The following is a 72,089-nucleotide window of genomic DNA, read 5'->3' as shown; positions in this document are numbered from 1 at the left end:
CATTCCAGATTCCATTCCACTTTCCATTTCATTCCATTCCAAATTCCATTCCACTTTCCATTGCATTACATTCCACGTTGCATTCCAGAATCCATTGCCCTTTCCATTCCACATTCCATTCCATGTTCCATTCCACGTTCCATTCCGTTCCATTCCACGTTCCATTCCACGTTCTATTCCATTACATTCCACGTTACATTCCACAGTGCATTGCACATTCCATTCCCCATTCCTTTCCGTTCCATTCCACATTCTATTCCACATTCAATTCTTCATTACATTGTTCGTTCGATTCCACATTCCATTCCAAGTTCCATTCCAAGTTCCATTCTATTCAATTCCATGTTCCATTCCACAATCCATTCCATTCCATTCCATTCCACTTTCCTTTGCACATTCCATTCCACATTACATTCCACATTCCATTCTGTTCTATTCCACATTCCTTTCCACATTCCATTCCACAGTCCCTTCCACATTGCATTCCATTCCATTACATCCCACGTCCCATTCCACTTTCCACTCCATTCCATTCCACGTTCAATTCCACTTTCCATTGCCCATTCCTTTCCACATTCCATTCCACGTTCCATTCCACGTTCCATTCCATTCCATTCTACTTTCCATTCCACGTTCCATTCGATTCAATTCCACATTCAATTCCACATTCCTTTCTATTCCATTCCACTTTCCTTTGAACTTTTCATTATACATTCCATTCCCCATTCCATTTCACATTCCATTCCATTCCATTCCACATTCCATTAGATTCCATTCCATTCCATTCCACTTTCCATTCCATTCCATTCCACTTTCCATTCCATTCCTTTCCATTCCATTCCACTCCACATTTCATTCCATTTCATTCCGCATTCCATTCCATTCCATTCCATTCCATTCCATTCCATTCCACATTCCACTCCATTCCATTCCATTCCACATTCCTTTTCATTCTATTCCACATTCCATTCAATTGCATTCCACGTTCCATTCCACTCCACATTCCATTCCACGTTCCATTCCATTCCATTCTACCTTTCATTCCACGTTCCATTCCACATTACATTCCACGTTGCATTCCACATTCTGTTCCATATTCCATTGCACATTCCATTCTGTTCCATTCCACTTTCCATTCCTCTCCATTCCAAATTACATTCCACCTTCTATTCCACGTCCCATTCCTCATTCCATTCCCCATTCCATTCCACGTTCCATTCCATTCCATTCCACATTCCATTCCACATTTCATTGCATTCCCTTCCACATCCCATACCGCATTTCTTTCCACATTCCATTCCATTTCATTCCACATTCCATACCACATTCCATTCCCTTCCATTCCACGTTCCATTCCATTAATTTCCACATTCCGTTCCACATTCCTTTCGACGTTACATTCCATTCAATTCCAGTTTCCATTCTAATTTCCGTTAGACTTTCCATTCCATTCCATTCCACGTTCCATTCTACATTGTATTAGATGTTCCGTTCCACGTTCCATTCCACGTTCTATTCCATTCCATTCAACATTACGTTCCATAATCCATTCCATTCCATTCCACATTGCATTCCATTCCATTCAACATTGCATTCCATTCCATTCCAAGTTCCATTCCACGTTTGATTCCACGTTCCTTTCCATGTTCCATTCCACATTCCATTGCATTCCATTCCACGTTCCATTCCATTTTCCATTCCATTCCATTCCACATTTCTTTCCACGTCTCATTCCACATTCAAATCCACATTATAATCCGTTCTATTCCACATTCAATTCCACATTCCATTCCATTCCATTCCACATTCCATTCCATTACACTCCACATTCCATTCCACGTTCCATTCCATTCCATTCTACCTTTCCTTCCACCTTCCATTCCACATTCCATTCCACGTTGCATTCGACATTCCTTTCCGTATTCCAGTGCACATTCCATTCCGTTGCATTCCACGTTCCATTCCACTTTCCATTCCAGGTTCCAATCCACGTTCCATTCCACATTTCACACCATTCCATTCCATTCCGGATTCCTATCCATTCCATTCCGCTTTCTATTCCACCTTCCATTCCATTCTATTCCACATTCCATTCCACATTCCATTGCATTCCATTCCACATTCCATTCCTTTCAATTCCACATTCCATTCCTCTCCATTCCAAATTACATTCCACGTACTATTCCACATCCCATTCCGCATTCCATTCCACATTCCATTCCATTCCATTCCACATTCCATGCCATTCCATTCTATTCCATTCCACATTCCATTCCATTCCATACCACATTCTATTCCACATTTCAATCCATTCCATTCTCATTCTTTTCCATTCCATTGCCCATTTCATTCCAAGTTCCATTCCACGCTCCATACCACGTTCCATTCCACGTTCCATTTCGCATTTCATTCCATTCCATTCCATTTCATTTCGGATTCCATTCCATTCCATTACACATTCTATTCCACATTCCATTCCATTCCGTTACACTTTCCATTCCACATTCCATTCCATTCCATTCCAAATTCCACCCCATTATATTCCACATTCCATTCCTTTCCATTCCACTTTACATTGTACAATCCCTTCCACCTTCCATTCAACATTCCATTCCACTCCACTTCAAATTCCATTCCATTCCATTCCACATTCCTTTCCACATTCCATTACATTGCTTTCCACATTCCATTCCACATTCCAATCCACATTCCATTGCACATTCCATTCCATTCCATTCCACGTTGCATTCCACGTTCCATTCCACGTTCCATTCCACTTTCCATTCCATGTTCCTTTCCATTCCATTCCACATTCCGTTCCACATTCCATTCCACTCCATTCCACGTTCCATTCCACATTCCATTCCACAATCCATTCCATTGCAATCCACATTCCATTCCACATTCCTTTCCGTTCCATTCCACATTCCTTTCCACATTCCATTCCATTCCATTCCACATTCTTTTCCACATTCCATTCCATTTCCTTCCACTTTTCATTCCACATTCCATTACACATTGCATTCCACCTTCCCTTTCACATTCTGTTCCATTCCCTTCCACATTCCATTCCACATTCCATTGCATTCCATTCCACATACCATAGGTCATTCCATTCCACATTCCATTCCATTCCATTCCACATTCCATACCAGATTCCATTCCATTCCATTCCACAGTCCTTTCCATTAATTTCCACATTCCGTTCCACATTCCATTCCAGTTCCATTCCATTCCATTCCATTTTCCATTCTAATTTCCATTAAACTTTCCATTCCATTCCATTCCACGTTCCGTTCTACATTGTATTAGATGTTCCATCCCATGTTCCGTTCCACGTTCCATTCCATTCCATTCCACGTTACATTCCATAATCCATTCCATTCCATTCCACATTGCATTCCATTCCATTCAACATTCCATTCCATTCCATTCCATGTTCTATTCCATGTTTGATTCCCTGTTCCATTCCAGGTTCCATTCCATTCCATTCCACGTTGCATTCCACGTTCCATTGCATTCCACTCCACGTTCCATTCCACTTTCCATTCCATTCCATTCCACTTTACTTTCCACGTTGCATTCCACATTCAATTCCACATTATATTCCATTCTACTCCACATTCCATTCCACATTCCATGCCATTCCATTCCACATTCCATTCCACGTTCCATTCAACATTCCATTCCACATTCCCTTCCATTCCATTCCACATTCCATTCCACATGGAATTCCATTCCATTTCACATTCCATTCCCTTCAATTCCTTATTTCATTCCATTCCTTTGCATTGCAAATTCCATTGCATTCCATTCCCATTCCATTCCATTCCATTCCTTTCTATTCCACATTCCATTCCAGTGCATTGTACATTGCATTCCATTCCATTCCACATTGCATTCCACATTCCATTCAAAGTTGCATTCCATTTCATTCCACGTCACATTCCACAATCCATTCCACATTGCGTTCCACCTTCCATTCCATTCTATTCAATGTTCCTTTCATTTCCATTCCACGTTCCATTCCACTTTCCATTCCATTTCATTCCACGTGGCATTCCACATTCTATTCCACATTCTATTCCACGTTCCATTCCACTTTCCATTCCATTCAATTCGACATTCCATCCATTTTCCTTTCCATTCTATTCCATGTTCCATTCCAAATTCCATTGCACGTTTCATTCCACATTCCATTCCACATTCCATTCTTTGTTCCATTCCATATTCTATTCAACATTCCATTCCACATTCTGTTCCATTCCATCCCACTTTCCATTCCATTCCACATTCCATTCCACATGCCATTGCATTCCATTCTACATACAATTCCATGTCATTCCACATTCCATTCCATATTCCATTCCATTCCATTCCACATTCCATTCCATTCCATTCCACATTCCATTCCATTCCATTCCGCACTCCATTCCATTCCACATTCCATTCTACATTCCATTCCATTCCATTCTATTCCATTTTCCATTACATTACATTCAACATTCCATTCCATTCCATTCCACATTTCTTTCCATTGCATTCCAGTTTACAATCCACGTTCAATTCCACTTTCCATTCCATTCCAATCCACGTTCCATTCCATTACATTCCACGTAACTTTTCATTCCATTCCACTTTCCATTTTATTCCATTTCATATTCTATTCCACATTCCATTTCACATTCCATTCCATTCAATTCCATTGCATTCCACATTCCATTCCATTCCATTCCACATTCCATTCAATTGCATTCCACCTCCCCTTCCATTCCAATCCACATGCCATTCCATTCCATTCCACGATCTGTTCCGTTGCACATTCCACTCCATTCCATTCCACATTCCATTCCATTCCATTCCACCATCCATTCCACATTCCATTCACCCTTCCATTCCATTCGATTCTATTAAACATTCCATTCCATTACATTCGACAATCCATTCCATCACATTCCACATTCCATTCCACATTCCATCCCACATTCCTTTCCATTCCATTCCGAATTCCATTCCATGTTCCATTAGGCGTTCCATTCCACGTTCCGTGCCATTCATTCCACATTCCATTCCATATTCCTCTCCATTCCATTCCACATTCCAATATATTCCATTCCACATTCCATTCCATTCCATTATACATTCCATTCCATTCCACTTTCCATTCCACTCCATTCCATGGTCCATTTCATTCCATTCCATTTTCCATTCCACATTCCATTTCACATTCCATTCCACCTTCCTTACCATTCCATTCCATTCCATTCCACTTTGCATTCCATTCCATTCCACTTCCCATTCCATTCAATTCCACACTCAATTCCACTCCATTCCACACTCCATTCCATTCCATTCCACATTCCATTCTACTCCATTACGTTTCATTACACATTCCATTCAATTTCATTACATTTCATTCCACATTCCATGACAGACAATTCCACATTCCATTCCATTCCATTCCATTCCACATTCCATTCAATTCCATATTTGTTTCCATTCCGTTCCATTCCACATTCGGTTCCATTCCCTACCACATTCCATTCAATTCCATTCCACGTTCCATTCCATTCCATTCCTCGTGACTTTTAATTCAATTCCACGTTCCATTACTTTAAATTCCATTCCACATTCGATTCCATTCCATTTCGCATTGCTTTCCATTCCATTCCACGTTCCATTCCATTCAAATCCATTCCACATTCCATTCCATTCCGTTGCACATTCCATTCCATTCCATTCCAAATCCATTCTAGTCCATTCCACATTCCATTCCGTTCCATTTCACATTCCATTCGATGCCACTCCACATTCCATTCCGTTCTTTTCCTCATTCCTTTCCACAACCATTCCATTGCATTCCACATTACATTCCATGGCATTCCAAATTCTATTCCATACCTTTCCACATTCCTTACAATTCCATTCCACGTTTAATTCCACATTCCGTTGCATTACATTCTACATTCCATTCGATTCTATTCCACTTTCCATTCCACATTCCATTCCATTGCAATCCACCTTCCATTCCATAGCATTCCAATCCAGTCCACATGCTTTTGAATTCCATTCCATTCCATCTTCCATTCCATTCCATTCCACTTTCCCTTCCATTCCATTCCACTTTCCAATCCATTCAATTCCACGTTCCCTTTCATTCCATTCCATGTTCCATTCCACTTTCCATTCCACGTTCCATTCCATTCCCCTCCACTTTCCATTCCATGTTCTATTCCATTCCATTTCACGTACCATTCCATGTTCCATGCCACCTTCCATTCCACATTCCATTCCACGTTCTATTAAATTACATTCCAAATTGCATTCTATATTCCATTCCATTCCATTGTACATTCCATTCCATTCCATTTCACATTCCATTCCATATTCCATTCCTTTCCATTCCACATTCCATTCCATGCCATTCCAATTTCCATTCCATTTCATTCCACATTCTGTTCCATTCCAATCCAGTCCACATTCCATTCCATTTCATTCTATTCCACATTCCATTCCATTTCACATTCCATTCCATTCCACATTCCATTCCATTCCATTGCAAATTACATTCCATTCCATTCCACATTCCTTTCCATTCTATTCTACATTCCATTCCATGCTGTTTCACAGTGCTTTCCATTCCATTCCATTGCACTTTCCATTCCACATTTCATTCCATTCCATTCCACATTCCATTCCATGCCATTCCACATTCCATTACATTTTGCATTCCATGCCATTCCAGTTTCCATTCCAGATTCCATTCTTTTGAATCCACATTCCATTCCATTCCATTCCATTCCAGTCCAAATTCCATTCCATTACATTCCAGTCCAAATTCCATTCCATTCAATTCCATAACACATTCCATTCCATTCCAAATTCCATTCCATTCCACATTCCATTCCATTCCACATTCCATTCCATTCCGTTTCACATTTCATTCGTTTCCAAATTCCATTCCATTCAACATTCCATTCCATTCCTTTCCACATTCCATTCCTTTCCACATTCCATTCCACATTCCATTCCATTCCACGTCCCATTCAACTTTCCATTCCACGTTCCATTTCACATTCCATTCCATTCCATTCCACAATTCATTCCATTTACACATTCGTTTACACAATCCATTCTAATTGATTCCACATTCCATTAGATTCCACATTCCATTCGATTCCACATTCCATTCCATTTCATTCCGCTTTCCAATCGACTTTCCATTCCATTCCATTCAATTCCACTATCCATTCCATTCCACTACCCATTCTATTCCATTCAATTTCACAATCCATTCCGTATTCCATTCTATTCCATTCCAAATTCCATTTCACATTCCATTCCACATTCCATTCCATTCCGTTCCACTTTCCATTCCACGTTCCACTCTACTTTCCATTCCACGTGCCATTCCACGTTCCCTTCCATGTTCTATTCCATTCCATTACACATTCCGTTCCATTCCATTCCTCATTCATTTCCTTTTCATTCCACATTCCATTCCGTTTCATTCCACTTTCCATTCCACATTCCATTCCATTCCATTCCACATTCTTTCCACATTTCATTACACATTCCATTCCATTCCACGTCCCATTCCACATTCCATTCCACGTTCCATTCCACGTTCCATTCCACGCTCTATTCCAAATTTTATTCCATTCCATTATCCATTCTATTCCATTCCACATTCAATACTAAGTTCCATTCCATTCCATTCCACATTCCATTTCACATTCCATTTCGTTCCATTCTACTTTCCATTCCATTCCACATTCCATTCCATTCCATTCCACGTTCCATTCCATTCCAGTCCACATTCCATTAAATTCAATTCCATTCCACATTGCATTGCATTCCACTTTCCATTCGATTCCATTCCATTCCACTCCACATTCCATTCCATTCTACTTTCCATTCCTTGCAATTGCTTTCCACAATCCATTCCTTTCCATTCCACATTCAATTCCGTTCCACATTCCATTCCATTCCACATTCTTTTCCACTTTCCATTCCATTTCATTCCACATTCCATTCCACATTCCATTCCACATTCCATTCCACATTCCATTCCATTCCATTCCATTCCACATTCCATTCCATTACATTCCAGTCCATATTCCATTCCATTCCATTCCATTCCACATTTAATTTAATTCCAATCCACATTCTATTCCAATCCATTCCACATTGCAGTCCTTTCAGTTCCACATTCCATTCCATTCCACATTCCATTCCATTCCACATTCCATTTCATTCCACTCCATTTCATATACCATTCCATTCCATTCTACATTCCATTTCTTTCCATTCCTTTCCATTCCTTTCCTTTCCATTCCATTCAATTCCACATTCCATTCCATTCCATTCCATTCCACTTTCTGTTCCATTCCATTCCATTCCACATTCCATTCCATTCCATTCCACATTCCATTCCATTCCATTCCACATTCCATGCTATTCCATTACTTTCCATTCCACACTGCATTGCACATTCCATTCCACATTCCATACCACATTCCATTCCACATTCCATTGCATTCCTTTCCACATTCTATTCCATTCCAGTCCACATCCCATTCCATTCCACTCCACATTCCATTCCATTCCATTCCACATTGCATTCTGCATTCCATTCCACGTTCCATTCGATGTTCCATTGCATGTTCCATTCCATGTTCCATTCCACGTTACATTCCACTTTGCATTCCACATTCCAATCCACGTTCTATTCCACATTCCATTCCATTCCATTCCATTAAACATTCCATTCCACATTCCTTTCCACATTCCATTTCATTTCTTTTCACATTCCATTCCACATTCCATTCCATTTCATTCCACCTTCCATTCAACATTCCATTCCACAGTCCAGTCCACATTGCATTCCATTCCACTCCACATTCGTTTCCACATTCCATTCCACTCCTTTCCACGTTCCTTTCCATTCACTTCCATACCAGTCCACATTCTATTCCATTCCATACCATTTCAGTTTCCTTTACATTCCATTCCACATTCCATTCCATTCCACTCCACTTTCCATTCACGTTCCATTCCCTGTTCTTTTCCACGTTCCATTCTATGTTCCATTCCATGTTCAATTCCATGTTCCACTCCCTTACATTCCACGTTCCATTCCACGTTCCATTACATTCCATTCCAGAATACATTCCACATTCCATTCTACGTTCCATTTCACTTTCCATTCCATTAAATCCCACGTTACATTCCACTTTTTGTTCCACGTTACATTCCTTTACATTCCACGTTCCATTGTACGTTCCATTCAACGTTCCATTCCATTACACATTCCATTCCATATTCCATTCCACATTCCACTGCACTCCATTCCATTCCACATTCCATTCCATTCCATATTCCATTCCATTCCATTCCACATTATATTACACATTCTATTCCATTCCATTCCACATTGCATTCCACTTTCCATTCCAACTTCCATTACACGTTCCATTACGTTCCATTCCAATATACATTCCACGTTCCATTCCACTTTCCATTCCAATATACATTCCACGTTCCATTCCAGTTTCCATTCCACATACCATTCCATTGCATTCCCCATTCCATTCCACATTACTTTCCTTTCCATTTCACATTCCATTACACATTCCATTCCATTCCATTCCACATTCCATTCCACATTCCAGTCCACAATTCATTCCACATTCCATTCCACATTTCATTGTATTCCATTCCACATTCCATTATACATTCCTTTCCCTTACATTCCACATTGCATTCCACTTTCCATTCCATTCCATTCCATATTCCATTCCACATTCCATTTCATTCCATTCCACATTGCATTCCACTTTCCTTTCATTTCCATTCCACATTCCATTTCATATTCCATTCCATTCCATACCACATTACCTTCCACATTCCATTCCATTCCATTCCACTTTACATTCCTCACAGCATGCCATTCCATTCCACGTTCCATTCCATTCCATTCCACGTTACTTTCCATTGCATTCCAACCCACTCCACTTTCCATTCCAAATTCTACTCCATTCCTTTCCATTACACATTCCATTCCCTTCCATTCCACATTGCATTCCACTTTCCGTTACATTCTATTCCATAATCCATTCCACATTCCATTCCACATTCCATTTCATTCTGTTCCACATTGCATTCCACATTCCTTTCATTTCCATTCCACATTCCATTCCATTCCACATTCCATTGCATTCCATTCCACATTCCCTTCCACATTCCTTTCCACATTCCATTCCACTCCATTCCATTCCACATTCCATTCCATTTCATTCGGTATTCCATTCCACTGCTTTCCACATTCCATTCGACATTCCATTCCATTCCATTCCACATTCCATTCCACTCCATTCCATTCCACATTCCATTCCATTCCTTTCGGCATTACATTCCTTTCCATTCGACATTCAATTCCAATCCATTCCACATTCTATTCCATTCCATTCCATTCCATTCTATAATCCATTCCATTCCACTTTCCATTCCACATTCAATTCCACATTCCATTTGATTCCACATTCCATTCCAGTTTCCATTTGACGTTCCAATCCACATTCCATTTCATTCCATTCAATGTTCCATTGCACATTCCATTCCATTCCATTCCACATTCAATTGCATTTTCCATTTCATTCCATTCCGTGTTGATTTCCACATTCCTTTCCACAATGCATTGCACATTCCATTCCATTCCACGTTCCATTTCACATTCTATTCCCCATTCCATTCCATTCCACGTTCTATTCCACGTTCCCTTCCACGTTCCATTCCACATTCCATTTCATTCCATTCCACGTTCCATTCTATATTCCATTCCGTTGCATTCCACATTCCGTTGCATTCTATTCCACTTTCTCTTCCACCTTGCCTTCCATTTCATTCCACGTTCCATTCCACATTTCATTCCATTGCATTCCATATTCCATTCCAATCCATTCCACATTCATTCCACATTCCATTCCATTCTATTCCACATTCCATTCCACATTGCACTAAATTATATTTCACTTTCATTCCATTCCAGTCCATTCCATTATATTCCACATTCCATTCCATTCCATTCCATTCCATTCCACATTCCATTCCACATTCCATTCCATTCCGTTCCACATTCCATTCCACATTCCATTCCTCTCCATTTCACATTCCCCTAAATCCATTCCATTCCATTCCACATTCCATTCGAATTGCATTTTACTTTCCATTGCAATTTCCATTCCACGTTCCATTCCGCGTTCCATTCGATGTTCCATTCCACATTTCCTTCCATTCCATTTCATATTCCATTCCACATTCCGTTACATTGAATTCCACTTTGCATTCCATTCCATTCCGTTCCACCTTGGGTTACATTCCATTCCATATTCCATTCCACATTCCATTCCATTCCACATTCCATTCCATTCCATTCCACATTTCATTCCATTCCATTCCATTCCACATTCCATTCAATTCCATTCCACTTTCCATTTCATTGTACATTCCATTCCATTCCATTCCACATTCCATCCCAATACATTCCATTCCACAATCCATTCCACGTTCCATTCCGTTCCATGTTCCATTCCATATTCCATTCCACATTCTATTCCATTCCAAGTTCCATTACATTTTCCATTTGATGTTCCGTTCAACAGTGCATTCCATTCCATTCCACGTTCCATTCCACATTCCATTCCATTCTATTTCATTCCACAATACATTCCACGTTACACTCAATTCCACATTCCATTCCACATTCCATTCCATTCCATTGCAGATTCCTTTCCACTCCACACTCGATTCCATTAAATTGCACATTCCATTCCATTCCATTCCAGTCCACATTCCGTTCCATTCCATACATTTCCAGATTCCATTCCTTACTATTCCATATTCCATTGCATTCCATTCCACGTTCCGTTCTTGTTCCATTCCACGTTCCATTCCTAGTTCCATTCTGCGTTCCATTCCACGTTCAATTCCACATTCCAATCCCTTACATTCTGCTTTCCATTCCACGTTCCATTCCACGTTCCATTACATTCAATATCACTTTCCATTCCACGTTGCATTCCACCTTCCAGCTTCTGCTTGTACCTCTGGTAGAATTCGGCTGTGAACCCATCTGGTCCTGGACTTTTTTTGGTTGGTAAGCTATTGATTATTGCCACAATTTCAGCTCCTGTTATTGGTCTATTCAGAGATTCAACTTCTTCCTGGTTTAGTCTTGGAAGGGTGTATGTGTTGAGGAATTTATCCATTTCTTCTAGATTTTCTAGTTTATTTGCTTAGAGGTGTTTGTAATATTCTCTGATGGTAGTTTGTATTTCTGTGGGATCGGTGATGATATCCCCTTTATCATTTTTTATTACATCTATTTGATTCTTCTCTCTTTTTTTCTTTATTAATCTTGCTAGCAGTCTATCAATTTTGTTGATCCTTTCAAAAAACCAGCTGCTGGATTCATTGATTTTTTGAAGGGTTTTTTGTGTCTCTATTTCCTTCAGTTCTGCTCTGATTTTAGTTATTTCTTGCCTTCTGCTAGCTTTTGAATGTGTTTGCTCTTGCTTTTCTAGTTCTTTTAATTGTGATGTTAGGGTGTCAATTTTGGATCTTTCCTGCTTTCTCTTGTGGGCATTTAGTGCTATAAATTTCCCTCTACACACTGCTTTGAATGCATCCCAGAGATTCTGGTATGTTGTGTCTTGTTTCTCGTTGGTTTCAAAGAACATCTTTATTTCTGCCTTCATTTTGTGATGTACCCAGTAGTCATTCAGGAGCAGGTTGTTCAGTTTCCACGTAGTTGAGCGGTTTTGAGTGAGATTCTTAATCCTGAGTTCTAGCTTGATTGCACTGTGATCTGAGAGATAGTTTGTTATAATTTCTGTTCTTTTACATTTATTGAGGATAGCTTTACTTCCAAGGATATGGTCAATTTTGGAATAGGTGTGGTGTGGTGCTGAAAAAAATGTATAATCTGTTGATTTGGGGTGGAGAGTTCTGTAGATGTCTATTAGGTCTGCTTGGTGCAGTGCTGAGTTCCATTCCTGGGTATCCTTGTTGATTTTCTCTCTCGTTGATCTGTCTAATGTTGACAGTGGGGTGTTAAAGTCTCCCATTATTAATGTGTGGGAGTCTAAGTCTCTTTGTAGGTCACTCAGGACTTGCTTTATGAATCTAGGTGCTCCTGTATTGGGTGCATATATATTTAGGATAGTTAGCTCTTCTTGTTGAATTAATCCCTTTACCATTATGTAATGGCCTTCTTTGTCTCTTTTGATCTTTGTTGGTTTAAAGTCTGTTTTATCAGAGACTAGGATTGCAACCCCTGCCTTTTTTTGTTTTCCATTTGCTTGGTAGATCTTCCTCCATCCTTTTATTTTGAGCCTATATGTGTCTCTGCACGTGAGATGGGTTTCCTGAATACAGCACACTGATGGGTCTTGAGTCTTTATCCAATTTGCCAGTCTGTGTCTTTTGATTGGAGCATTTAGACCATTTACATTTAAAGTTAATATTGTTATGTGTGAATCTGATCCTGTCATTATGATGTTAGCTGGTTATTTTGCTCGTTAGTTGATGCAGTTTCTTCCTAGTCTTGATGGTCTTTACATTTCGGTATGATTTTGCAGTGGCTTGTACCGGTTGTGCCTTTCCATGTTTAGCGCTTCCTTCAGGAGCTCTTTTAGGGTAGGCCTGGTGGTGACAAAACTGCATAGTGCAGGTTTGAACTACTGTTTCAGTACCTTCTGAAGGTGGATATTTGGAGCGCTTTTAGGTGAAGGTTTGAAAACGAAATATCATCACAGAAAAACTAGACAGAAGCATTTTCAGAAACCTCTTTGGGATGAGTGCATAAAACTCACAGAGTTGAACCTACCAATTCATAGAGAAGATTTGAAACACTTTTTTTGTAGAATCTGCAAGTGTTTATTGGGAGCGCTTTGAGGCCTATGTTGGAAAAGGAAATATCCTCACATAAAAACTAGGCAGAAGCATTCTCAGAAACTTCTTGGTGATGAGTGCATTCAACTCACAGAGTTGAACCTACCAATTGAAAGAGAAGTTTTGAAACACCCTTTTCGTAGAATCTGCAAGTGAATATTTGGAGTGATTTGAGGCCTATGCTTTAAAAGGAAACATCTTCACATGAAAACTAGACAGAATAATTCTCAGAAACTTCTTTGTGATGAGTGCATTCTACTCACAGAGTTGAACCTTCTTTTTCATAGAACTGTTTTGAAACACTCTTTTTGTAGAATCTGCAAGTGTTTATTTGGAGCACTTTGAGGTCTATGTTGGAAAAGGAAATATCTTCACGTAAAAACTAGACAGAAGCATTCTCAGAAACTTCTTTGTGATGAGTGCATTCTACTCACAGAGTTGAACTTTCGTTTTGATAGAGCAGTTTTGAAACACTGTTTTTCTGGAATCTGCAAGTGTTTATTTGGAGCTATTTGAGGCCTATGTTGGAAAAGGAAATATCGTCATATAAAAACTAGACAGAAGGATTCTCAGAAACTTCTTTGTGATGAGTGCATTCTCCTCCGGTGTTGAACCTTCCTTTAGATAGAACAGTTTTGAAACACTCTTTTTGTAGAAACTGCAAGTGGATATTTGGAGCACTTTGAGGTCTATGCTGGAAAAGGAATTACCTTCACATAAAAACTAGACAGAAGAATTCTGAGATAATTTTTCTGATATGCGCATTCAAATCACCAAATTGAATCTTCCTTTTGATAGAGCAGTTTTGAAACACTCTTCTTTTAGAATCTGCAAGTGGATATTTGCAGTGCTAAGAGGCCAACCCTGTAAAAGGAAATATCTTCACATGAGATCTATACGGAAGCATTCTCAGAATCTTCCATGTGCTTTATGCATTCAACTCTCATAGTGGAATCTTCTGTTAATAGCGCAGCTTTGAAACACTCCTTTTGTAGAATTTTCTAGTGGATGTTTGGAGAGATTTGAGGCCTGTGATTGAAAAGGAAGTATCTTCACATAGAAACTAGACAGAAGCATTCTCAGAAACTTCTTTGTATATGAGTGCATTCAACTTGAGACTTAAACTTTCGTTTTGAAAGAGCAGTTTTAAAACACTCTTTTTGTAGAATGTGTAAGTGGATATTTGGAGTGCTTTGAGGCCTGTGCTGGGAAAGGAAATATCTTCACCAAAAAACTACACAGAAACATTCTCAGAAACTTCTTCAGGAAGCATGCATTCAACTCACAGAGTCGAACATGCCTTTTGATAGAGCAGTTTGGAAACACTCTTTTTGTCAAATCTGCAAGTGGATATTTGGAGCGATTTGAGGCCTATGCAAGGAAAAGGAAATATCTTCATATAAAAACTAGACAGAAGCATTCTCAGAAACTTCTGTGTGATGAGTGCATTCAAGTAACAGATTTAAACCTTACTTTTGATAGTGCAGTTTTCAAACACTCTTTCAGTACCATCTGAAGGTGAATATTTGGAGGGATTTTAGGCCAATGCTGTAAAAGGATATATCATCACATAAAAACTAGACACAAGCATTCTCAGAAACTTCTTTGTGATGAGTGCACACAACTCACAGACTTGAACGTTCATTTTGATAGAACAGTTTTGAAACACTCCATTTGTAGAATCTGCAAGTGTTTATTCGGAGCGCTTTGAGGCCTGTGTTGGAAAAGGAAATATCTTCACATAAAAACTAGACAGAAGCAGTCTCAGAAACTTCATTGTGATACGTGCATTCAACTCACTCCCTTTAAGCGTCCTTTTCAAAGAGCAGTTTTGAAACACTCTTTTTGTAGAAACCGCAAGTGGATAATTGGAGCACATTGAGACCTATGCTGCAAAAGGAATTACCTTCACATAAAAACTAGACAGAAGCATTCTCAGAAACTTTTTCTGATATGCACATTCAACTCACCAAGATGAACCTTCCTTTTGATAGAGCAGTTTTGAAACACTCTTTTTCTAGAATCTGCAAGTGGATATTTGCAGTGCTAAGAGGCCAACACTGCAGAAAGAAGTATCTTCACCAGATATCTATACGGAAGCATTCTCAGAATCTTCCATGTGCTTTATGCATTCAACTCACATAGTGTAATCTTCCATTGATAGCACAGTTTTGAACCACTCCTTTTTTAGAATTTGCTAGTGGATGTTTGGAGTGATTTGAGACCTATGATGGAAAAGGAAATATCTTCACATAGAAACTAGACAGAAGCATTCTCAGAAACTTCTTTGGGATGAGTTCATTCAACTCACAGACTTAAACCTTCCTTTGAAAGAGCAGTTTTAAAACACTCTTTTGGTAGAATGTGCAAGTGGATATTTGAAGCACTTTGAGGCCTATGCTGGGAAAGGAAATATCTTCATTGAAAAACTAGACAGAAGCATTCTCAGAAACTTCTTCACGGAGCCTGCATTCAACTCACAGAGTTGAACCGGCCTTTTGATAGAGCAGTTTGGAAACACGCTTTTTGTCAAATCTGCAAGTGGATATTTGGAGGAATTTGAGGCCCATGCAAGGAAAAGGAAATATCTTCATTTAAAAACTAGACAGAAGCATTCTCAGAACCTTCTGTGGATGAGTGCATTCAAGTCACAGACTTGAACCTTCCTTTTGGTACTGCAGTTTTGAAACACTCTTTCAGTACCATCTGAAGGTGGATATTTGGAGGGCTTTTAGGCCAGTGATGGAAAACGAAATATCATGACATGAAATCTAGACAGAAGCATTCTCAGAAACCTCTTTGTGATCAGTGCATTCAGCTCAGAGACTTGAACGTTCCTTTTGACAGAACAGTTTTGAAACACTCCTTTTGTAGAATCTGCAAGTGATTATTTGGAGCGCTTTGAGGCCTATGTTGAAAAAGGAAATATTTTCTCATAAAAACTAGACAGAAGAATTCTCAGAAACTGCTTTGTGATGTGCGCATTGAACTCACAGAGTTAAACCTTTCTTTTGATAGAGAAGTTTTGAAACACTCTTTTTGTAGGATCTTCAAGTAGATGGATGGAGTGCTTTGAGACCTCTGCTGGAAAAGGAAATATCTTCACGTAGAAACTAGAAAAAAGCATTTTCAGAAAGTTACTGTGCTTTGTGCATTGAACTCACAGAGTTGAAACTACCTTTTGATAAGCAGTTTTGAAACACTCTTTCTGTAGAATCTGCAAGTGGATATTTGGAGCCCTTTGAGGTCTATACTGCAAAAGGAAATATCATTGCATAAAAGCTAGAAGGTAGCATTCTCAGAAACTTCTTTGTGATGAGTGCATTCGACTCACAGGGTTGAACGTTGCTTTTGAAAGACCAGTTTTGACACACTGTTTTTGTTGAATCCGCAATTGGATATTTGGAGCTCTTTGAGGCTTATGCAGGAAAACGAAATATCTTCACCTAAAATCTAGACAGAAGCAATCTTAGAAACTTCTATGTCATGTGCGGATTGAACTCATGGAGTTGAACATTTCTTTTCATGGAGCAGTTCTGCAACGCTCTTTTTGTGGAAACTGCAAGTGGATATTTGGTGCGATTGCAGCATCCAGAGGAAAAGGAAATATATGCAGAGGAAAATTAGGTATAAGCATTCTCACAAACTTCTTTCTGATGAGTGCATTCAACACACAGAGCTGAACCTTCCTTTTCTAGTAGTAGTTTTGAAACAATCTTTTTGTAGAATTTGCAAGTCGATATTTGGAGAGCTTTGAGACGTATGCTGGAAAAGAAAATATCTTCACCTAAAAACTAGACAGAAGCATTCTCAGAAACTTCTTAGCGATATGTGCATTCAACTCACAGAGTTGAACATTTCTTTTCATAGGGCAGTTTTGAAACACACTTTTTGTAGAATCTGCAAGTGGCTATTCGGAGCGCTTTGAGACCTATGCTGGGAAATGAAATAACTTCACCTAAAAACTAGATAGAAGGATTCTCAGAAACTTCTTTGTGATGCGTGCATTCAACTCACAGAGATGAACCTGCCTTTTGATAGAGCAGTTTGGAAGCACTATTTTTTTTTTATATCTGCAAGTGGATATTTGGAGCGATTTGCGGCCTTTGCAAGGAAAAGGAAATATCTTCACATAAAAACTAGAGAGAAGCGTTCTCAGAATCTTCTGTGTGAAGAGTGCATTCAACCCATAGACTTGAACCTTCCTTTTCATAGTGCAGTTTTGAAACACTCTTTGGGTACCATCTGAATGTGGATATTTGGAGCGATTTTATTCCAATGCTGGAAAACGAAATATCATCACTTAAAAACTAGACAGAAGCATTCTCAAAAACCTCTTTGTGATGAGTGCATTCAACTCACACACTTGAACGTTCCTTTAGATAGAAGAGTTTTGAACCACTCCTTTTGTAGAATCTGAAAGTGTTTATTCGGAGCATTTTCAGGCATATGTTGGAAAAGGAAATATCTTCCAATAAAAAATTGAAAGAAGCATTCTCAGAAACTTCTTTGTGATGAGTTCATTCAACTCACTGAGTTGAACCTACCAATTGATAGAGAAGTTTAGAAACAACCTTTTCTTAGAATCTGCAAGTGTATATTTGGAGCGATTTGAGGCCTATTCTTTAACTGGAAACATCTTCACATGAAAACTAGACAGAAGAATTCTCAGAAACTTATTTGTGATGAGTGCTTTCTACTCACAGAGTTGAACCTTCCTTCTGATAGAACAGTTTTGAAACACTCTTTTTGCAGAATCTGCAAGTGTTTATTTGGAGCTATTTGAGGCCTATGTTGGAAAAGGAAATATCTTCTCATAAAAACTAGACAGAAGCATTCGCAGAAACTTCTTTGTGATGAGTGCATTCTACACACAGAGTTGAACCTTCGTTTTGATACAACAGTTTTGAAACACTCTTTTTGTAGAATCTGCAAATAATATTTTGAGCACTTGGAGGCCTGTGCTGGAAAGGAATTACCTTCACATAAAAAATAGTCAGAAGCATTCTCAGACAATTTTTCTTATATGTGCATTCAACTCACCGAGTTGAACCTTCCTTTTCATAGAGCAGTTTTGAAGCACTCTTTTTCCAGGATCTGCAAGTGGATATTCGCAGTGCTAAGAGGCCAACATTGGAAAAGGAAATATCTTCACATGAGAACTAGACGGAAGCATTCTCAGAATCTTCCGAGTGCATTATGCATTCAACTCACATAGTGGAATCTTACTTTTGGCACCGCAGTTTTGAAACTCTCCTTTTGTAGAATTCCCTAGTGGATGTTTGGAGCGATTTGAGGCCTATGCTGGAAAAGGGAATATCTTCACATAGAAACTAGACAGAAGCAATCTGAGAAACTTCTTTGGATGAGTCCATTCAAGTCACAGACTTGAATTGTCCTTTTGAAAGAGCAGTTTTGAAATACTGTTTTTGTAGACTCTGCAAGTGGATACTTTGAGTGTTTTGAGGCCTTTGCTGGGAAATGAAATATCTTCACCTGAAAACTACACAGAAGCATTCTCAGAAACTTCTTTGTGATGTGTGCATTCAACTCACAGAGTTGAACCTGCCTTTTGATAGAGCAGTTTGGAAGCAGCCTTTTTGTAAACCTGCAAGTGGATATTTGGAGCGATTTGAGGCCCATTCTGCAAAAGGAAATATCTTCACAGAAACCGTAGACAGAAGCATTCTCAGGAAATTATGTGTGATGAGTGCATTCATCTCACAGACTTGAAACTTCCTTTTGATAGAACAGTTTTGAAAAACTACTTTTGTAGAATCTGCAAGTGTTTATTTGGAGCGATTTGAGGCCTATGATGGAAAAGGAAATATCATCAGAGAAAAACGAGACAGAAACATTCTCAGAAACTTTTGTGTGATGAGTGCATTCAACACACAGACTTGAACATTCCTTTTGATAGAGCACTTTTGAAACACTCTTTTAGTAGCATCTGTAAGTAGATATTTGGAGGGATTTTACGCCAATGCTGGAAAATTAAATGTCATCACATAAAAGCAAGGCAGAAGCATTCTCAGAATCTTCTTCATGATGAGTGCATTCAACTCACAGAGTTGAACGTTCCTTTTGAAAGAACTGTTTTGAAACACTGGTTTTGTAGGATCTGCAACTGTTTATTTGGAGTGCTTTGAGGCCGATGTTGGAAAAAGAAACGTCTTCCGTTAAAACTAGACAGAAGCCTTCTCAGAGACTTCCTTGTGCTTTCTGCATTCATCCCACATAGTTGAACCTTCGTTTTGAAAGCGCAGTCTTGAAACACTCTTTTGTAGAATTTGCTAGCGGATGATTGGAGCTATTTGAGGCCTGTGCTGGAAAAAGAAATATCTTCCCATAAAAACTAGACAGAAGCATTCTCAGAAACTTCTTGTGATGAGGGCATTCGACTCACAGACTTCAACCTTCATTTTGAAAGAGCAGTTTTGAAACACTCTCTTGGGGAATCTGCAAGTGGATATTTTGAGCGTTTTGAGGCCTTTGCCTGGAAATGAAATATCTTCACCTGAAAAGTACACAGAAGCATTCTCAGAATCTTCTTCATGATGTGTGCATTCAACTCACAGAACTGAACCTGCCTTTTGATAGAACACTTTTGAAACACTCCTTTTGTAGGATCTGCAACTGATTATTTGGAGCGCTTTGAGGCCTATGTTGGAAAAGGAAATATCTTCACATAAAAACTAGAAAGAAGCATTCTCAGAGAGTTCCCTGTGCTTTCCGCATTCAACCCACATAGTTGAACCTTCCTTTTGAAAGCACAGTTTTGAAACACTCTTTTTGTAGTATTCCCTAGTGGATGTTTGGAGCGATTTGAGGCCTATGCTGGAAAATGAAATATCTTCCCATAAAAACTAGACAGAAGTATTCACAGAAACTTCTTTGTGATGAGTGCATTCAACCCACAGACTTGAACATTCATTTTGAAAGAGCAGTTTTGAAACACACTTTTTGTAGAATCTACAAGTGGATATTTGGAGCGTTTTGAGGCCTTTGCTGGGAAATGAAATATCTTCACCTGAAAACTACACAGAAGCATTCTCAGAAACTTCTTTGTGATGTGTGCATTGAACACACAGAGTTGAGCCTGCCTTTTGATAGAGCAGTTTGGAAACTGCCTTTTTGTAAAATCTGCAAGTGCATATTTGGAGCGCCTTGAAGCCTATGGTGGAAAATGAAATATCTTCATTTAAATACTAGACACAAGCATTCTCAGAAACTTCTTTGTGATGTGTGCGTTCAACTCACAGAGTTGAACCATTGTTTTGACACACAAGTTCTGAAACACTCTTTGTGTAGAGTCTGCAAGTGGATATTTGGAGCAACTTGAGACCTATGGTGGAGAAGGAAATATGTTTACCTAAAAATTAGGCAGAAGCATTTTCAGAAACTTCTTTATGATGTTTGCATTCAACACAGAGTTGAACGTTTCTTTTGATACAGCAGATTTGAAACACTCTTTTGGTAGAATCTGCAAGTGGATACTTCTAGGGCTTTTTGGCCTACGGTGGAAAAGGTAATATCTTCACATAAAAACTAGACAGAAGCATTCTCAGAAACTCCTTTGTGGTGTGTGCATCCAACTCACATAGTTGAATCTTTCTTTTGGTAGAGCAGTTTTGAAACACACTTTTTGTTGAAAGTGCAAGTGTATATATGGAGAGCTTTGTGGTCTAAAGTTGAAAAGGAAATATCTTCATATAAAAATTAGATAGAAGCATTCTCAGAAACTTCTTTGAGATGTGTGCACTCAACGCATACTGTTGAACTTTCCTTTTGATAGAGCAGTTCTGAAACACTCTTTTTGTAGTATCTGTAAGTGGATATTTGGAGCAATTTGAGACTTGTAGTGGAAAAGGAAATATCTTCACGTGAAATCTAGACAGAAGCAATCTCAGAAACTTCTTTCTGAGGTGTGCATTCAATTTACAGAGTTGCATCTTTCTTTTGATAGACGAGTATTGAAACATTCTTTTTGTAGAATGTGCAAACGGATATTTGGAGCACTTTGAGGCCAACGGCCGAAAAGGAAATATCTTCGCATAAAAACTAAACAGAAGCATTCTCAGAACCTTCTTTGTGATTTGTGCATTCACCTCACAGGCCTGAACTTTTCTTTTGATAGAGCAGTTTTGAAACACACATTTTGTAGAATCAGCAAGTGGATATTTGGAGCGCCTTGAGGCCTACAGTGGAAAAGGAGATATCTTCACATAAAAACAAGACAGAAGCATTCTTGGAAACTTCTTTGTGATGTGTGCATTCATCTCAGATAGTTGAACCTTTCTTTTGATTTAGCAGTTTGGAAACACTCTATTTGTACAATATGCAATGGGAGATTTGAAGTGCTTTGTGGCCTATGGTAGAAAAGGAAATATCTTCACATGAAATCTGGACAGAAGCAATCTGAGAAACTAATTTGTGATGTGTGCATTCATCTCACACAGTTAAGCCTCTGTTTTGATAGAGAAGTTTTGAAACTCTCTTGTAGAATCTGTAAGTAGACATTTAGAGCGCTTTGAAGATTATGGTGGAAAAGGTAATATCTTCACCAAAAAACTATGCAGAGGAATTCTGATAAACTGCTTTGTGATGTGTGTGTTCATCTCACAGAGTTAAAACTTTCTTTTGGTTGAGCAGTTTGGAACACTCTTTTTGTAGAATCTGCAGGGGGACATTTGGAGCGCTTTGTGGCCTATGGTAGAAAAGGAAACATCTTCACATAAAATCTAGACAGAAGGAATCTGAGAAACTTCTTTGTGATGTTTGCATTCATCTCACTGAGTTAAACCTTTCTTTTGATTGAGGAGTTTTGAAACTCTCTTTGTAGAACCTGCAAATGGATATTTGGATCACATTGAAGCCTGTGGTTGAAAATTAAATATCTTACCATAAAAACTAGACAGAAGAATACTGAAAAACTTCTCTGTGATGTGTGCATTCATCTCACAGAGTAAAACCTTTCTTTTGATTGAGCAGTTTGGAAACCCTCCTTTTTTAGAATGTGCAAGTGGAGATTTGGAGCGCTTTGTGGCATATGGTAGAAAAGGAAATATCTTCACATAAAATCTAGAGAGAAGTAATCAGACAAACTTTTTGTGATGTGTGCATTCATCTCACAGAGATAAACCTTTCTTTTGATTGAGTGGTTTTGAAACTCTCTTTTTGTAGAATCTGCAAGTTGACATTTGGAGGGCTTTGAGGCCTATGGTGGAAAAGGAAATATCTTAACATAAAAACTAGACAGAAGATTTCTGAGAAACTTCTTTGTGATGTGTGTGTTCATCTCACAGAGTAGAATCTTTCTTTGGATTAAGCAGTTTGGAACCCTCCTTTTGTAGAATATGCGAGTGGACATTTGGAGCGCTTTGCAGCCTATGTTAGAAAAGGAAATATCTTCACTTAAAAGCTAGACAGAAGCAATCATAGAAATTTCTTTGTGATGTGTGCATTCATCTCACATAGTTAGTCGTTTTTTTTCATAGAGCAGTTTTGAAACTCTTTGTTTGTAGAATCTGCAATTGGACATTTTGCACGCTTTGTGGCCTGCGGTGAAGAAGGAAATATCTTCACATAAAAACTAGACAGAAGAATTCTGAGAAAACTCTTTGTGATGTGTGCATTCATCTCACAGAGTTGAAGATTTCTTTTGATTGAGCCGTTTGGAAATTCTTTATTTTTAGAAAATGGAAGTGGACATCTGGAGTGCTTTCTGCCCTATGGTAGAAAATGAAATATCTTCATAAAATCTAGACAGAAGCAATCTGAAAAATTTCTTTGTGATGTGTTCATTCATCTCACAGAGTTAAACCTTTCTTTTGATAGAGCAGTTTTGAAAGTCTATTCTTGTAGTATCTGCAAGTGGACATTTGGGGGGTTTTGTGGCCTATATTGGAAAAGGTAGTATCTTCACATAAAAACTAAAGAGAAGAATTATGAGAAACTTCTTTGTGATGTGCGTGTTCAGCTCACAGAGTTGGACATTTCTTTAGACTGAGCAGTTTGGAAACACTCTATTTTTATAATCTGTAGGTGGACATTTGGAGTGCTTTGTGGCCATTGGTAGAAAAGGAAATATCTTCACATAAAAACTAGACAGAGGCAATCTGAGAAACTTGTTTGTGAAGTGTGCTTTCATCTAACAGAGGTAAACTTTTCTTTGATAGAACAGTTTTGAATCTCTCTTCTTGTAGAATCTGCAAATGGACATTTTGATCGCTTTGAGACCTATGGTGGTAAAGGTAACATCTTCACATAACAACTAAACAGAAGAATTCTGAGAAACTCCTTTGTGAAGTGTGCGTTCATCTCACAGCGTTGAACCTTTCTTTTGATTGAGCAGTTTGGAAACACTGTTTTTGTAGAATCTGCAAATGGACATTTGGAGCGCTTTGCGGCCTATGGTAGGAAAGGAAATATCTTCACATAAAATCTAGACAAAAGCAATCTGAGAAACTTCTTTGTGATGTGTGCATTTATTTCACAGATTTAAAGCTTTATTTTGAATGAGGAGTTTTGAGACTCTCTTTTTGTAATATCTGCAAATGGACATTTGGAGCGCTTTGAGACCTATGGTGGAAATGGAAATATCTTCACATAAAAACTAGACAGAACAGTTCTGTGAAACCTCTTTGTGATGCGGGCATTCATCTCACAGATTTGAGCTTTTCTTTTGGTTTAGCAGTCTGGAAACACTCTATTTGTATAATCTGCAATTGTAGATTTGGAGCGCTTTGTGGCCTGTGGTAGAAAAGGAAATACAATCACATAAAATCTAGACAGAAGCAATCTGAGAAACTTGTGATGTGTGCATTCATCTCACAGAGTTAAAACTTTCTTTAGATAGAGAAGTTTTGAAATTCTCTTTTTGTAGAATCAGTAAGTAGACATTTGTAGGGCTTTGAGGCCTATGGTGGAAAAGTTTATATCTTCACAGAAAATCTAGATAGAAGCAGTCAGAGAAACTTCTTTGTGAAGTGTGCATTCATCTAACAGAGTTAAATCTTTGTTTTCATAGAGCAGTTTTGAAACCCTCTTCTTGTAGAATCTGCAAGTGGACATTTAGAGCGCTTTGAGATCTATGGTGGAAAAGGTATTCTATTCACATAAAAACTAGACAGAAGAATTCTGAGAAACTTCTTTGTGATGTGTGCGTTCATCTCACAGGGTTGAAACTGTCTTTTGATGGCACAGTTTCGTAGCACTCAATTTGCAGAATCTGTAAGTGGAGATTTGAGAGCTTTGTGGCCTATGATAGAAAAGGAAATATCTTCACATAAAATCTAGACAGAAGCAACCTGAGAAACTTCTTTGTGATGTTTGCATTCATCTCACAGAGTTAAACCATTGTTTTGTTGAAGAGTTTTGAAACTGTCTTTTTGTAGAATCTGCAAGTGGACAATTGGATTGCTTTGAGGCCTATGGTGGAAATGGAAATATCTTCACATAAAAAGTAGTCAGAAGAATTATGGGAAACCTCTTTCTGATGTGTGTGTTCATCTCAAAGAGTTGAACCTTTCTTTTAATTGAGCATTTTGGAAACACATTATTTGTACAATCTCCAAGTGGAAATTTGGATCGCTTTTTGGAATATCTTAGAAAAGGAACTATCTTCACATGAAATCCAGACAGAAGCAATCTGAGAAACTTCTTTGTGATGTGTGCATTCATCTCACAGAGTTAAACCTTTTTTTTGATTTAGGTGTTTTGAAACTCTCTTTTTGTAGAATCTGCAAGGGGACATTTGGAACTCTTTGTGGCCTATGGTGGAAAACAAAATAACTTCACATAAAAAATGGACAGAAGAATTCTGTGAAACTTCTTTCTGATATGTGCTTTCATCTCACGGAGTTGAACATTTCTTTTGGTTGAGCAGTTTGGAAACCCTCTTTTTGTAGAATCTGCAAGTGGACATTTGGAGCGCTCTGCAGCCTATGTTAGAAAAGGAAATATCTTCACATCAAATCTAGACATAAGCAATCAGAGAAACTTCTTTGTTATGTGTGCATTCATCTCACAGAGTTAGACCTTTCTTTTCATGCAGCTGTTTTGAAACTCTCTTTTTGTAGAATCTGCAAGTGGACATTTTGAGTGCTTTGAGGCCTATGGTGTAGAAGGAAATATCTTCGCATAAAAACTAGACAGAAGAATTCTGAAAAACTGCTTTATGATATATGCATTCATCTCACAGACTTGAACATTACTTTTGTTTGAGAAGTTTTGAAATACCCTTTTTGTACTATCTGCTAGTGGACATTTGGAGTGCTTTGAGTCCTATGCTGCAAAAGGAAACAACTTCACATAATAATTAGACAGAAGTTTCTGACAAATTTCTTTGTGATGTGCACATTTATCTCACAGAGTTGAACCTTTCTTTTGATTGAGTAGTCTAAAAAATCTCTTTCCAGAGAATCTACAAGTGGACATTTGCAAGGCTTTGAGGCTTATGGTGGAAAGGGAAATATCGTTCATGTAAAAATAGAGAATCATTTTGAGAAAATACTTTTTGATGTGTTCATTAATCTCAGAGTTGAACCTTTCTTTTGACTGAACAGTTTTGAAACACTCTTTTTGTAGAATCTGCCAGTGGACGTTTGGAGCACTTTGAGTCCTATGGTGGAAAAGGAAATATCTTCACTTAAGTAGACAGAAGCATTCTCAGAAACTTCTTTGTGATATGTGCATTCAACTCACGGAGATAAAACTTTCTTTTCATTGAGCAGTTTTGAAACACACTTTTTGTGGAATCTGGAAGTGTAGACTTGGATTTCTTTGAGGCCTAAGGTGGAAAAGGAGGTATCTTCACATAAAAACTAGACAGAATCATTCTGAGAAAATTCTTTGTGATATGTGCAATCATCTCACAGAGTTGAACCTTCTTTTGATTGATCAGTTTGAAATACCCTTTTTGTACTGTCTGTAACTGAATATTTGGAGTTCTTTGAGGCCTATGGAGGAAAAGGAAATACCTTCATATAAAAACTAGACAGAAGCATTCAGAGAAACTTCTTTGTGATGTGTGTATTCATCTCACAGAAATGAAATTTTGTTCTGATTTAGCAGTTTGGAACACTCTTTTTGTAGAATCTGCAAGTGGATATTTGGAGTGCTTTGAGGCCTACGGAGGAAAAGGAAATATCTTCACATAAAAAATAGAAGCATTCTGACAAACTTCTTTGTGAAATACGCATTCATCTCACAGACTTGAATCTTACTTTCCATTGATCTGTTATAAAACACACTTTTTGTAGAATATGCAGGTGAACACATGGAGTTCTTTGAGACCTATGGTGTAAAACGAAGTATCTTCCCATAATAAATAGACAGAAGCATTCTGAGAAACTTCGTTGTGATGTTTATATTCATCTCACAGAGTTGAAATTTTCTTTTGATTGAGCAGCCTTGAAACACTCTTTTTGAGGAAACTGCAAGTGGACGATTGGAGCGCTTGGAGGTCTATGGTGGAAAAGGAAATATCTTCACATAAAAACTAGACAGAAGCATTCTGACAAACTTCTTTGTGATATATGCATTCATCTCACAGAGTTGAACCTACTCTTGTTTGAGCAGTTTTGAAACACCCATTTTTTACTATCTGCAAGTGGATATTTGGAGTGCTTTGAGGACTACGGTGCAAAAGGAAATAACTTCACATAAAAACTAGACAGAAACATTATGACAAATTGCTTTGTGATGTGTGCATTCATCTCTCAGATTTGAACCTTTCTCTTGATTGAGCAGTTTGGAAACTCTCTTTTTTTAGAATCTCGAATTGGACATTTGGAGTGCTTTGAGGCCTATGGTGGAAAAGGAAATATCTTCATATAAAAAGAAGACAGAAGCAGTCTGAGAAACGTCCTTGTGATGCGTGAATTCATCTCACAGAGTTGAAAATTTCTTTTCATTGAGCAGTTTTGAAACAATCTTTTTGTAGAATCTGCAAGAGGATATTTGGAGTGCTTTGAGGCCTATCGTGGAAAAGGAAATATGTACACAGAAAATCTAGACAGAAGCATTCTCAGAAAATTCTTTGTGATGTGTGCATTCATCTCACAGAGTTGAAATTTTCTTTTGATTAAGCAGCTTTGAAACACTGTTTTTGTAGCATCCACAGGTGGACATTTGGAGCGCTTTCAGGCCTGTGGAGGAAAAGGAAGTATCTTCATATAAAACATAGACCGAAGCATTAAGAGAAAATTCTTTTTGAAGTATGCATTGATCTCACTGATTTGAAAGTTTCTATTGATTGACCAGTTTTGAAATATTCTTTTTGAAGTGTCTGCAAGACTATATTTCGTGTGCTTTTGACCTATGGAGGAAAAGGAAACATTTTCACATGAAAACTACACGGAAGCATTCGGAGAAAGTTCTTTGTGTTGGGTGCACTCATCTCACAGAGATGAGCCTCCTTTTGATGAAGTAGTTTTGAAACACTCTTTTTTTCTGCAACTGCATGTGGACATTTGGAGCGCTTAGAGTCGTATCAACATATGAAAAGGAAATATCTTCACATAAATACTAGACAGAAGCATTTGGAGAATCTTCTTTGTGCTATGTGCATTCATCTGACAGAGATGAACTTTCCTCTGATTGACCAGTTTGAAAACAATGTTTTTGTATTGTCTGCAAGTGGACGTTTGGAGCGCTTTGAGGCCTATTGTGGAAAAAGAAATATCTTCACATCTCACGCGGTTGAAATTTATTTTGATTGAGCAGTTTTGAAACACTCTTTTTGTAGAATCTGCAAGTGGATATTTGGAGCTCTTTGAATCCTAATGTGGAAAGGGAAGAATCTTCACATAATAACCAGACAGAACCATTCAGAGAAATTTCTTTGTGATGTGTGCATTCATCCCACATGGTTGAAAGTTTCATTCATTGAATAGTTTGGAAATTCTCTGTTTATAGAATCTGCAGAGAGATCCATGGAGTGCATTGCAAACTCCTGTGGAAAAGGAAACATCCTCTCATTAAAACTTAACAGAAGCATGCTGAGAAACAAATTTGTGAGGTGTGTGGATTGAAGTCGAATGGAATGGAAGGGAATGGAGTGTAGTGTAGTGTACTGGAGTGGAGTGGAGTGGAGTGGAGTGGATTGGAGAGGAGTGGAATAGGGTGGACTGGAGTGGAGTGGATTGGAGAGGAGTGGAATGGAGTGGAGTGGAGTGGAGTGGATTGGAGAGGAGTGGAATGGAGTGGAGTGGAGTGGAATGGGATGGAATGGAATGGAGTGGAGTGGAGTGGATAGAAATGGAATGGAAAGGAATGCAATGGAGTGGACTGCAGTGGAGTGGAGTGGAATGGAATAGAATGAAATAGAATAGAATAGAATGCAATGGAATTTATTGCAATGGAATTGAATGCAATGGAAAGCAGTGAAATGGGATGGTGAAAAGAAATACGAGCTGAGATTGTGCCCCTGCACTCCAGCCTGGGTGACAGAGTGAAATCCTGTCAAAAGCAAGGAGGGGAATGGAATGGAGTGCAGGGGAATGGAATGGAGTGCAAAGGAATGGAATGGAATGGAATGGAATGGAATGGAATGGAAGGGAATGGAGTGGAGTGGAGTGGAAAGGAGTGGAATGGAATGGGATGGAATGGAATGGAGATGATTGGAGTAGTGTGGAGTGGAATGAAATGGAATGGAATGGAATGGAATGGAATGGAATGAAATGGAATGGAGTGCAGTGGCGTGGAGTGGAAGGAAATGGAATGGAATGGAATGGAATGGAATTGAGTAGTGAAATGAAATGTGAGCTGAGATTGTGCCACTGCACTCCAGCATGGGTGACAGTGTGAGATCCTGTCTAAAGAAATGAATGCAATGGAATGGAGTGGAACGAAATGGAATGGAATGGAATGGAGTGGAATGAAATGGAATGGAATGGAGTGGGGTGGAGTGGAGTGGAGTGGATTGGAGTGGAATAGAGTGCAATGGAATAGCATGGAATGGAATGGAATGGAGTGGAGTGGAGTGGAGTGGAATACAAAGGGATGTAATGGAATGTAGTGGAGTGGAATGGCATGGAGTGGAGTGGAAAGGAATGGGATGGAATGGAATGGAGTGGAGTGGAATGACGTGGAGTGGAATGGGGTGGAATAGAATGGAATGGTGAAATGAAATGTGATCTGAGATTGTGCACTGCACTCCAGCACGGGTGACAGAGAGATACTGTCGAAAGAAATGAATAGAATGAAATTGAGTGGAATGCAATGGAATGGAAACGAGTGGAGCTGAAAGGAGTGGAGTGGAGTGGAGTGGAGTGGATTGGAATGGAGTGCAGTGGAATAGAATGGAATGGAATGGTATGGTTAAATGAAAGGTGAGCTGAGATTGTGCCACTGCACTCCAGCCTGCGTGACAGAGTGAGATACTGTTGAAAGAAATGAATAGAATGAGATTGAGTAGAATAGAATGGAATGGAAACTAGTGGAATTGAATGGAGTGGAGTGGAGTGGAGTGGATTGGAGTGGATTGGAGTGGAATGGAGTGGAATGGAATGTCATGGACTTGAATGGAATGGAGTGGAGTGGACTGGAGTGTAGTTGAGTTGAGTGGAGATGAGTGGAGTGGAATGGAGTAGAATGGAAAGAGATGGAATGGAATGGAATTGAGTGGAGTGGAGTAGATTGGAGTGTAGTGGAATGGAGTGGAATGGAACGGAATGGAATGGAATGGAATGCAATGGTGAAATGAAATGTGAGCTGATATTGTGCCACTGCACTCCATCCTGGATGACAGTGTGAGTTCCTGTCGGAAGAAAGTAGTGGAATGGAAAGTGAAAGAAAGGAATGGAATGGAATGCAGTAGAATGGAATAGAATGGAATGGAATGGAAAGGAGTGGAGTGGAGTGCAGTGGAGTGGAGTGGAGTGGAGTGGAATGGAGTGGAAAGGAATAGGACATAATGGAAAAGAATGCAATGGAGTGGAATGGAGTGGAGTGGAGTGGAGTGGAGTGCAAAGGAGTGGAATTGAATGGAGTGGAAAGGAGTGGAATTGAATGGAATGGAATGGAGTGCAGTGCAGTGGAGTGTAGTGGAGTGGAGTGGAGTGGAGTGGAATGGAAAGGAATGGAATGGAATGGAATGGAACAGAGTGTAGTATAGTGGAGGAAAGTGGATTGGAATGGAATGGAAAGGAAAGGAATGGAGTCAAGTGGAATGGAATAGAATGGAGTGGAATGGAATGGAATGGAATGGTGAAATGAAATGTGAGCTGAGTTGTGCAACTACATTTCAGCCTGGATGAGAGAGTGAGATCCTGTTGAAAGAAAGGAACGGAATGGAATGGAGTGGAATGGAATGGAATGAAGTGGAGTAGAGTGGAGTGGAGTGGACTGGAATGGCGTGTAAAGGAGTAGAATGTAGTAGGATTTAATGGAATGGAATGGAGTGGACTGGAGTGGGGTCTAGAGGACTGGGGTGTAGTGGAATTGAGTGGAATGCAATGGGATGGAATGGGAAGGAGTGGAGTGGAGTTGAGCGGAATGTAGTGGAATGGAATGGAGTGGAGTGGAGTGGAGTGCAGTAGAATGGAGTGCAATGGAATGGAATTTAATGGAATAGAATAGAATGTAATGGAGTGGAATGGAATGGAATGGAATGCAATGGAATGGAATGGAGTGGAATGGAATGGAACAGAATGCAATGGAATGGAATGGAGTGGGATGGAATGGAATGGAACACAATGGAATGGAATGGAATGGAATGCAATGGAACAGAATGCAATGGAATGGAATGGAGTGGGATGGAATGGAATGGAACGCAATGAAATGGAATGGAATGGAATGCAATGGAATGGAATGGAATGATGAAAAGTGATTTGAGCTGAGATTGTGTCACTGCACTCCAGCCTGGTTGACATAGTGAGATCCTGTTGAAAGAAAAAATTCGAATGGAATGGAGTGGAATGCAATGGAATGGAATGGAGTGGAGTGGAGTGAAATGGAGTGGAATGTAACGGGATGGAAGGGAATGGAACAGAGTGGAGTAGATTGGAATGGCATGGAGTGGAGAGGAATGGAATGGAATGGAAAGGGATGGAAGAGGTTGAAGTGGAGTGGAGTGGAATGGAATGGAGTGTAAAGGAATTGAATGTAATGGAGTTGAGTGGAGTGGAGTAGAAAGGAGTAGAGTGGAGTGGAACGGAATGGAATTTAATGTAATGGAATGGTGAAATGAAATGTGAGGTGAGATTGTGCCACTGCAGTCAAGCCTGGGTGAAAGAGTGAAATCATGTCGAAAGAATGGAATGGAGGGGAATGGATTGGAAAGGAATGGAAGGGAATGGAATGGAGTGGAGTGGAGGGGAGGGAATTGGAGTGGAGTGGAATGGAGTGGAATGGAATGTTATGGAATGGAATGCAGTGTAGCCGTCCGGAGTGGAGTGGATCTGAATGAAGTGGAACAGAATGGAATGGAATGAATGGAATGGAATGCAATGGAATGGAATGAAATGGAATGCATGGATTGGAATGGTGAAATTAAATGTGACCTGAGATTGTGCCAAAGCACTCCAGACTGGTTGACAGAATGAGATCCTGTTGAAAGACAAAATGGCATGAAATGGATTGGAATGGAATAGAGTGGTTTGGAGTGGAGTGGAGTGGGCAGAATTGGAGTGGAATGAAGTGGAGTGGAAGGCAGTGGAATGGAAAGGAATGGAGTGTAATGTAATAGAGTGGAGTGGGGTGGAATGGACTGGAGAGGAGTGGAGTGGAATGGAGTGGAATGGAATGGAATGAAGTGGAGAAGAGTGGAGTGGAATGGAATGGAATGGAACGGAATGGAATAGAATGGAATGGAATGGTGAAATGAAATGTCAGTTGAGATTGTGCCACTGCACTCCAGCCTGGTTGACAGAGTGAGATCCTTTTGAAAGAAAGCAATGGAGTGGAATATGATGAAATGGAAAGGAATAGAGTTGAGAGGAGTGGAGTGCAGTGGATGGGAGTGGAGTGGAGTTGACTGGAGTGGAGTGGAGTGGAATGTAGTGGAACGGAAAGGAATAGAATTAAATGGAATCGAGTGGAGTGGAGGGGGGTTGAGTATGTTGGAGTGGAATGGAGTGGAATGGAATGGAATGGAAGGGAATGGAATGGAATGGAATGGAATGGAGTGGAGTGGAGTGGATTGGAGTGGAGTGGAGTGGATTGGAGTGGAGTGGAGTGGAATTTAGTGGAATGGAATGGAATGGTGAAATGAAATTTGAGGTGAGTTTGTGCCACTGCATTCCAGCCAGGGTAACAGTGTGAGATCCTGTTGAAAGAAAGGAAAGGAATGGAATGAGGTGGAATGGAATGGAAAGGAATGCACTGGAATGGAATGGAATGGAATGGAATGGAGTGAAGTGGAGAAGATTGGAGAGGAGTGCAGTGGATTGGAGTGGATGGATTGCAATGGAATGGGATTTAATGGAATGGAATGAAGTGGAGTGGATTGGATGGGAATGGAGTGGAGTGGAGTGGAGTCGAATGGAATGGGACGGAATGGGATGGAGGGGAGTGGAGTGGAATGGACAGAGTGACATTCTGTCAAAAGAAAGGAACGGAATGGAATGGAGTGGAGTAGAATCAAGTGGAATTAAATGGATCCTGTTGGAAGAAAGGAATGGAATGGAATGAAGTGGAATGGAATGGGATGGTGTGGAATGGAATGGAGTGGAAAGGAATGGAGTGGAATGGAGTGGAACTGAATGGATTCGAATTGAATGGAATGGTGAAATGAAATGTGAGCTGAGATTGTGCCATTGCACTGCAACCTGGGTGACAGAGAGAGATCCTATCGAAAGAGTGGAATGGAATTGTGTGGAATTTAATGGAATGGAGTGGAGTTCTGTGGAATGAAGTGGAGTTTATTGGAGTGGAGTGGAATGGAGTGGAGTGGAATGCAGTGGAATGGAATGGAGTGGAGTGGAGTGGAATGGAGTGGAATGGAATGGGACAGAATGGAAAGGAATGGAGTGGTGAGAATTGGAGTGGAGTGGAGTGATGTGGAATGGAGTTGAATGGAATGGGATGGAATGAAATGGAGTGGAGTGGACTGTAGTGGAGTGGAGAGGAATGGAATGTATTGGAGTGCAGTGGAGCAGAGTGAAATGGAATGGAAAGGAATGGAATGGAATGGTTAAATGAAATGTGAGCTGATATTGTGCCACAGCACTCCAGCATGGGTGACAGAGAGAGATGCTGTTGAAAGAAAGGAGTGGAATGGAAAGGAGTGGAGTGGAATGGATTGAAGAGGAGTGGAATGGAATGGAGATGAGTGGAGTTGATGGAATGGAGGGGAAAAGAATGGCATGGAACTGAATGGAATAGAGTGGAGTTGAGTGGAGAGGAGTGGACTGTAGTGAAATGGAATGGAATGAAATGGAATGCAATGGAATGGTGAAATGAAATGTGGTAGGAGATTGTGCCACTGTAATCAAGCCTGTGCGACAGAGTGGGATCCTGTCGAAAGAAAGCAGTGGAATGGAAAGGAAAGGAATGGAGTAGAGTGGAGTGGATTGCAGTGGAATATAATAGAATGCAATGGGATAGAGTGGAATAAAATGGAGTGGATTGGATTGGAGTGGAGTGGAATGGAGAGGAATGGAATGGAATGCAATGGAATGGACTGGAGTGGAATGGAATGGAAAGGAATGGAGTGGAGTGCAGTGTAATGCAGTGGAATTCAGGGGAGTGGAGTGGATTGGATTGGAATAGACTGGAATCGAATGGGACTGAGTGTAATGGAATGGAGGGGAGTGCAATGGAGTGGAGTGGAGTGGAGTGGAATTGAAAGGGATGGAATGGAATGGAGTGGAGTGGAGTGGAATGGAATGAAAAGGAATGGTGAAATGGAATGTGAGCTGAGGTTGTGCCACTGCATTCCAGCCTGGGTACAGAGTGAGATCCTGTGGAAAGAAGGAATGGAATGGAGTGGAATGGAATGGAATGGTCTGGAATGGAATGGAGTTCAGGGGAGTGGATTGCAGTGGAGTGGAGTCGTGTGGAGTGGAATTGAGTGGAATGGAATGGGATGGAATGGAATGGAATGGATTTGAAGGGAGTGGTATGGAGTGGATTGGAGTGGAAAGGATTGGAATGGAATGGAGTGGAGTGAAGTGAATTAGTGTGTAGAGGAATGGAATGGAAAGGCATGGAAAGGAATGGAAGGGAAAGCAATAGAATGGAATGGAATGGTGAAATGAAATCTTAGCGGAAATTGTGGCATTGCACTCCAGCCTGGGTGACAGAGAGAGATCATGTCGGAAGAAAGGAAGGGAATGGAATAGAGCGAAATGGAAGGGAATGGAATAGAGTGAAATGGAAAGGAATGGAATGGAATGGAATGGAATGGAATGGAATGGAATGGAATGGAATGGAATGGAGTGGAGTTGAGAAGAGTGGAGTGGAATGGAATGGAATGGGATGGAAATGAGTGGAATGGAATGGAATGGAGTGGAATGGAATGGAATGGAATGGTGAAATGAAATGTGAGCTGAGATTTTGCCACTGCACTCCAGCCTGGGTCATAGAGTGAGATCCAGTAGAAAGAAAGGAATGTAATGGATTGGAGTGGAATGCAATGGAATGGAGTGGAATGGAGTGGAGAGGAGTGGAATGGAATGGAATGGAATGGAGTAGAGTGGAGTGGACTGGAGTGGTGTGGAGTAGAATTCAGTGGAATGGAATGGATAAGAATGGAGAGGAATGGAGTGGAGTGACGTGGAGGGGATTGGAGTGGAGTGGAGTGGAATGGAATGGAATAGAATGGTTATATGTAATGTGAGCTGAGATTGTACCACTGCACTCCAGGCTTTGTGACAGAGTGAGATACTGTCGAAAGAAATGAATGGAATGATGTTGAGTGCAATGGAATGGAATGGAAACGAGTGGAGTTTAATGACTGGAGAGGAGTTTAGTGGATTGGAGTGGAATGGAGTTGAATAGAATGTCATGGAATGGAATGGAGTGGAATGGACTGGAGTGTAGTTGAGTTGAGTGGAGATGAGTGGAGTGGAGTGGAATGGAGTGGAATGGAAAGACATGGAATGGAATGGAGTTGAGTGGAGTGGAGTGGAGAGAAATGGAGGGTAATGGAATGGAATGGGATGAATGCAATGGAATGGAATGGAGCAGAGTGGAGTGGAGGGGAGTGGATTGGAGTGCCATGAAATGGAATGGGATGGAAGGGGTTGGAATGCAGTGGAGTACAGAGGAGTGAAGTGGCTAGAGTGCAGTGGAGTGGAGTAGAATGGAATGGAATGGGTTTGAGGGGAGTGTAGTGAAGTGGAGTGGAGTGGAATGGAGTCTGATGGAATGGAATCGAATGGAATAGAATGGAAAGAATGGAATGGTGTGGAGGTGAGTTTAGTGGAGTGGAGTGGAGTGCAGTGGAATGGAGTGTAAGGAATGGAATGGAATGGAATCATTTAGTGTGTAGTGGAATGGACTGGAATGGAATGGAAAGGAATGCTATGGAAGGGAATGGAAGGGAATGGAATGGTGAAATGAAATGGGAGCTGAGATTGTGCCACTGCACTCCAGCCTGGGTGTCAGAGTCAGATCCTGTGGAAAGAAAGGAATGGAATGCAATGGAGTGGAATGGAATGGAGTGGAATGGAATGGAAGGGAATGGAATGGAATGCAATGGAGTGGAATGGAATGGAGTGGAATGGAATGGAAGGGAATGGAATGGAATGGAATGGAGTGGAGTGGAGTGGAGTGTAATGTAATGTAATGTAATGGCATGAAGTGGAATGGAATAGAGTGGAGTGGACTGAAGAAGAGTGGAGTGGAGTGGACTGGAATGGAATGGGAAGCAATGGAGTGGAATGGAATGGAATGGAATGGAATACAGTGGAACGGAATGGTGAAAAGAAATATGAACTGAGATTGTGCCACTGCACTCCAGACTGTGTGACAGAGTGAGATGCTGTCAAAAGAAAGGAATGGAATGGAATGAAGTGTAACGGAGTGGAATGGAATGGAATGGAGTGGAACGGAGTGGAGTGGACTGGAGTGGATTGGAGTGGAGTGGAGTGGAGTGGAGGGATATGGAGTGGAAAGCAATGGGATGGAATGGAATGGAAATGAATGGAATGGAATGCAATGGAGTAGAGAGGAGTAGACTGTAGTGAACAGGAGTGGACTTGTGCGGAGTGGAGTGGAGAGAAATGGAGTGAAATAAAAAGGGATTGAATGGAATGGAGTAGACTGGAGTGGAGTGGAATGGCATGGAGTGGAATGGAATGGGAACGAATGGAATGGAATGGAATGGAATGCAGTCGAATTTAATGGTGACGTGAAATGTCAGCTGAGATTGTGCCACTGCACTCCAGCCTGTGTGACAGTGAGATCCTGTCAAAACAAAGGAATGGAATGGAATGGAGTGTAATGGAATGGAATGGAGTGGAAAGGAGAGGAGTGGAGTGGAGTGGAGTGGAGTGGAATGGAGTGGAATGCAATGGGATGGAGTGTAATTGGGTTGAGTGGAGTACGGTGGAGTGGATTGGAGTGGAGCGTAATGGAGTGTAATGGAATGGAATGGAATGTAGTGCCGTGGAGTGGAGTGGAGTGGAATGGAATGGAATGCAGAAATGAAATGTGAGCTGAGATTGTACTCCTGCACTCCAGCCTGCGTGACAGAGTGAGATCCTGTGAAAAGAAAGGAATGCAATGGAATGGAGTGGTATGGAATTGAATGCAATGGAATGGAGTTGAGTGGAGTGGAGCGCAGTGGAGTGGAATGGAGGGGAATGAAATAGGATGAAATGGAAAGAAATGGAGTGGAGTGGAGTGGGGTGCTTTGGAAAGGAATCGAATGGGATGGAGTGTAATGGAGTGGAATGGAGAGGAGCGGAGCAGATTGGAATGGAGTGGAACAGAGTCGAATGCAATAGAATGGAATGTATTAGAGTGAGGTGGAGTGGAGTGGAATGGAATGGAGTGGAATGGAAGGGAATGGAATGGAACAGAATGGAATAGAACAGAATGGAATGGAATGGAATGGTGAAATGAAATGTAAGCTGATACTGTGCTACTGCACTCCAGCCTGGGTGACAGAGTGAGAACCTGTCAAAGGAAAGCAATAGAATGGAATGGAATGGAAATGAATGGAATGGAGTGGAGTGGAGTATGGTGGAGTGGAGTGGAGTGGAGTGGAGTGGAATGGAGAGGAATGGAAAGGGATGGAATAAAATGGAGTGGATTGGAGTGGAATGGAGTGGAGTGGAATGGAGTGGAATGGAAAGGGATGGAGTGTAATGGAGTTGAGTGGAGTGGATTGGAATGGAGTGGAATGGAAAGGGATGGAGTGTAATGGAGTTCAGTTGAGTGGATTGGAGTGGAGTGGAATGGAGTAGAATGGAATGGAATGGAATGGAACAGTGAAATGAAATGTGAGTTGAGATTGTGCTACTGCACTCCAGCCCGGGTGACAGAGTGAGAGTGGAGTGGAGTGCAGTGGAGTGGAATGGAATGGATACGAATGGAATATGATTGAATGGAATGGAATGGAGTGTAGAGGAGTGGAGTGGAGTGGAGTGGATTGGAACAGAGAGGATTGGAGAGAAATGGGATGGGAAAAAATGGAATGAGGTGGAGTGGAGGGTACAGGAGTGGGGAGGAATTGAGTGGAGTGGAAATGAGAGGAGTGGAGTAGAGAGGAGGGGAATTGAATGGAATTTAATGGCATGGAGTGGAATGGAATGGAGTGGAGTGGAGTAAAGTGGAGTGGAGTGGAGTAAAGTGGAGTGGAATGGAGTGGAATGTATTGAGATGGGAAGGAATGTAGTGGAGTGCAGTGGAGTTGTTTGAAATGGGATGGAATGGAATGCAACGGAATTAGTGGTGAAATAAAATGTGAACTGAGATTGTGGCACTGCATTACAGCCTGGGTGAGAGAGTGAGATCCTGTCGAAAGCAAGGAATGAAATGTAATGGAGTGCAATGGAATGGAATGGAGTGAAGTGTAGTGGAGTGGAGTCGGATGGATTGGAGTGGAGTCGAATGGAGTGTATTGGAATGGGATGGAATGGAATGGAGTGGAGTGGAGTGGAATGGAGAGGAATCGAAGGGGATGGAATGGGATGGAATGGAGTGGACTGGAGTGGAAAGGTGTGGAGTGGAGTGAAATGGAATGGAGTGTAAAGAACTGAATGCACTGGAGTGGAATGGAGTGGAATGGAGTGGAGTGGAATGGAATGGAATGGAATGGAGTGGAGTGGAGGGCAGTGGAGTGGAGTGGAGTGGAGTGGAATGGAGTGGAATGGAATGGAATGTAATGGAATGCAGTGGAATTTAATGGTAAAATGAAATGTCAGCTGAGATTGTGCCACTGCACTCCAGCCTGTGTGACAGAGGGAGAACCTGTCAAAACAAAGGAATGGAATGGAATGGAGTGGAATGGAGTAGAGTGGAGTGGAGTGGACAGGAGTGGATTGGAGTGGAGAGGAATGGAGTGGAGTGGAGTGGAGTGGAGTAGAATGGAGTGCAATGCAATGGGATGGATTGTAATCGGGTTGAGTGGATTACAGTGGAGTGGATTGGAGTGGAGTGGAATATAGTGCAATGGAATTGAATGGAATGTAGTGTACTGGAGTGGAGTGGAGTGGAATGGAATGGAATAGAATGGAATGGAATGGAATAGAATGGAATGGAATGGAATGAAATGGAGAAATGAACTGTGAGCTGAGATTACACAACTGCACTCCAGCCTGCGTGACAGAGTGAGATCCTGCCGAAAGAAAAGAATGGAATGGAATGGAGTGGTATGGAATTGAATGCAATGGAATGGAGAGGAGTGGAGTGGAACGGAGTGGAATGGAGGGGAAAGGAATGCGATGGAATGGAAGGAAATGGAGTGGAGTGGAGTGGAGAGCACTGAAATGGAAAGGAAACGAATGGGATAGAGTGTAATGGAGTGTAATGGAGTGGAGTGCAGTGGATTGGAGGGGATTGGAATGGAGTCGAATGCAATGGAATGGAATATATTGGAGTAAGGTGGAGTGGAATGGAACGGAATGGAATGGAATGGAATGGAATGGAATGGTGAAATGAAATGTAAGCTAATATTTCTGTCTCTCCAACCTGGGTGACAGAGAGAGACCCTGTTGAAAGAAAGCAATGGAATGGAAAGAAGTGGAATTGAACGGAATGGAATGGAGTGGAGTGGTGTAGAGTAACGTGGAGTGGAGTGGAGTGGAGTAGAATGGAGTGGGATGAAAATGTATGGAATACAATGGAGTGCATTGGAGTTGAATGGAGTGGAGTGGAATCGAGTCGAATGTAATGGAATGAAATGGAGTGGAATGGAGTGGAGTGGAATGGAATGGAGTGGAATTGAATGGAATGGAATGGAACAGTGAAATGAAATGTGAGCTGAGATTTTGCTACTGCACTCCAGCCCAGGTGACAGAGAGAGTGGAGTGGAGTGGATTGGAAAGGTTTAAATGGAATGTGATTGAATGGAATGGAATGGAGTGTAGAGGAGTGGAGTGGACTGGAACAGAGAGGATTGGAGTGGAATGGGATGGGACGGAAGGGAATGGGGTGGAGTGGAGGGTAGAGCAGTGGGGTGGAAATGAGTGGAGAGGAGAGGAGTGGAGTGGAGAGGAGTGGAATGGAATGGAATTTAATGTCATGGAGTGGAATGGAATGGAGTGGAGTGGAGTGGAAAGGAGTGGATTGGGATGGGAAGTTGAAGTGGAGTGGATAAGAGTGGATTGAAATGAGATGGAATAGAATGCAATGGAATGGAATGGTGAAATAAAATGTGAACTGAGGTTGTGGCACTGCAATCCAGCCTGGGCGAGAGAGTGAGAACATGTCGAAAGAAAGGAATGAAATGGAATGGAGTAGAAAGGAATGCAATGGAATGGAGTGGAATGGAATGGAATAGAGTGGAGTCGAGTGGATTGGAGTGGAGTCGAATGGAAAGTAATGGAATGGGATGGAATGGAGTGGAGGGGAGAAGAGTGGAGTGGAGTGGCATTGAGTGGAATGGAGTCGAATGGAAGGGAATGGAATGGGATTGAGTGGAGTGGAATGGAGTGGAGTGGAAAGGAGTGGAATGGAATGGAATGGAATGGAGTGGAGTGGAGTGGAATGGAGTCGAATGGAATGGAATGGAATGGAATGGAGTGGAGAGGAGTGGAATGGAAAAGAATGGAATGGTGAAATGAAATGTCAGCTGTTAATGTGCCACTGCACTCCAGCCTGGGTGGCAGAGTGAGATCCCATCGTAAGAAAGGAATGGAATGTAGTGGATTGCAATGGAATGGAATGGAGTGGAGTGTAGTGTAGTGGAATGAAGTGGAATGGAATGGGATTGAATTGAATGGAATGCAGAGGAGTGGAGTGGAGAGGGGAGGAGTGGAGTGGAATTGGATGGGATGGAATGCAACGGAGTGGAGTGGATTAGAGTGGAATTGGGTTGAATGGAGTGGAGTAGAGTGGAGTGGAATGGAATGGCATGGAATGGAACGGAATGGAAGGGAATGGAATGGTGAAATGACATGTGAGCTGAGACTGTGCCTCTGAACTGTAGCGTGTGTGACACAGTGAGATCCTGTCGAAAGAAGGGAATGGAATGGAATGGAGTGGAATGGAATCAAATGGATGGAATGGAGTGGAATGGAATGGAATGCAGTGGATTCCAGTGGAGTGGAGTGGAGTTAAATGGAGAGGAGTGGAGTGGAATGAAAGGGTAAGGAATGCAATCTAATGGAGTGCAGTGGAGAGGAGTGGATTGGAGGGGAGTGGAGTGGAGTGGAATGGAATGTAGTCTAACGGATTGGAATGGAATTGGATGGAATGATATGGAATGGAGTTGAGTGGAGTGGAATGGAATGAGATGGAAAGCAATGGAGTGGAATGGAGTGGAATGGAATGGAATGAAATGAAATGTAGTGGATTGGATAGGAGTGGAGTGGAGTGCAGTGGAATGGATGGGAATGGAATTGGATATAATGGAATGGAATGGAATGGAGTGGAGTGGAGTGCAGTGGAATGGAGTGGAATGGAATGAAATGGAATGGGATGAAATGGAGTGGATTGGAGTGGAAAGGAGTGGAATAGAGTGAAAAGGAATGGAGTGGAAAGGAACTGAATGCAGTGCAGTGGAGTGGAGTGGAGTGGAATGGAGTGGAGTGGAAAGGAATGGAATGGAATGCAGTGGAATGGAATGGAATGGAATGGTGAAACGAAATGTAAGCTGATATTCTGGCACTGAATTACAGCCAGAATGACAGAGTGAGATCCTGTCGAAAGAATGGAATGGATTGGAATGGAGTGTAACGGAATGGAATGGAATGGAGTAGAGTGGAGTGGAGTGGAATCGAATAAAATGGAATGTAATGGAATGGTGAAATGAAATGTCAGCTCTTAATGTGCCACTGCACTCCAACCTGGGTGACAGAGTGATATACGGTTGTAGGAAAGGAATGGAATGGAATTTAGTGGACTGAAATGGAGTGGAATGGAAAGATGAAATGAAATGTCAGCTCTTAATGTGCCACTGCACTCCAGCCTGGGTGATAGAGTGATATCCTGTTGTAGGAAAGGAATGGAACGGAATTTAGTGGATTGCAATGAAATGGAATGGAACGGAGTGGAGTGGAGTGGAGGGGAGTGGAATGAAGTGGAATGGAATGGGATTGAATGGAATGGAATGGAGTGGAGTGGTGTGGAAGCTAGAGGAGAGGAGTGGAGTGGAATTAGATAGGATGGAATGCAATGGAGTGAAGTGGATTAGAGTGGATTAGGGTGGAATGTAGTAGAGTGTGTTGGAGTGGAGTGTAGAGGAATGGAAAGGAAAGGAATGGAAAGAAATGGAATGGAATGGAATGGTGAAATGAAATGTGAGCTGAGATAGTGCCACAGAACTTTATCCTGCAGGACAGAGTGAGAGCCTGTTGAAAGGAAAGAGTGGAACGGAATGGAGTGGAATTGAATGGAATGGAAAGGAATGGACTGGAGAGGAGTAGAGTGTAGTGGTGTGGATTGGAGTGGTATTGAGTGGAGTGGAGTGGAGTGGAATGGACTGGACTGGAATGGGATGCAATGGAATGGAATGGAGTGGAGTGGAGTGGAGTGGATTTGAGTAGAATGGAGTGAAATGGAAAGGGACAGAAAATAATGGAGTGAAGTGGAGTGGATTGGAGTGGAATGGAATGGAATAGAATGGAATGGAATGGAGTGGAATGGAATAGATACGAATGGAGTGGAGTGGAATGGAGTGGAATGGAATGGCATGGAGTGGAAGGGAATGGAGTGGAGTGGAGAGGAGAGGAGTCGACTGGAATGGAGTGGAATGGAATGGAAAGGAATGGAGTGGAGTGGAATGGCATAGAGTGGAATGGAATGTAGTGGAGTGGAGTGGAGTGGAGAGGAGAGGAGCGGAGTGGACTGGAATGGAGTGGAATGGAATGGAATGGAAAGGAATGGAGTGGAGTGAAGTGGAGTGGAGTGAAATGAATTGGAATGGAATGGAATGGTGAAATGAAATGTTAGCTAAGATTGTGCCACTGCACTCCAGACTGGGTGACAGAGTGACAACCTATCGAAAGAAAGGAATGGAATGGAATGGAGTGGAATGGAATAGAATGGAGTGGAGTGGAGTGGAGTGAAGAGTAGGGGAGTGGGGTGGAATTGAGTGGTATGGGATGGGATGTATTTCAATGGAATGGAGTGGAGTGGAGTGTTTTGCAGTGGAGTAGAGTGGAGTGGAGTGGAACGTTATGGAATGGAAAGGAATGAAATGCAACGTAAAGGTGAAATAAAATGTGAACTGAGATTGTTCCATTGCACTCCAGGCTTGGTGACAGAGTGAGATCCTGTCGAAATAAAGGAAAGGAATAGAAGGAAGGGGAATGGAATGGAATGGAATCGAGTGGAATGGAATGGAGAAATGAAATGTGAGCTGAGGTTGTGCCACTGCACTTTATCCTGGTAGACAGAGTGAGATCCTGTGAAAGGAAGGAGTGGAATGGAATGGAGTGGAATGGAATGGAATGGAAAGGAATGGAATGGAGTGGAGTAGAGTGTAGTGGAGTGGATTGGAGTGGTGTTGAGTGGAGTGGAGTGGAGTGGAATGGACTGGAATGGAATGGAATTGAATGCAATGGAATGGAATGGAGTGTAGTGCAGTGGAGTCGATTTGATAGAATGGAGTGGAAAGGAATGGGACGGAAATTAATGGAGTGGAGTGGAATGGACTGGACTGGAATGGGATGCAATGGAATAGAACGGAATGGAGTGGAGTGGAGTGCAGTGGAATGCAATGGAATGGAATGGAATGCAATGGAATACAATGGAATGGAATGGAATGGAATGGAATGGAATGCAACGGAATGGAATGGTGAAATGAAACGTGAGCTGAGATTCTGCCATGGCACTCCTGCCTGGGTGACAGCGTGAGATCCTGTGGAAAGAAAGGAATGGAATGGAATGGAGTGAAACGCAATGGAATGGAGTGAAACGGAATGGAATGGAGTGGGTTGGAGTGGAGTGGAGTAGAGTGGAATGGAGTAGAATGGAATGGGATGGAATGGAATGGAATGGAGTGGAGTGCAGTTGAATGTAGTGGAGGGGAGTGGAATGCAGTGGAATGAAATGGGGCGGAGAGGGATTGAGTGGAGTGGAGTTTACTGGAGCAGAGTGGACTGGAGTGGAGTGGAGTGGAATGGAATTGAATGGAATGTAGTGGAGTGGAGTTGACTGGAGTGACTGGAGTGGAGTGGAATGGAATGGGAAGGAAGTGAATGGAATGGAGTAGAGTATAGACGAGTGGAGTGCATTATAGTGGAGTTGAGGTGAGTGGAGTTGGATGGAGTGGAATGGAATGGAGAGGAATGGGATGGAGTGGAGTGGAGAGGAATGGGATGGAGTGGAGTGGAGAGGAGTGGAGTAGAGTGGCATGGAATGGAATGGAATGGAGTGGAGTGGATGGAGTGGAGTGGAGTGGAGGGGAGTTGAATGGAATGCAGTGGAGTGGAATGGAATGGAATGGACTGGAGTGGATTGGAATGGAATGGAATGAAATGGAATGCCATGGAATGGAATGGAATGGTAAAATGAAATGTGAGCTGTTATTGTGCCACTGTACTGCAGCCTGGCTAACAGAGTGAGATCCTGTCAAAGGCAAGGAATGGAATATAATGGAGGGGAAAGGAATGGAATAGAATGGAATGGAGTGGAGTGGAGAAGAGTGGAGTGGAATGTAGTAGAATTGAATGGCATGTAGTGGAGTGGAATGGAGTGTAGGAGTAGAGTGGAGTGGAATGAAACAGAATGGAATGAAATAGAATGGAATGCAAAGGAATGGAATGGAATGGTGAAATGAAATGCGAGTTAGATAGTGCCATGGCACTCCAGCCTGGGTGACATCATGATATCCTGTGGAAAGAAAGGAATGGAATGGAATGGAGTCTAATGGAATGGAATGTGCCGTTGAGTGGAGTTGAATGGAGTTGAATGGAATGTTATCGAATATAAAGGACTGGAGTGTACTGGAGTGGAGTGGAGTGGAATAGGATGGGATAAAATGGAATGTGGTGGAGTGGCGTGGAGAGGAATGGGGTGGAATGGAGTGGAGTGGCGTGGAGTAGAGTGGAGTGGAAAGGAGTGGAATGGAATGGCATGGAGTGGAATGGAATGGAGTGGAGTGCAGTGGAGTGGATTGGGGAGGAATGGAGTAGAATGAAGTGTAATGGAATGGGATGGAAGAGAATGTAGTGGAGTGGAGTGGAGTTGAATAGAGTGGAATGGAATGGTGAAATGGAATGTGAGCTGATTGAGCCACTGTACTCCAGCCTGGGTACAGAGTGGAATCCTGTCGAAAGAAAGAAACGGAATGGAATGGCGTGGAGTGGAATGGAACGGAATTGAGTGGAGTGGAGTGGGATAGAGTGGAAACGAATGTGGTGGAATGGGATGGGGTGGAGTGCAGTGGAATGGAGTAGAATGAAGTGGAATGTAATGGAATAGAATGGAATGAAGTGGAATGGAGTGTAGTGGAATGGAGTGGCGTGTAGTAGAGTGGGGTGTAATGGAGTGGAATGGAGTGGAAAGGAATGGAATTAAATGGAATGCCATGAAATAGAATAGAATGGAATGGAATGGAATAAAATTGAACGCAACAGAATTTTCATATAAAATGTGAGCTGATATGGTGCCACTGCACTCCTTCCTGGTTGAGGGAGTGAGATTCTGTCGAAAGGAAGGAATGGAGTGGAATGGAGTTGGAAGTCATGGAATGGAATGGAATGGAGTGCAGTAAGATGGAGTGGAATGGAGTTGAATGGAATGGCATAGAATGGGATGGAAAGGAATGGAGTGGAGTGGAGTGGACTTGAGTGGAGTGGAGTTGAATGGAGTGAAATGGAATAGGATGGAATGGAGTGGAGTGCAGTAGAGTGGAATGGAATGGAAAGGAATTGAATGAAGTGCAGTGGAGTGCAGTGGAGTGGAGTGGAGTGGAATGGAATGGAGTGGAGTGCAGTTGAATGGAGTGGAATGGAATGGAATGGAATGGAATGGAGTGGAATGCAATGGAATGGAATGGTGGAATGAAATGTGAGCAGATATTGTGCCACTGCATTGCAGCTTGGATGAAAGCATGAGATCCTGTCGAAAGAAAGGAATGGAATGGAATGGTGTGGAATGGAATGGAATGGAGTGGAGAGGAGTGGAGAGGAGTGGAGAGAAGTGGAGTGGAGTGGAATGGAGTTTAATGGAATGGGATGGAATGGAACGGAGTGGAGTGGAGTGGAGTGGAATGGAGTAGAATGGAATGGAATGGATGGGGATCCAGTGGAGTGGAATGGAGTGGAATGGAATGGAATGGAAGGGGATCTAGTGGAATGGAGTGGAGTAGAGTGGAGTGGAATGGAGTGGAATTGAATGGAATGGCATGGAATGGCATGGAATGGAGTGGAGTGGAGTGGAGTGGAATGGAATGGGATGTAATGGGATCAAGTGGAGTGTAGCTGAGTGGAGTGGAATGGCGTTGAATTGAATGTTATTGAATGGAATGGAATGGAGTGGAGATGAGAGGAGTGGAGTGGGATAGGATGGAAGGGAATGTGGTGGAGTGGAGTGGAAAAGAGTGGGGTGGAATGTAGTGGAGGGGAGTGGAGTGGAAGGGATTGGAATGGAATGGCATGGAGTGAAATGGAATGGCATGGAGTGGAATGGAATGGAGCAGAGTGGAGTGGAGTGGATGGGAGTCGAGTGGAATGGTGGAACGGAATTGGATGGAATGGAATGGAGTGGAGTGGAGTGGAATGGAGAGAAATGGAATTTAATGGAATGGAGAGGAGTGGAGTGGAACGGAATGGAATTAAATGGACCTCAATGGAATGGAATTCTGAAATGAAATGTGAGTTGAGATTTTGCCATTGCACTTCAGCCTGGGTGACAGAGTGGGATCCTTTCGAAAGAGAGGAATGGAATGGAATGGAGTGGAATGGAGTGGAATGGAATGGAATGGAATGGAATGGAATGGAATGGAATGGAATGGAGTGGAGAGGAGTGGATTGGTGTGGAGTGCAGTGGAATGGAGTTGAATGGAGTGTGATTCAATGGAGTAGAGTGGAGTGTAGAGGAGTGGTGTGGAATGGGATGGGATGGAATGGAATGGGGTGGACTGAAATGGAGAGGAGTGGGGTGGAATGGAGTGGAGTGGAGTAGAGTGGAGTGGAATGGACTGGAATGTAATGGGATGGAATGGAATGGAATGAAATGGAATTGAATGGATTGGAATGGAATGGTGAAATGAAATGCAAGCTGAGATTGTGCCACTGAACTCCAGCCTGGGTACAGAGTGACATCCTCTCTAAAAAATAAATTGAATTGAATGGAGTGGAATCGCATGGAATGGAATGGAATGGAATGAAGTGGAGTGGAATGGAGTGGAGTGGAGTGGATTGGAGTGGAGTGGAGTGGAGTGGAGGAGTGGATTGGAATAGAAAGGAATGGGGTGGAATTGAATTGATGGAGTGGGGTGGAGTGGATTGGAGAAGAATGAAGTGGAATGGAATAGAATAGAATGGAATTGAGTGGAATGGGGTGGAGTGCAGTGGAATGGAGTGGAAAGGATTGGAGCAGAATGGAGTGGAGTGGAGTGGAGTAGAATGGAATGGAATGGAAAGTAATGGAATGAAATGGATTGGAAAGGAATGTTGAAATGAAATGTGAGCTGAGATTGTGCAACTGCACTCCAGCCTCGGTGACAGAGTGAGACTCTCTCGAGAGGAATGGAAAGGAATGGAGAGGAATGGAATTGAATGCAAAGGAATGGAGTGGATTGGAGTGGAGTGGAGTGAACTGGATTGGAGTGGAGTGGAGTGGCATGGAGGGGAATGGAAGAATGGAATGGGATGCAATGTAATGGAATGGTGTTGAGTGCAGTGGGATGTGGTGGAGTAGATTGTAGTGGAATGCATTGGGATAGAATGGTATGGAGTGGAGTGGAGTGGAATGGTGCTGAACTGAATGGAATAGATTGGAGTTGAGTGGAGTGCAGTGGAGTGGAGTGGAATGGAGTGGAAAGGAATGGTATGGAGTGTAATGGAGTGGAGTGGAGTTGAGTGGAGTGGAGTGCATTGGACTGAGGTCGAATGGAGTGCAATGGAATGGAATGGAGTGGAGTGGAGTGGACATTAGTGGAATAGAAAGGAGTGGAATGGAATGGAATGGAATGGTTAAATGACGGGAGTTGAGTATAGTGCACTGGAATGGAATGGAATGGAATGGAGTGGGCTGGAATGGAATGGAGTAGAGTGGAATGGAATGGAATGGAATGGAGTGGAGTGGAATGGAATGGAATGGAATGCAGTTGATTGGAGTGGAGTAGAGTGGAGTGGAATTGTATGGAAAGGACTGGATTGGGGTGCAGAGTAGTGGAATAGAATGGAGTGGAGTGGAGTGGAATGGAATGGAGTAGAATGGACTGGAGTGAAATGGACTGGAGTGGAACAGAATGGAATGGAGTGGAGTGGGATGCAGGGGACAGGAGTGGAATGGAACGGAATTGAATAGAGTGGAGTGGAGAGCAATGGAATGCAGTGGAACGGATGGGAGTTGAGTATAGTGCACTGGAATGGAATGGAATGGAATGGAGAGGGCTGGAATGGAATGGAGTGGAGTAGAATGCAGTGGAATGAAATAAAATGCAGTGGAGTAGAGTGGAATGTAATGGAACGGAATGGAGCAGAGTGGAATGAAATGGAGTGGAGTGGTGTGCATTGGAATGGAGTTGAAAGGAATGGAGAGGTTTGGAGTGGAGTAGAGTGGATTGGAATGGAATGGAGTGGACTGGGGTGGACAGGAGTGGAGAGGAATGCAATGGTATGGAAATGAGTGGAAGGGAATGGAATGAAGTGGAATGCAGTACAATGGAAAGGAGTAGGGTGGAATGGAGTGCAGTGTAATAGAATGGAATGGAGTGAAGTGTAGTGTAGTAGGCTGAAATGGAGTGTAATGCAATGTAATGGAGTGGAATCGAAAGGAGTGGAATGGAATTGAGTGTATTGGAGTGGAGTGGAGAGGAATGGAATGGAATGGAGTGGAGTGCAATGGAGTGGATTGGAATGGAGCAGAATGGAGTGGACTGAAGTTGACTGGAGTGAAGTGCAATTGAATGGAATGTACTGGAATGCATTGGAATGGAATGGAATGGAATGGAATGGATTGAAATGGAAAGTATTAAAATGGAAAGTAGTGAATGTAATGGAGTGGAGTGGAATGGATTACAGTGGAATGGAGTGGGGTGGAGTGGAATTTAGTGGAGTGCCACGGAATGGACTGCAATAGAATGGAGTGAAGTGGAATGGTGTGGAATGTAATGGAGTGGAGTGGAATGGAGTAGAGTGTAATGGAATGGAATGGAGTGGAATCAAATAGAATGCAGTATAGTGGAGTATAATGGAGTGGAGTGGAGTGGAAGGGAATGGACTGGATTGGAATGGAATCAAATAGAATGGAATGGAGTGTAATGGACTGGAATGGAGTGGAGTGGAATGGAATGGAATTTAATGGAATGGAAAGTAATGTAATGGAGTAGAGTGGAGTGGAAAGGAGTGTTGTGGAGAGGAATTGCGTGGAGTGGAATGGAATGCAATGGCATGGAGTGGAGTGGAATGGAGTGGAGTAGAGTGGAATTGATTTGAATGGCATGGAATGGAATGTTGTAGAGTGGAAAGGATTGGATTGGAATGGAGTAGAGTGGAATGGAATGGATTGGATATCTATAGAATGGAAAGGAATGGAATGGAGTGGAATGGAGAGTAATAGAGTGGAGTGGAGTAGAAAGTAAGTGAGTTGATTGGAATGGAACGGAAAGGAATGGTAGAGATCAGAGTGGAATGGAATAGAGTCGAGTGGAGTGGAGTGGAGAGGAGAGTAATGCAATCTAGTGGAATGGAATGGTGTGGATTGGAGTGGAGTGGAGTGCAATGGGTTGGAATGGAATGGAATTGAAAGAAATGGAATGGAATGAAGTGGAATGGAATGAAATGGAATGGAATCGAATGGAATGGAATGGAATGGAAAGGAATGGAATGGAATGGAGTAGAGTGAAGTACAATGGAGTGGCATAGAATGGAATGGAATGGAGTGGAGTACAATGGAGTGGAATGGAAAGGAGTGGAGTGGAGTAGAGTGGAATGAAATGGAATGGAGTGGAGTGGAATGGAATGGAATGGAGTGGAGTGGAATGGAATGGAATGGAGTGGATTGGAATGGAATGGAATGGAATCAAGTGGAATTGATTGGAGTAGAGTGGATTGGAATGGAATGGAATGGAATTCAGTGGAATGGAATTGAATGGATTGGAATTGAAGGGAGTGGAGTGGAGAAGAATGGAGTGGAGTGGCGTGGAATGGAATGGAGTGGCGTGGAATGGAATGGAGTGGAGTGGAATGGAATGGAATGGAATGGAATGGAGTGGAATGGAATGGAATTTAGTGGTGTGGATTGGAGTGGAACGGAATGGAGTAGAGTGGAATGGAATGCAATGTAGTGGAGAGGAGTGGAGTGGAAAAAAATGGAATGGAGAGGAGTTTAATGGATTCAAATGGAAAGGAATGAAATGGAATGTACTTTAGTGGAATGTAAAGGAAAGGAAAGGAATGGAGAGGAGAGGAATGAAATGGAATGGAATGGAATTGACCGTAGTGGATTTGAGAGGAGTGGAGTGGAGATGAATAGAGTGGAGTGCAGAAGAATGGAATGGAGCGGAGTGAAGTGGAATGGAATGGGATGCAGTGAAATAGAACGGAGAAGAGTGGAATGGAATGAAGTGGAGTTCAGTTGAATGAAGTGGAGTGGACTGGAATGAACTGGAATGAAATGGAGGGGAATGGAAATGAGTGGACTGGAGTGGAGTGGAGCAGAGTGGAGTCGAATTGATTTGAGAGGAATGGAGTGGAAAGGAATGGTGCGGAGTGGAATGCAGTGGCATGGAATGGAGTGGAGTGGAGTGGAGAGGAGAGGAGTGTAGTGCAATGGAAAGTAGTGGAATGGAAAGGATTGGAAAGGAATGGAATAGAGTGGAATGAAATGGAATGCATTTGAATGGAATGGAACGCAATGGAATGAAGTGTAGTGGAATGGAGTGGAATGGAATGGAGTGAAGTGGAGTGGAGTGGAGTGGCGTGCAGTGGAATGGAATGGAACGGAATGGAATATACTGGAATGGAATGGAGTGGAGTGGAAATGAATGGAGTTGAGTTGAGTGGAGTGGATTGCAGTGGAGTGGAATGGAGTGGTGTGGACTGGAATGGAGTGGAGTGGAAAGGAATGGAGTGGAACAGAATGGAATGGAATGGAATGGAATGGAGTGGAGTGGAGTGGAATTGAGTGGAGTGGAATGGAGTGGAGTGTAGTGGAATAAAGAGGAGTGGAGTGGAATGGAATGGATTGGAGTGGAGTGGAACGGATTGGAGTGGAACGGATTGGATTGGAGTGAAATTGAGTTGAAAGGAATGAAATGGAATGCAGAGTTGCAGAATGGAGGGGAGTGGAATGGAGTAGAGTGGAATGGAATGGAATGGAGTGGAAAGGAATGGAATGAAATGAAATGGAATGGAGTGGAGTGGAAGACATGGAACGGAATGGAGTAGATTGGAATGCAGTGGAGTGGAATGGAGTGGAGTGCAGTGCAATGGAGAGCAATGGAATGTGGTGGAATAGAGTGGAGTGGAATGCAATGGAATATAATGGAATGGAGTGAAGTGGACTGGAGTGGAGGGGAATGTAGTAGATTGGAGTGGATTGGACACGACTGGAATGGAATAGAATGATATGGAGTGGAGAGGAGAGGAATGGAGTGGAGTGGAGCGGAAAGGAGTGGAGTGGACTGGAATGGAATGGAATGCAGTGGAATGGAATTGAATTAAGTGGAAGGGAATGCAATGGCATGGAATGGAGTGGAGTGGATTGCAGTGGACTGGAAAGGTGTGGAGTGCAATGGAATGGAGTTTAACGGAATGGAATGTAACCGAATGGAGTAGTGTGGAGTGGAGTAGAGTGGAGTTGAGTGGAATGGAGTGAAATGGAATGGAGTAGAGTGGAATGGATAGGAATGAGTGGAATGGAATGGTATGTAATTTAACAGAATGAAGTGAAGTGGATTGCAATAGAGTGGAGTGAAGTAGAATGGAGAGAAGTCTATGGGAATCGAATAGAATGGAATGGACTGGAGTAGAATAAAGTGGAATGGAATGGCGTGGAGTGGAGTGGAGTGGAATGTAATGTAATGGAATGGCGAGGAGTGCTGTGGATTGGAGAGGAGTGGAACTGAGTTTAGTGGATTGGAATGGAATGGAATGAAATGTAGCGGAGTGGAATGGAATGAAATTTAGTGGATTGTAATGGAGAGGAGTGGAGTGGAATGGAGAGGAATGTAATGGAGTGGAATGGAATTGAGTGGAGTGGAATGAAGTGGATTGGAGTGGAGTGGAGTGGAGGGCAACAGAGGGGAAGGGAATGGATTTGAATGAAATTTAATGGAATGCACTGGGATGGAATGGAGTGGAAAGAAGTGCAATGAAGTTGAATGGAATAGAAATTCTTTGAGTGGAGTGGAATGCTATGGAATGGAGTGGGGTGGAATTGAATGGAATGGAATGGATTGGAATTGACTGAAGTAGAGGAGATTAGAGTTCAGTGGAATTGAATGGAGTGGAATGCAAATTAATGGAATGAAAAGTTGTGGAGTGGAACGCTATGACATGCAATGGAGTAGAGTGGAGTGTACTGGAGTGTAGAGGAGTGTAGAGGAATGGATTGTAGTGGAATGGAATCGATTGGAATTCAGTGAAGTGGAGTGGACTGGAGTTGACTTGAGTGGAATGGAATGCAGTGGACTGGATTGGAATGGCATAGAAAGGAGTGGAGCAGAATGGAGTGGATTGCAGTGGAGGGAAGAGGAATGGAGTGGACCGGAGAGAACTGGAATGGAACTGATTGGAATGCAGTGGAGTGGAGTGGAATGGAGTGCAGTGGAGAGGAATGGACTGGAAGGGAATGGCTTCGAATGGAATGCAGTTCAGTGGAGTGGAATGGAGTTGAATGGAAAGAAATGGAATGGAATCGAGTGGAATGCAGAAGAATGGAATGGAGCAGAGTGGAATTGAATGGAATGAATTTGAAAGTAATGGAATGGAATGCAGTGGAGTGGAATGGAATGGAATGCAGTGGAGTGGAATGGAATGGAGTGGAGTGTAATGGAGTAGAACGGAATGGAATGGAATGGAGTGGATAGGAATAGAATGGAAAAGAGGGGAGAGGAGAGGAATGGAGTCGAGTGGATTTGAGTGGAATGGAGTGGAATGGAGTGGAATGGAATGGAATGAAATGGAATGGATTTGAATGGAATGGAAGGGAATGGAATTGAGTAGAGTGGAGTGGCATAGAATGCAGTGGAACGGAATAAAATGGAATGGAATGGATTGGAGTGCAGTGGAATGGAATCGAGTGAAGTGGAATGGAATGGAGAGGAGTAGAATGGAGCCGAGTGGACTGGAACGGAACGAAATGGAATGGAGTGCAGTGGAATGGAGGGGAGCAGATTGGAGTGGAATGGGTTGGAGTGGAGTGGTATGGAGTGTTGTGGAGTGGAATAGAGTTGAGTGGAGTGGAGTGGAGTGGAATGTAATGGAAGGGAGTGGAGTGCAATAGATAGGAGTGGAGTGCAACGTAGTGGAATGTGATGCAGTGGAATGGAATGGAGAGGAGTAGAGTGGTTTGGAGTGGAACGGTGTGGAAAGGAAAGGAATTCAATGATATGGAATGGAATGGAGTGGAAGGGAATGTAGTTGAAAGAAATGGGGTGGAATGGAGTGGAATGGAATGCAATGCAATGGAATGCAATTGAGTGGAATGGAAAGGAATGTAGTGCAATGGAATGCAATGGAATGCATTGTCATGGAGAGGAGTGGATTGGAAAAGAGTGGAGTGGAGGACAATGAAGTGTTGTGAAATGGACTGGAATGTAATAGAGTGGAATCGAGTGGAGTGGAGTGGAGTTGAATGGAATGGAATGGAATGGATTGCAATAGATTGGAGGGGAGTGGAATTCAGTGGAGGGCCGTGGAATGGAATGGAACGGAATGCAATGGAATGGAATGGAATGGAATGGAATGGAATGGAATGCAGTGGAGTGGAATGGAATGAAGTGGAGTGGAATGGGATAGAATGGAAGTGAGTTGAGTGGAATGGAGGGGAGTGGTGTGGAATGGAGTGAAGTGGACTGGAATGGAGAGGCATGGAATAGAATGGAGTGGAGTGGAATGAAATGGAGAGGAGTGGAGTGGAACTGGGTGGAGTGGTGTGGAATGTAATGGAGTGGAATATAATGAAAAGCAATGGAGTTGATTGTAGTGGAATGCAATGGAGTGAGGTGGAATGGAGTAGAATGTAATGGAATGGAAAGGAGTGGAGTGGAATGGTGTGGGGTAGAATGGAGTAGAGGGGAATGCATTGGAATGGAATGGAGTGGAATGGAATGGAATGGAATGCAATGGAGTGGAGTGGAGTGGAGTGGAATGGAGTGCAGTGGAGTGGAATATAGTGGAGTGCAGTGTAATGCAGTGGAATGGGGTTTATTGGAGTGGAGATGAGTTGAATGGAATGGAGTGGAGTGGAGTGCAGTGGAGTGCAGTGCAATGGAATGGAAAGGAGTGGAGTGGAATGGAGAGGAATGGAATGGTGTTGAATGGAAAAGGGAGGAGTTCAATGGAATTGAATAGAGTGGAATAGAGTGGAATGGAATGGACAGGAGTGGAATGGACTTGAGTGGAATGGAATGGAGTTGATTGGAGAGAACTGGCGTTGATTGGAGAGAGTGGAGTGGTATGAAGTGGAGTGTACTGGATTGGAATTGAGTGGAATGAAAGGGAGTGGAAAGGAATGGAATGGAATGGAATGGAATGGAATGGAATGGAGTAGAGTGGATGGAGTGGAGATTAATGGAGTAGAGTGGAATGCAATAGAGTGGAATGGAATGGAATAGATTGAAGTGGAGTGGAATGGAATGGATTTGGATTGGAGTGGAGTGGAGTGGAACGTGTTGGAATGGAATGGAATGGAAAGAAATGGAATGGAATGAAGTGGAATGGAATGGAAAGGAATCAAATCGAATGGAATCGAATGGAATGAAATGGAAAGGAATGGAATGGAGTGGAGTGAAATAAAATGGAGTGGCATAGAATGGAATGGAGTGGAGTGGAGTGTAATGGAGTGGAATGGAAAAGAGTGGAGTGGAGTGTAGTGGAATGAAATGGAATGGAGTGGAGTGGAGTGGAATGGAATGGAGTGGATTGGAATGGAATGGAATGGAATCCAGTGGAATTGATTGGAGTAGAGTGGAGTGGAATGGAATGGAATGGAATTCAGTGGAATAGAATTGAATGGAATGGAATTGAAGGGAGTGGAGTGGAGTGGAACGGAGTGGAGTGGCGTGGAATGGAATGGAGTGGTTTGGAATGGAATGGAATGGAGTGGAGTGGAATGGAATGGAATTTAGTGGTGTGGATTGGAGTGGAACGGAATGAAGTGGAGTGGAATGGAATGCAATGAAGTGGAGTGGAGTGGAGTGGAAAAAATGGAATGCAGGGGAGTTTAATGGATTGAAATGGAAAGGAATGAAATGGAATGTACTTTAGTGGAGTGTAAAGGAAAGGAAAGGAATGGAGAGGAGAGGAATGAAATGGAATGGAATGGAATTGAGCGGAGTGGATTTGAGAGAAGTGGAGTGGAGTGGAATAGAGTGGAGTGCAGAAGAATGGAATGGAGCGAAGTCAAGTGGAATAGAATGGGATGCAGTGGAATGGAATGGAGGAGAATGGAATGGAATGGAGTGGACTTCAGTTGAATGAAGTGGAGTGGACTCGAATGAAATCGAATGGAATGGGATGGAATGGAAATGAGTGGACTGGAGTGGAGTCTAGCAGAGTGGAGTAGAATGGATTTGAGAGGAATTGAATGGAAAAGAATGGTGTGGAGTGGAATGCAGTGGCATGAATTGGAGTGGAGTGGAGTGGAGAGGAGAGGAGTGTTGTGCAATGGAATGCAGTGGAATGGAAAGGATTGGAAAGGAAAGGAATAGAGTGGAATGAAATGGAATGCATTTGAATGGAAAGGAATGCAATGGAATAGAGTGTAGTGGAATGGAGTGGAATGGAATGGAGTGAAGTGAGTGAAGTGGCGTGCAGTGGAATGGAATGGAATGGAATGAAGTACAGTGGAATGGAATGGAGTGGAGTGGAAATGAATAGAGTTGAGTTGAGTGGAGTGGATTAGAGTGGAGTGGAATGGAGTGGTGTGGACTGGAATGGAGTGGAGTGGAATGGAATGGAGTGGAACAGAATGGAATGGAATGGAATGGAGTGGAGTGGAGTGGAATTGAGTGGAGTGTAAAGGAGTGGAGTGGAGTGGAATAAAGAGCAGTGGAGGGGAATGTAATGGATTGGAGTGGAGTGGAACGAACTGGAGTGGAGTGGAATTGAGTTGAAAGGAAAGAAATGGAATGCAGAGTTGCAGAATGGAGAGGGGTGGAATGGAGTAGAGTGGAATGGGTTTGAGTGGAGGGGAGTGAGGCCGATTGGAGTGGAATGGAGTTGAGTGAAATGGAGTGAATGGAATGGAGTGGAATGGAGTAGAGTGGAGAGCAGTGGAGTGGACTGCGGTGGAATAAAATGGAATTGAGTGGAATGGAAAGGAAAAAAATGGAATGGTGTGGAATGAAGTGGAGAGGAATGGAGTACATTGGAATGGAATGGAGTGGAAAAGAATGGAATGGAATTGAATGGGTGTAGGGGAGTGGAATGGGGTGGAATGGATTGGAAAGGAGTGGAGTGGAAGGAAATGGAATGGATTGGTGTGGACTGGATTGGATGGAGTGTAGTACAGAGGAATGGAGTGGAGTGGAATGGTATGGCAGGGAATGGAGAGGATTGGAGTGGAGGGGAGTGGAGTGGAGTGGAATGGAGTGGAGTGGAGTGGAGTGCAATGGAATTGAATGGAGTGGAGTGGAGGGGAACATAGTGGAATCGAGTTGAAGGGAATGGAGTGGAGTGGAGTAGAGTTGAGTGGATGAAGTGGAGTGCAGTGTAATGGAATGGAATGGAGTAGAGTGGAATGGAATGGAGTGGAGTGCAATGAAATGGAATGGTATGAAATGCATTGAAATTGAATGGAGTGGAGTGAAGTTGAAAGGAGTATAATGGACTGGAATGGATTGGAATGGAATAGAATGGAATGGAATGGAATAGAATAGAATGGAATGGAACGGAATGGAATATAATAAAATGGAGTGGAATGGAATAGAATGGAATGGAGTGGAGTGGAATGCAATGGAGTGGAATGCAATGGAGTGGAGTGAAATGGAGTTTAGTGGGGTGGAATTTGGTGGAGTGGCATGGAATGAATTGGAATAGAATGGAGTGGAGTGGAAATGAGTGGAGTTGAATGGAGTGGAATGGAATGCAATGGCATGAAATGGAGTGGAATGCAAAGCAATGTAGTGGAGTGGAATGGAGTACAGTGGAATGGAATGGAATGGAGTGGAGTGGATCAGAGTGGAATGTAGTGGAGTGGAGGGGAACGGAGTATAATGGAATGGAATGGAATGTTGTGGAATGGAATGGAATGGAATGGAATGGAATGGAATGGAATGGAATGGAATGGAATGGAATGGAAAGGAATGGAGTGGAATGGAGAAGAGTGGAATGGTGTGGAATGGGATGGAATTGAAAGGAGTAGAGTGGAACGTAGTGGATTGGATTGGAATGGAGTGGAGTGGAATTGAATGGCATGGAATGCAACGGAAAGGATTGCAGTGGAATGGAGTAGAATGCAATGGAATGGAATGCAATAGAATGGAGTGGATTGGATTGGAATGGAATGGAATGCAATGGAATGGAAAGGAATAAAATCGAGTGGAATGGAATAGAATTTAGTGGAGTAGAGTTGAATGCAATGGAGAGGAATTGAGGGGAGTGGAGTGGAACGGAGTGGAGTGGAGTGGAAAATAGTGGAGTGGCATGTAATAGATTGGAATAGAATGGAGTGGAGTGGATTGGAGTGGAATGGAATGGAGTGGAGTGGAATGCCATGACATTGATTGGAGTGGAATGCAGTGGAATGCAATGGTATAGATTGGAGTGGAGTGGAGTGCAATGCAGTGGATTAGAGTGAAAAGGAATTGAATGGAATGGAGTAGAGTGGAAGTGAATGAAGCGGAATCGAGGGGAGTGGAATGGAATGCAGTGGAGTGGAGTGGAATGGAATGGAATGGAATGGAAAGGAATGGAATGGAATGGAATTGAATGCAATGGAATGGAGTGGATTGGAGTGCAGTGCAATGGAGCAGAGTGGGGTGGAAAGACAGAAATGGAATGAGGTGGAATGGCATAGAGTGGAGAGGAATGGAATGGAGTAGAGTGGAATGGATTGGAATTGAATGGAATGAAGTGGAGTGGAGTGTAATATAATGGAAGGGAGAGGAGTGGAATGCAGTGAAATGGAATGGAATGCAGGGAAATGGAGTTGATTGGAGCAGAGTGGAGAGGAATGGATTATAATGGACTGAAATGGAATTGAATGGAACAGAATGGAGCGGAGTGGAGAGTAGTGGACTGGAATGGAGAGGAATGGAATAGATTGGAGTGGAATGAAATGGAATGGATTGGAATGGAATGAAATGTTATGGAATGGAGTGGATGGAGTGGAATGGAGTGGAGTGGAGTGGAAAGCAGTGGAACGGAATGGAATGGGGTGGAATGGAGTGGAAGGGAATGGAATGGAGTGGAGTGAATTGGACGGGAATGCAGTCGAAATGAGTGGAATGGAGTGGAATGTAGTGGAGTGGAATCAAGTGGAATGGAATGGAATGGAACAGTAGACTGTAATGGAATGGAGTCTATTGGAATTTATTGGAGTGAAGTGGAGTGGAATGCAGTGGTGTGGAGTGGAATGGAATGGAGTGGAGTGGGATGGATAGTAATGGAATGTAGTGGAGTGCAGTGGAAAGAATGGAATGGAGTGGAGTGGAATGGAGTGTAATGGAATGCAGAAGAATAGAATGTAGTGGAATGGAATGGAGTAGAGTGAAGTGAATTGTAATGGAATGAAACGGAGTGGAGTGAAATGGAGTAGAATGGAACGGACTGCAAAGGATTTGATAGGAGAGGAATGGAATGGAATGGACAGGAATGGAGTGGAATTTAATGGATTGGAATGGAATGGAATGGAATGGAATGGAATGGAATGGAATGGAATGGAGTGGAATGCAATGGAATTTAATAGATTGGAGTGGAATGGCCTGAAATCGAGTGGAATGGAACGGAAAGGAATGGAATGTCATGAATGGACTGGAATGGAATGGAATGGCAAGGATTGGAGTAGAATGGAGTGGAATGGAGTGGAGTGGTGTGGATGGGACTGGAATGGAAAGGAATGGAATGGTACAGAGTGCAGTGGAATGTAGTGAAATGGATTAGAATGGAGTGGAGTGGTTTGGAAAGGAATGGAAGGGACTGGAGTGGATTGCAGTGGAATGGACTAGATTGGAATGGAGTACACTGGAGTGGAAAGGAATGGAACGGAGTGGAGTGGAATGGAGTTGTGTGGAATGGAATGGAGTGGAATTAAATGGAGTGGAATTAAATGGAATGGATTGAAGTAGAGTGGAGTGGAGGGGTATGTACTGGAGTGTAGTGAATTGGATTGGAGTGCAATGAAGTGAAGTGCATTGGAATGGAAAGCACTGGAGTGGAGTGCAGTGGAGAGGAATGGAATGGAGTGGAATGGAGTGGAAAGTAGTGGACTGGAGTGGAGTGGAATGGAGTGTAATGGAATGAATGGAATGGAGTAGTGTCGAATGGAATGGACTGCAGTGGAGTTGAAAGCAGTGAAGTGGAGTAGAATGCAATGGAGTGGAGTGCAGAGGAATTGAATGGAATGGAGTGGAATAGAAAGGAAAGGAATGGATTGCAATGGAATGGAGTAGAGTCTAATGGAGGGCAATGTAGTGGAGTGGAGTGGAGTGGAATGGAATGGAAAGGTGTGGAGTAGAATGGAGGGGAATGGAACACAGAGGAATAGAATGGAATGGAGTGGAGTGGAATGGAGAGGAGTGAAGTGGAATGGCGTGGAATGGAATTGAGTGCAATGAAATGGAATGGAGTGGATTGGAGTGGAGCTGAGTGGAATGGAATTGAGTAGAATGAATTGGAATGGAGCGGAGTGCAATGGAATGCCATGGAATAAAGTGGAGTGGAGTGAGTGCACAGGAATCGAGTGGAATGGAGTGGAATCTAGTGGAATAGAGTGGAGAGGAATGGAGTGGAATGGAAAGGAATGAAATGGAGTAGAATGGAATGGAATGGAGTGGAGTGCAGTGGAATGGAGTGGAGTGGAGTGTAATTATATGGATTGGAGTGGAGTAGAATGGAATGGTATGGAGTGGAATGGTATGAAAAGAATGGCATGGAATGGAATCGAGTGGAGTGGAATGGAATGCAATGGAGTGGAGTGGAGTGAAGTGGAGTTTAGTGGAATGGAATGGAATGGAGTGGAGTGGAATGGAATGGAATGGAGTGGAATGGAATGTAGTGGACTGGAACGGAGTGGAGTGAAGTGGAATTTGGTGGAGTGGCATGGAATAGATAGGAATAGGGTGGAGTGGAGTGGAATAGATTGGAGTGAAATGGAGTGGAGTAGAATACAATGGCATGGAATGGAGTGGAATGCAATGCAATAGATTGTAGTGGAATGGAGTGCAGTCGAATGGAATGGAATGGATTGGAGTGCATCAGAGTGGAATGTAGTGGACTGGCGTGGAATGAAGTTTAATGGAGTGGAGTGGAAAGGATTGGAGTGGAATGGATCAGAGTGGAATGGAATGGAGTGGAGTGGAATGGAATGAAATTGAAAGGAGTGGCGTGGAGTGGAATGGACGGGATTGCAGTGGAATGGAGTGGAGTGGAGGTGAATGGAATGGAATGGAATGGAAAGGAATGGACTGAAATGCAGTGGAATGGAGAGGAATGGAATGGAGTGGAAAATAGGGGAATGGATTGGAGTGGAGTGGTGTGGAATGGAGTGGAATGGATTGGAATGGAAAGGAATGCAATGGAATCGAATCGAATAAAATGGAGTGGTAAGGACAGAGTGGAGAGGAGTGGAGTGGAATCGAAAGGAGTGGAATGGAATAGAGTGGAATGGAAAGCAGTGGAGTGGAACGAAGTGGAGTGGATTGGAATATAGTGGATAAGCATGGAATGGATTCCAATAGAATGGAGAGCAGTGGAATTGAGTGGAGTAGAATGGATTAGAGTGGAATGCCACGGCATTTAATGGAGTGGAATGCAATGGAATGAAGAGGAGTGGAATGGAGTGCAGTGGAATGGAATGGAAGAGAATGGAGTACAGTGGAGTGGAATGGAGTGGAGTGCAGTGAAATGAAGTGGAGTGGAGTGGAATGGAGTGTTGTGGTTTGGAATGGAGTGCAGTGTAATGGCATGGAAGGTAATGGAATGGAATTAAATGTAATCGAGTGGAGTGCAGAGGAATGGAGTGGAGTGGAGTGGAGTGCAGAGGAATGGAGTGGAGTGGAGTGGAATGAAGTGGAATGGAGTGGAGTGGAGTGGAATGGAATGGAGTGGAATAGAATGTAATGAAATGGAGTAGAGTAGAGTGGAATTAAGTAGAGTGTAGTGGAATGGAGTTGAGTGGAACGGAATGGAATGGAGTGGACAGGAGTGGATTGGAATGGAGTGGAATGGAGTAGAGTTGAATGGATTGGAATGGAGAAGAATGAAATGGAATGGAATGCAGTGGAGTGGAGTGGAATGGATTGGATCCTACTGGATCGACTGGAGTGGAATGTACTACAATGAAATGTGCAGGAGTGGAATGGAGTTGACTGGAATGGAGAGGAGTGGAGTGCATTGGAGTGAAACGCAGTTGAGTGGAGAGGAGTGCAAGGAAATGGAATTGAGTGTAATGGATTGGAATGGAGTTGAATTGACAGGAATAAAAAGGTGGAACAGATTAGAATGGACTGGAATGAAGAGGAATGGAATGGAATGGAATGGAGTGCAGTGGAGTTCAAAGTCTTGGAATGGAGTAGAATGGAAAGGAATGGAGTGAAATAAAATGCAATAGTTGGAATGGAATGGAATGGCATGGAATGGAGTGGAGTGGAGTGGAATGGAGTGGATCGGAGTGTAAAGGAGTGGAATGGAATGGAATGGAATGGAATTCCATGGAATGGAGTGGATAGGAGGGTAATGTAGTGGAATGGATTGGAATGTAGTGGAGTGGTGTGGAATGGAGCAGAGAGGAGTGGAATGGATAGGAATCGAGTGGAATCAGTTGCAGTGGAATGGAATGTTACGGAGTGGAGTGGAGTGGACTGCAATGGAGTGGAATGGAGTGGAATAGAGTGGAATGAAGTGGAGTGGAGTGTATTGGAGTGGAATGAATTGGAATGGAATAGAGCAGAGCGCAGTGGAATGGGGTGGAATGGATTGGAATGTAGTGGAGTGGATTGGAATGTAATGGAGCTGAGTGGTGCAGAAAGGATAGGAGTCACATAGAGTGGAGTGAAGTGGAATTGAATGGAATGGAGTGGAGTGGAATGGAGAGGAATGGCATGCATTGGAACACAGTGGAGTGGAGTGGAGTGCAGTGGAAGAAAAATGAATGGAATGGAGTGGAGTGGAATGGAATGGAGTGGCGTGGAATGTAAAGGAATGGCATGCAATGGAATGGAATACACCGGAGTGGAGTGGAACGGAGTGGAATGGAATGGAGTAGGGTGGAGTGGAATGGAACGGAGTGGAGTGGAATGGATTGGATGGAATGGAATAGAGTGGAGTGAATTGCAGTGAAATGCAAAACACTGGAGTGGAGTGGAGTGGATTGAAATGGAGTGTAATGGAGTGGAATCGAGGTGAAAGGAGTGGAATGGAATGGAATGGAGTGGAGTCGATTGAAGTGGAATGGAATAGAGTGGAGTGGAGCGATGTGGACTGGAGTGGAGTGGAGTGAAGTGAAGTGGAGTAGTTAGAGTGGAATGGAATGCAGTGGAATGGAAATGAAAGGAATGGAATGGAATGGAAAGGAGTGGAGTGGAATGGAATGCAGTGGATTGGAGGGGAGTGGAGTGCAGTAGAATGGAATGGAATGGAGTGGAGTGGAGTCTAATGGAGTTGAATGGACATGAATGGAGTGGAATGTAGTGTAATGGACTATAATGGAGTGGAGTGGAGTCGAGTGGAATGGAATTGAATGCAATGGAATGGAGTAGAGTGAAATGGCATTGAGTGGGGTGGAGTGGAGTGGACTAGAGTGGAGTGGAGTGGACTAGAGTGGAGTGGAAAGGAGTGGTGTAAAGTGGAATGGAACGAAGTGGAGTGGAGTTTTACTGAAAGAAACGGAGTGGAATGGAAAGGAATGGAATGAAGTGGAATGGAATGGAGTGGAGAGGAATGTAGCGGAATGGAACGGAGTGGATGGAGCGGAGTGGAGTGGAGCTTAATGGAAAGAAACGGAGTGGAATGGAAAGGAATGGAATGAAGTGGAATGGAATGGAGTGGAGAGGAATGTAGTGGAATGGAACGGAGTGGATGGAGTGGAGTGCAGTGTAGTGTAGTGGAGTGGAGTGTATGGAATGTATTGGAATGGAATGGAATGGAGTAGGGTGGAATGGAATGGAATGGAGTGGAGTGGATTGGAGTGTAGAGGAATGGCGTAGAGTGGAGTTGAATGGAATGGAGTGGAATACAATGGAATGTAATTAAATGGAGTGGAGTGGAGCGGACTGGGTGTAACGGATTGGCATGGAGTGGATAGGATTGGAGTGGGATGGAATTGTGTGAGGTTGAGGGGAAGGACGGGAGTGTAGTGGAATGGAAAGGAATGCAAAGGAGTGTAGAGGAATAGAATGGAGTGGAGTGGAATGGAATGTGGTGCAGTGGAGTTGAGTGGAGTGAAATAGAGTGGAATGGAGTGGAATGGAATGGGGGAATATATGATGTAATGAAATTTATTGGAAGGGAGTGGAGGGGAGTGGAATGGAGTAGAGTGAAGTGGAATGGAATGGAATTCCAATGGAGTGGAGTGGAGTGGAATGCAGTGTAGTGGAGTGGACTAGAGTGGAGTGGAGTGAAATGGAGTGGAATAGAGTAGAATGGAGTGGAATAGAATGGAGTGAAATGGAACTGAATGGAGTAGAGTGGAATGGAATGGAGAAGAATGGAGTGAAATGGAACGGAATGGAGTAGAGTGGAATGGAATGGAGCGGAGGGGAGAGGAATGGAGTCGAGTGGATTGGAATGCAATGGAGGGGAGTGGAGTGAAATGGAAAGGAATGTAGTGGAATGGAACGGAAAGGAATGGAGTGGAAAGGAATGGAGTAGAGTGGAATGGAGTGCGATTGACTGGAGTGGAGCTGAGTAGATTGGAACGGAGTGTAATGGCGTGGATTGCAGTGGATTGCAATAGAGTAGAGTGGAATGGAATGGAATAGAATGGAGTGCAGTGGAATGGAATGGAGTGGGGTAGATTGGAGTGGACCGGAGTGGAATTCAATGGAGTGGAACGGAATGGAGTGGAGTGGAATGGAATGGAATGGAATGGAAAGGAATGTAATGGAATGGAGTAGAGTGGAATGGATTGGAGTGGAATGGAGTGAAGTGGAGAAGAATGGAATGGAGTGAAGTGAAATGATACGGACTGGAGTGGATTGGAATGGAATGGAGTGGAAAGGAAAGGAATGGAATGGAGTGGAATAGAATGGAGTGGAGCGGAAAGCAGTGCAATTGAATGGATTGGAGTGGAGTGGATTGGAGTGGAATGCAGCGGATTCGAGTGGAATGGAGTGGAATGGAATGGAATGGAATGGATTTTATTGAAGTTGAGTGGAGTGGAGTGCTGTGCAATGGATTGGAATGGAATGCAGTGGAGTGGAATGGAATGGAGTTTAGTGGAATGGAAAGGAGTGGAGTGGAGAGGAGTGGAGTGCATTGAAATGGAGTGGAGTTGACTGGAATGGAGTGTACTGGAATTGAATGCAGTGGAATGGAATGCATTGGAATGTAATGTACTGGAGTGGTGTGGCATGGAGTGGAGTGGAGTGGAGTGGAATAGAATGGAGTGGAATGTAATGAAATGGATTAGAGTATTGTAGAGTGCAATGCAGTCGAGTGCAGTGGAAAGGAGTTGAATGGAATGGAATGGAATGGATTGGAGTAGAATTCAGTGGAATGGAATGGAGTAGAGCAGAATGTAATGGAATGGTGTGGAATGGAATGGAAAGGATTGGATTGGAGTGGAGTGGAATGAGGTGGAGTGGAGGGGAAAGGAGAGGAATTGAATGGAGTGGAAAGGAATGGAATGGCATGGAGTGGAGGTGAGTGGAGTGGAATGAAATGGAGTAGACTGGAATGGATTGGAATGGAATGGAGTGGACTGGATTGGAGTGTAATGGAATGGAGCGGACTGGATTGGAGTTTAATGGAATGGAGTGGGGAGGAGTGGAGTGGAATGGAGTGGAGTGGAATGTAGTGGTGTGGAGTGGATTGGAATGCAGAGGAACGGAGTGAAGTGGAGTGGCATATAGTGGTATGGACTGGAATGGAGTGGAATGGAATGGAATGCAATGGAATGCAACAGAGTGGAGTGGATTGGAATGTAGTGGAATGGATTGGAATGGAGTGGAGTGGACAGAAATGGAATGGTATAGATTAGAGTGGAGTGGAGTGCAATGGAGTGAAGTGGAGGAGAGAGGAGTGGAGTGGAATGGAATGTAATGGAGAGGAGTGGAATGGAATATAATGGAGAGTAGTGGAATGGAGTGGAGTGGAGTGGAATGGATTGGAAGTAAATGGAATGGAGTGGAGTGGAGTGGAGTGGAATGGATTGGAAGTAAATGGAATGGAGTGGAGTGGAGTGGAATGGAATGGAGTGGAGTGTAAGGGATTAGAATCGAATGGAATGTATTGAAGTGGGATGGAATGGAATGGAGTGGATGGCGTGGAGTGGAATGGAATGGAGTGGACAGCAAGGGATAGGAATCGAATGGATTGGAGTGCAGTGGAATGGAATGAAAGATATTGGATTGGTGTATACTGGAATGGAGTGGAAGGGAGTGCAATGGAGTGGAGCACAATGGAGGGTAATGGAATGGAATGGAATGGAATGCAGTGGAGTGGAATGGAGTGGAGTACAATGGAGTGTAATTGAATGGAATGGAATGGAATGGAATGGAGTGGAGTGGAGTATAACGGAATGGATTGGAATGGAGTGGAATGCACTAGAAAGGAATGGAATAGAATGGAGGGAAATGGAGTGGAATGGAGCAGAGTGCAGTGGGATTGAGTGGAATGGACTGGAATGGAGTGTAAAGGAATGGAATGGAATGGAATGGAATGGAGTGGAGAGGAGTGGAACGGACTGGAATTGATTGGAATGGAATGCAAAGGAGTGTAATGGAATGGAATGGAGTGGAATATAATGGAATGACGAGGAATAGGGTGGAATGGAGTTGAAAGGAGTGGAGTGGAGTGGAGAAGAATGGAGAGGAGTGGAGTGTAATGGTATGGAGTGAAAAGCAATGGAATGGAATGGAATGGAGTGCAGTGTAATGGAGTGGAATGGAAAGGAGTGGAGTGGAGTGTAATGGAATGGAGTGGAGTGGAATGGATTGAAATTGAGTGGAGTGGAATGGAGTGTAATGGAATGGAATAGAATGCAGTGGAATGGAAAGGAATGGTTTGGGGTGTAATGCAATGGCATGGAATGGATTAGAGTGGAGTGGAGTGAAGTGGAGTGTAATGGAGAGTAGTTTACTGGAATGGATTGGAATGGAATGGAATAATGTGGAATGGAATTAAATGCAATCGAGCAGAGTGGAGTTGAGTGGAGTGGAGTCTAGTTCAGTAGAGTGGTATGGAATGGAGTGGAATGCAGTGGAGTGGAATGGAATGGAGTGGAGTGGAGTGGAATGGAATGGAGTGGATTGGAATGAATTGTAATTGAATGGATTGGAATTGAGTGGAGTGTAATGGAATGGAATGGAATGCAGTGGAATGGAATGGAACGCTTTGGAGTGGAATTCAATAGCATGGAATGTATTTGAGTGTAGAGGAGTGGAGTGGAGTGGGGTGGAGTGTAATGGAGTGTACTTTATTGAATGGATTGGAATGGAATGGAATGATGTGGAATGGAATGCAATGGAATGGAGTGGAGTGGAATGGAGTGGAGTCTAGTTTAGTAGGGTGGTATCGAATGGAGTGGAGTGCAATGGAGTGGAGTGGAATGGAGTGGAGTGGACTGGTATGGAATGGAGTGGAGTGGAATGGATTGGAATTGAATGGATTGGTATTGAGTGGAGTAGAGAGGAGTGTAATGGAATGGAATGGAGTGGAATGTAGTGGAATGGAATAGAACAGTTTGTAGTGGAATGCAATGGCATGGAATGGATTGGAATGGAGAGGAGTGGAGTGGAGTGGAGTGTAATGGAGTTTACCTTATTGAATGGATTTGAATGTAATGGAATGTTGTGGAACAGAATGGAATGCAATGGAGTGGAGTGAAATGCAGAGGAGTGGAGATGAATCAGGTGGAGTGGAGTGGACTGGAATTGAGTGGAGTGGAATGGAATGGAGTTTCATGGAATGGAATGGAATGGAATGGAATGGAGCTGGAGTGCAGTAACACAATCTCCGCTCACATTTCATTTCAGCATTCCATTCCATTGCATTCCATTCCACTTCATTCCATTCTGTTCCATGCCACTCCATTCCGTTCCAATCCATTCCATTCTACTCCATTGCATTCCACTCCACTCTAATCAATTCCATTCCACTCCACTACACACCATTCAACTCCAATCCACTCCATTCCATTCTAGTCCATTCCATGAAACTCCATTCCACTGCAATCCATTCCATCTGATTCCATACATCTCCATTCCACTCAACTCCACTCAACTCCACTCCACGTGTCTCAACTCCATTGCATTCCATTCCACCCCATTCCATTCCTCTACATTCCACTCCACACCGCTCCATTCCAATCCACTCCATTCCATCCCATTCCATGCAATTCCACTCCATTCCAATCCACTCTACTCCACTCCACTCCATTCCATCCCATTCCATTCCTCTCCATTCCACTCCACTGCAATCCACTCCACTCCACTCAGCTCCACTCCATTCCATTCCATTCTATCCCATTCCATTCCACTCCTTTCCACTCAATTCCTCTCCACTACACTCCTCTCCATTCCATTCCATTCTTTTCTTTCAACAGGGTCTCACTCTGTCACCTAGGCTGAAGTGAAGTGGCAGAATCCCTGATCACATTTCATTTTACCATTCCACTCCATTCCATTCCATTCCATTCCACTCCACTCCACTCCATTGCATTCATTTCCATCCCATTCTATTCCACACCATTCAGCTCCACTCCACTCCACTCCATTCCATTCCATCCCATCATGTACCATTCCAATCTATTCCACTCCACTCCACTTCGCTCCATTCCAATCCATTGTATTCCGTTTCATTCCGTTCCACTCCATTATTTTCCATTCCTTTCTTTCGGAAGGATCTCTCTGTCACCCAGGTTGGAGTTCAGTGACACAATCTCAGCTCTGATTAAATATCACCATTCATTCACTTCCCTTCCTTTCCACTACATTCAACTCCACTCCACTTCTCTCCATTCCATTCTTCTCTATTACACTCCACTCCACCTCATGCCACTCCACTTCATTCCATTCCATCCCATTCCCGTCCACTCCATTCCACTCCACTCTACTCTAATCCCCTCTACGTCACTCCACTCCATACCTCTCCATTATAAATCATTCCATTCCACTCCATTCCACTCCACACCACTCCAGTCCACTCCACTCCACTCCATTCTATTCAATTCCATTCTATTCCACTCCTCTCCACTCCATTCCACTCCATTCCGTTTCATTACACTCCAATCCATTACATTCCTTTCTTTCCACAGGATCTCACTCTATCATCCAGGCTGGAGTGCAGTGGCAAAATCTCAGCTCACATTTGATTTCACCATTCCATTCAATTTCATTGCATTGCATTCCATTCCATTCCATGCCACTCCACTCAATTCCGTCCCATTCCATTACACTCCACTCCACTCCACTCCACTCCAAACCACTCCACTGCACTCCACTCCAAACCACTCCACTGCACTCCATTCCACTCCATTCCATTCCATTCCATTCCATTCTATTGCTTTCCATTCCACTCTATTCCATTCCTTACCTTTCTTCCGACATGATCTCACTCTGTCACCCAGGCTGGAGTGCAGTGCCACAATTTCAGCTCAGATTTCATTTCACCATTCCATTCCATTCTATTCCTTTCCCTTCCATTCCTTTCCATGCCTTTCCATTCCATTCCTCTACACTCCAATTCACTCTACTCCCCTACACGCCACTCCACTCCATTCCATTCCAATCCAGTCCACTCCAATCCACTCCATACCACTACCGTCAAATCCATTCCATTCCATTCCATCCCATTCCATTCCACTCAATTCCATTCCACACGACTCCACTGAACTGCAATCCATTCCACTGAACTCCATTGCAGTCCAGAAGTTTCCATTACATTCCACTCCATTACATTCCATTTCTTCTTTCCACAGGATCTCACTCTGTACCCAGGCTGGAGTGCAGTGGCACAACCTCAGCTCACATTTCATTTCACAATTCCATTCCATTCCATTCCATTCCATTCCATTCCATTCCACTTCACTCCTCTCCACTCCACTGCATTCCATCTCATCCTATCCCATTCCACTCCACTCCACTCCATGCCGTCCCACTCCACTGAACTCCATTCCATTCCACTACATTCTATTCCATTCAATCCCATTCCTTTCCACTCCATTTCACTCTGCTACACTCCACTCTACTCTCCTACACTCCACTGCATTCCATGCCATTCCACTACATTCCACTCCACTCAATTGCTTTCCACTCCATTCCATTCCATTCCTTTCCACTCCACTCCACTATACTAAAATGCACTCCATTCCACCCCATTCCACTCCATTCCACTCCACTCCAATCCACTCCTCTCCATTTCACTCCATGAAATTCTATCTCTTTCCATTCCATTCCTTTCTTTCAACACGATTTAACTCTGTCACCCAGGCTGAAGTGGAGTGGCATAATCTCAGCTCACATTGTATTTCACCATTCTATTCCGTTCCTTTCCATTCCACTCCACTCCACTATACTGCATTCCATTCCATCCCAACCAATTCCAATCCACTCCACCTCACTCACCTCCATTCCACTCCATTCCATTCCATTCTATCCCATTCCAATCCACTCCATTCCGCTCCACCCCACTCCTCACCACTCCTCTCTGTTCCATTCCATTCCACTCCTTTCCATTCTTTCAACAGGATCTCACTCTGTCACACCAGCTGCAGCACAGTGGCATAATCTCAGGTCAGATTTCATTTCATCATTCCATTCCAGTCCTTTCCATTCTGTTACATCCATTCCACTAAACTCCACTCCACTCCACTCCACTCTACTCCAATCCATTCAATTCCATTCTAGTCAGCTCCTTTCCGCTCTGCTACACTCCATTCCATTCCATCCATTTCCATTACACTCCATTCAACTTCACTTCACTCTACTCCACTCCATTCCATTCCACTCCACTCCATTAAAGACCCCTCCACTCCACTCCACTCCTCTCCACTCCACTCCATTCCATTCTAATCCATTCCTTTCTTTCGACAGGATCTCACTCTGTTACCCAGGATGGAATGCAGTGACACAATCACAGCTCACATTTCAATTCACCATTCCATTCCATTGCCTTTCATTGCATTCCATTCCATTGCATTCCATTCCATTACTGTCCATTCCATTCCGTTCCATTCCATTCCATTCCATTCCATTCCACTCAAATACACTCCATTCTACTACATTCCTTTCCATTACATTCCATTCCACTCCACTCCACTCCATTCCATCCCTTTCCATTCTACTCCATTCCACTCCACTCCACTCCACTCCATTCCATTTTATTGAATTCCAATCCACTCCACTCCACTCCATTCCATTCCATTCCACTTCATTGCACTGCATTCCTCTCCACTCCCTTCCATTCCATCCCTTTGAATTACACTCCACTCCACTCCATTCCACTCCCCTCCATTCCATTACACTCCATCCCATTCGATTCCGCTACATTCCAATCCAATCCACTCCACTCCATTGATCTCCACTCCATTCCGCTGCACTCCAATCCACTTCTTTCCATTCCATTCCACTCCAGTCCATTCCATTGCATCCCATTCCATTCCACGCCATTCCATTCCACTCCACTCCAATCCAATCCACTCCATTTCATTCCACTCTATCCCATTCCATTCGACTATATTCCACTCCAATCCACTCCACTCTGCTCCAACACTCCTTTCCTTTCCATTCCACTCCTTTCTTTCAACAGGAAATCACTCTGTCACACAGGCTGGATTACAGTGGCAAAATCTCCGATTACATTTCATTTCACCATTCCATTGCATTCCATTTCATGCCATTCCATTCCACTGCAGTCCAC

The sequence above is a fragment of the Pongo pygmaeus genome, chromosome 14 (genome assembly GCF_028885625.2).
Source record: "Pongo pygmaeus isolate AG05252 chromosome 14, NHGRI_mPonPyg2-v2.0_pri, whole genome shotgun sequence".
In the NCBI taxonomy this organism is placed as follows: domain Eukaryota; kingdom Metazoa; phylum Chordata; class Mammalia; order Primates; family Hominidae; genus Pongo; species Pongo pygmaeus.
The sequence above is the reverse complement of the archived record's forward strand: the minus strand, read 5'-3'. Positions refer to the sequence as shown.